General features: G+C 36.7%; 4 protein-coding genes across 7 annotated transcripts in view; 2 read left to right on the forward strand and 2 right to left on the reverse strand.

The window, feature by feature from the left end:
• LOC122054170 (lysM domain-containing GPI-anchored protein LYP6-like) overlaps positions 1 to 1,780 on the forward strand; it is a 1,855-nt gene extending 75 nt beyond the window's left edge. The window contains exons 1-5 of the mRNA XM_042615981.1: positions 1 to 690; positions 785 to 902; positions 990 to 1,151; positions 1,229 to 1,260; positions 1,348 to 1,780. The exon at positions 1 to 690 is cut by the window's left edge and continues 75 nt beyond it. Coding sequence (XP_042471915.1) covers positions 27 to 690; positions 785 to 902; positions 990 to 1,151; positions 1,229 to 1,260; positions 1,348 to 1,667 — 1,296 coding nt within the window. The 5' untranslated portion in view covers positions 1 to 26 and the 3' untranslated portion in view covers positions 1,668 to 1,780. The remainder of the gene's footprint in view (positions 691 to 784; positions 903 to 989; positions 1,152 to 1,228; positions 1,261 to 1,347) is intronic.
• A 26,904-nt stretch (positions 1,781 to 28,684) lies between these two features.
• Positions 28,685 to 31,775, forward strand: LOC122052936 (triacylglycerol lipase OBL1-like). Its single transcript, XM_042614696.1, has 5 exons — positions 28,685 to 29,162; positions 30,214 to 30,407; positions 30,500 to 30,533; positions 30,611 to 31,227; positions 31,307 to 31,775. Exons 1-5 carry the CDS (start codon positions 28,856 to 28,858, stop codon positions 31,565 to 31,567), a joined length of 1,413 nt encoding a protein of 470 aa, XP_042470630.1. The 5' UTR covers positions 28,685 to 28,855; the 3' UTR covers positions 31,568 to 31,775.
• A 373-nt stretch (positions 31,776 to 32,148) lies between these two features.
• On the reverse strand, positions 32,149 to 39,824 carry LOC122052937 (zeaxanthin epoxidase, chloroplastic-like). 3 transcript variants are annotated; one of them, XM_042614698.1, is made up of 16 exons: positions 39,301 to 39,824; positions 39,001 to 39,163; positions 38,671 to 38,745; positions 38,490 to 38,590; positions 38,277 to 38,392; positions 37,822 to 38,033; positions 37,520 to 37,611; positions 37,122 to 37,236; positions 36,882 to 36,985; positions 34,686 to 34,731; positions 34,520 to 34,584; positions 34,356 to 34,445; positions 34,209 to 34,263; positions 32,900 to 32,988; positions 32,785 to 32,824; positions 32,149 to 32,435 (listed from the first exon to the last, which is right to left on the reverse strand). In XM_042614698.1, exons 1-16 carry the CDS (start codon positions 39,792 to 39,794, stop codon positions 32,355 to 32,357), a joined length of 1,938 nt encoding a protein of 645 aa, XP_042470632.1. In that variant the 5' UTR covers positions 39,795 to 39,824; the 3' UTR covers positions 32,149 to 32,354. The 3 variants fall into 3 exon arrangements, 2 of the variants coding, with proteins under 2 accessions (XP_042470632.1, XP_042470631.1); XM_042614697.1 differs by having other exon boundaries at positions 32,737 to 32,824; XR_006132133.1 differs by lacking the exons at positions 32,149 to 32,435; positions 32,785 to 32,824 and having other exon boundaries at positions 34,527 to 34,584.
• A 2,269-nt stretch (positions 39,825 to 42,093) lies between these two features.
• LOC122052938 (protein DCL, chloroplastic-like) lies at positions 42,094 to 60,521 on the reverse strand. Of its 2 annotated transcripts, none has more exons than XM_042614700.1 (3): positions 60,030 to 60,521; positions 58,872 to 58,986; positions 42,094 to 42,437 (listed from the first exon to the last, which is right to left on the reverse strand). In XM_042614700.1, the coding sequence occupies exons 1-3, from the start codon at positions 60,416 to 60,418 to the stop codon at positions 42,264 to 42,266; spliced, it is 678 nt and encodes a 225-aa protein (XP_042470634.1). In that variant the 5' UTR covers positions 60,419 to 60,521; the 3' UTR covers positions 42,094 to 42,263. The 2 variants fall into 2 exon arrangements, with proteins under 2 accessions (XP_042470634.1, XP_042470635.1); XM_042614701.1 differs by having other exon boundaries at positions 42,301 to 42,437; positions 58,895 to 58,986.
• Positions 60,522 to 60,948: the final 427 nt, after the last annotated feature.

The raw sequence follows: 60,948 nt of genomic DNA on the forward strand, positions 1-60,948 counted from the left end.
AAGCATCTCCCAATTCCCACCAATCCATGGAGAAGGAGAATTCCCCTTGCTATCGCCACTTCCATCTGCTCATCTATCTCCTCTCCATCACCGCCGGCGTCTCCAAGTCAACCATCGAGCCCTGCTCCGGCTCCGACTCCTGCCCCGCCCTCCTCGGCTACACCCTCTACGCCGACCTCAAGCTCTCCGAGGTGCCCTCCTTCCACGTCGACCCCCTCGCGGTTCTCGCCTCCAACGCCTTCGACCCCTCCTTCCCCGACGTAGCCGACCGCATCCTGCCGGCCGGCCTCCTCCTCCGCGTCCCCACCCGCTGCTCCTGCGCCGACGGCATCCGCCGCTCCCTCTCCGCGCGCTACCGCACTCGCCCGGGCGACACCCTCGCCTCCATCGCTGGCTCCGTCTTCGGTGGCCTTGCAACGCCGGACCAGATCAGGGAGGCCAACGGCATCCCAGACCCGGCGGCGCTCGAAGTGGGACGGACGCTCGTCGTGCCCCTGCCATGCGCCTGCTTCAACTTGTCCGACAACTTCCTCCCGGCGGTCTACCTCTCCTACGCCGTCAGAGCAGGGGACAGCGTCCCCAGCATCGCCGCCATGTACTCCACCACCGTCACCGATATCATGAATGTCAACTCGTTAGGAAGCACGGCCGCGATCAATCCCGGCGATGTGCTCGTTATCCCCTTGCCAGGTATATAAACACACACACACATCTAGCTCTGCACTCCACTACTTCGAAGCATGACTGCGTCCCTAGCTCAAAGCTCTGTCCTTGTCAAATGTAGCTTGCCCATCAAGGTTCTCGAACTACGCCTCAGATTTTGGTATGATCGTGGCGAATGGCACTTACGCCATTACTGCTGATAATTGCGTGCAATGCAGCTGCGGACCAGGAAATCTCAAGTAAACATTTCAAATCTGTGCCTCTCTAATTTGCAACTTGTTGTGCTCACATTTCATCGATCAAAGTTACTTCCACTGTCCTTGCAGTTTGTACTGCACGCCGGCTTCTCTGTCAGTGTCGTGTTCGAGCATGCAATGCAGAAGCAGCAGCCTCATAGTGGGAAACATCACCACCAAGTCTACCGGAGCTGGCTGCAATGTCACATCCTGTAACTATAGTGGTTTTGTAAACGGGTCGATAGTCACTAAGTAAGCATCAGTCAATTAAGGACTGTTTCAATGTCGTAACAAAATTGAAGTGCTAATTTGATTAGTTCATCTTGCAGATTGACTAAGTCGCTTCAACCTCGTTGCCCTGGTAATTTTTGAAGCTTCTCTGCTTCGTTTCTGTCACAGTCTCTCTGTTAGTTTGAATAACACCGGGTGGTTTCCACATATGCTGCAGTGCAACCTCAGCTGCCCTCATTGACACCGCCGCCAACGACACTGATGCGCGATCTGTTTCTTGCTCCAACGCCGTTGCCACTGCCACCGGAGGCAGGTGGCGCTTTGCCTACGCCGAAGCCGTCGCCGAAGTCTCCGGTGTCGGGGGAATTGGCTCTGCCTGGCGTTTCTCCGGCAACTGGTCCTGACGCAACCGCCATGGTGGGTGGTTCTGCGAGTTCCATGAATCGCAAGGAAGCAATTCTCATCTTTTGCTCGGCTCTCAGCTTATTATTAGCTTTTGCCCTTCCATCCACTGACACGTCAATTTTGTTGCATTAGTAGATTTTACAATCATTTTTCGATATTTTTGCCTTGTCGATGCTGAAGTTAATTTGTGGTTTGATAGAGCGAGACGATGCTAAAATTAAAAGTTTGGAAGCATTTCTCTTTAATTATATTGCTGATCAATCAATAATTTTTTTATAGTCGGTCCCTTCCAATGCTTATGCTCTTACAATTTCACCATTTTCTATATATGTTGAATAAAGTGATCACTCGCTTTAAATATTCCATCTCATCTAAAGGAAGCTTATTCTTTACTACGGAAATTAATAAAAAATATAGAGCAGCGTTAATTCATCATTGCTTATGTGCGTGAGCATAATGTTAAAGGGTCTGCACTTAATTATAATATTGTTTTAAATTTTATCAAAATTTCTTAAGAGTGTATCTTAAGTTGAGAAATATAGCTCTCGGGGCTATAGTGCAATTGTGTAAGTTGAGAAATATAGCATGCAGTGGCAACATAAATTTCACAATCCTCGAGTTTTCCAACACACGTAATTCAAGTTTAAAAATCAAAGAGGGCAAGGTTTGTCAAGCTACTGCATGCTTCCTCATGGATTGCTAAATTTGGCACAATGGCTATTATTAACGTATGAGTCATGAGATCTTTTAGAGAGAGTTCAAGAGTAAAATTATAAGGGTTTAGATCCTAAATGAATAATATCATATCATTATGGAAATATATAAATATCTTTTGAACACAACAAATAGTATCAGAGTCATGGTCCAGATTAGATGTCATGTAGGATGACCTTGAACGAAGTTGAGGATAGACTCGGAGTAGGTTAAGATGATCAAATGCTTGCGAGGAGGCCCGGAGAAAGTCAATGCGATAGATGTTATGCAAGAAAAATCTATTAAGATTTTTCATAATAAAATTCTGTTACGATTTTAAATAACAGAATTCTGTTGCGGTTTTTCATAATAGAATTATGTTACGATTTTTCATAACAAAATTCTATTATGATTTTATCGGGTCTGGGGTTTATGTATTATTTATAAGAATTATTGTAAACCTATTGTACAACAACAATCATAAGAATCATATAATATGATTCTCATATGTAGAGAAAATTCTAATAAAGGTTCGGCCGTTTTGTGGAGTAGGCACGCCGCTAAACTACGGTAACTCTTTTTCTTTCTCTTCTTCTCCTTCCTCTTGTTTGCTCTCCTTTTGTGGGTCTTTGTCTTGTTGCTCCTTGCAATCTCTTTTCTCTCTTCCTTATCTTCCACATGTTAGAGGTTGAGAGGTGTTGCCCCTTCTTTGCACAATAATTGGTATCAAAGCTATAGATTTTTTAGCGGATTCTTCAACATGTTGGGGACGACTTCTGCGAAGTTTGATATGGTGAAGTTTAACGGAACTGGAAACTTTGGATTATGGCAAAGAAGGGTCAAGAACTTGTTGGTGCAACAAGGCATGGTGAAGGCGCTAGGAGAAAGAAAACCGGAAAGTATGGAGAGATCATATTGGGAAGAAATTCAGGCGAAGGCAGCAGCAGCAATCAGACTTTGTCTTACAAATGACGTGATGTATCATGTCATGGACAAGGAGTCACCGGTGGCAATTTGGCAAAAGCTGGAAAGTCGGTACATGTCAAAGTCATTGACAAACAAGTTGTATCTCAAACAGAAATTATTCGCTCTGAAAATGATAGAAGGAACCGATCTGAGCCAGTACATTAACGTATTCAACCAGATTATAAGTGATCTGAAGCGGGTTGATGTGAAGATCGAAGACGAAGACAAGGCGCTGATGTTGAATTCTCTACCTTCATCTCCTACGTATGAGAATTTGGTTACTACTTTGATGTGGGGTAAGAAAACTCTCAAATTGAAGGAGATCACAGGTGCGTTGCTAGGTTTTCACCAAAGGAAGAAAATAAGCGATGAAATTTCTCAAGGAAAAAGACTTGTGGTAAATAGCAACCAAGAGCGTGGTAGGAGCAAATCTCAACATGGATCGGGTAACAAAAACAAGACTCGTTCTAAATCGAGATGGAAGAAGGTGATCACGTGCTACAAATAGAGCTGTCAAACGGGCTAACCCGGGCGGGGCGGGCGGGGCGGGCGGGCCAACCCACAATCCCGACGGACTGTAAAATCTCCAACCCGACCCAACTCAAGGCGGGTTACGGGTTAGGCGGGCCAACCCGTTGGCCTATAAAAAATAAAAAACAACCGATCAATAAAAAATGATCACTCCTAATAGATAAGCTTACTGAGTCTGAGTGCGACGGCAAGATCCTAGCAGTAGGATGCATCCACTCCTCCCTTACAGTAGTTAGCAATCTGCTAGTTGGATGGTACCCTGGGACTATGTGAGCAGGTACACCATGGTCGGAGTTCGCTTGCAACACAACATCAGTGAGGGATATTCATATTTCCCTTGAACTTGGTGAAGTCTCCTAACTCGGTAACTCCTTGGTCTATGGTTTGAGCAGTGAGCACCCACCACACACTGTTAGTAACTTTGCTTAATTAATTTTACTTTTTATTGACGTTTCATTCTATTTTTAGTTTATTTAGAAAACTAAATTGCAAAAAGGACTAGATTGATACTAAGTACTAACCACCGATCAAGATAAAGATGAAAAAAAAAATCGATCAACATGGAAAACACCAAATCACATGTTTCCAAATTCCAAATTTCTAAAGAAGACTCCATGACCATATTCAGAACCCAGATTCTTCACTCTTCAATGACTACAAGACTTAGACTATAACACGTAATAATTAAAATTTAAAATTTAATAGATTACATAGCAATAACCAGTGGCGGGTCCAGACAAAAATTTAGAAGGGTGCTCAAAGAAGAGACTAAAAAAAATTTCTTGCTATAAAAAAAATATTAATCGAGTGTGATATGCAATTTCCATTCCACGCGCCCTGTGCTTGTAGCAAATGTGACACACTTTGTCATTGATTTTGAAAAGCCTCAAATTGTGTTCTTGCATCATTGTGAGCACTAGCTACACCACCAACATGCGTATTAAATACTTCCATTGCTTTTCTCCAATTAGTCATCCCTGAATTAGTAAATGCCTCATCTCCAACTCGACATCCTCTATGAGAATTTTTAAAGAGATAACACCAAAAACAAAAAGCTGCATCTTTTGATATGCTGTACTCTAACCATGAAATTTTTTTAAGCCAAGCAACTTGGAAACTTCTATGCTCTTTACCAAATTGTCTTTGGGGATAACTATGACCAAATGATTGACAAGGTCCTCTAATCAAATATTCTCTTCGAATCTGATCTCTAATAGAAACATCAAATTCATTTATTGGTTTGCGTAGCCCTGGGTCACTAACAACATCATCCGGGTTGAATTCAACACGAGAATATATTTTCTTACTATTTTTTCCATAGAATTCTTAGAAGACTCAATACTTCGTTTTAAAAATTTCTCCATAACCTATGTCAATTTCTCAAAATTATTAATTTATGCAATCAACATAACAAATTAATGTACTACCAAGTATAAATTATGAAATTAGAAATTAGATGAAATAAGAAACAAGATTCACCTAAAATTGAAGAGATTTTGCTTGTTGTGGAGAATCACTGGCGGAGCACAGTGGTAGCGGCGTCGACAGTGGCACGAGTGGCAGGCTGGCAGCAACGTCGACGAAATAGGCGAACCGTGAATAGTAGTGGCGTCACTAGCGTGAGGCGTCGATGAAGTGAAGAGGCAACAAAGATGAGGACAATGGTTTGAGGAGACCAGGAAGAAATAATGAAATCTCTTAGTGTGATTAAGATTTTTGGTTTAAAGAAGAAGGACTAACTTAGGGAAAAAAAGGTTCGGCGACTAAAAAGAAAAAAAAGTTGCGGCAGCAGGAAAAGAATTGAAACTGAGAAAGGAGAGAAAAACTTTTAATGACATTTTTATGAAAAAGTCCAATAATTTTTAAAAATTACAATTATGTCCTTTATTTTAAATCATAATTAATTTTTTATTTTTTTTCTCCAAAAGCAAGGGGGTGCTTCCGCACCCCCTCGCGCCCCCTGCCTCCGCCAATGGCAATAACCAAAGAACCAAACATACCATAACACTAACACATAATAATTAAAAGTTAAGACTTAAGAGATTACATAGCAATAACCAAAGTATCAAACACACCATGACACTAGTACTATACACAGTAATTAAAAACATAAAATAAAATTGAAATGGAAAGTTCAATATCTCTAATACTCTTTGAATGGAGGAACCTAAACAAATAATATAATATTTTTTAAATTTCATCAATAACATCATCCAGGTCAAAATCTTCTCCTTTATCTCCTTTTTATTCATCGATATCCTCTTTTAGAGTATTTGATTCTTGCATAGATAATGATGTTTTGATACTTGCATTATCTTCATTATCCTTATCTGCATATAAAATACACAAAGATGAAGATAGTTAAAAAAAAAAAATAACAAAAAACTAATATATCAACTAAGTCAAGAACATAACTAAAATAAACAAAATTACCAATAGCATAACCATGTAACCAATTGCGAGTGTAAATAAGAGCTTGTACTTTTTCATGAAGGGTACAACTTCTATAATTGGTAAGCACACGAGCACCAATGGAAAAAAGTTGATTCTGGTGCAAAAGTAGTTATAGGAATAGCTAAAACATCACATGCCATTAGTGCAAGAGTTGGATACCGATGCTTTTGATTCTTCCAATGCTCCAAAATATCCAAATCTTGATAATATGCAAATTCAAGTTTTGGCTCCTCCAAATAGAGATCCAATTGAGATTTTTCAGCACTTGTAATTGTTTGGCTCTCATATACCATCATTTCCTATATTAATTGGAATAGTAGTGACAAAAAAAAATAGAGAATACAAGAAAAAAATATTAGAGTACTTACATCAAAGATTCTTTTATTCTTTCCTTTAACTTCAACACTTTACGAAAGTGTATGTGTGGTAGAAGATTATGGTTGTGAAGAACTTGTCTGATTAGTATCAGAATACTAGTCAAAAAGCTTATACAATTTTGTCTTCACAAGATCCATCTTCTTTTTGCATTTAAGAGAATCACTTTCAACCTTTGAATAAATTAAAAAAACTCCGACATTGAAAGCTTTATTCGTGAGTCAAGAATAGCTCCAAATGCAAGCACTGTGCTATATTAAGTCCAATACTTGTCAAACTTCTCCATCATTCTTTTACACATACAACTTATCACATCATCTTCATTTGATAAGTTTTCCTTTAACAAAACTTCAATCTTCCAAACTTGCATAAAATACAAATTTGATGTAGGATAAGAAGAACCAGAGATCAAATTAATAGTGTCATAAAATGGCTCAAGGAACTCACGTATTTTCTCTCCTCTTTTCCACTCTTCACTTGAAGGACAATATTTATAATTCTTGTCATTGAATTGAAGAGAAGCAAAAGCTTTTTTTATATTTGACGGCACTATCCAACATTAAATATGTTGAGTTCCAATGAGTAGACACATCTAATCGCAAGCCAATACTAGTATCAATATTACCAATTGCTTGTACACATTCTCCAAACTTTTTCATCCTAGCCTATGAACCTTTAACATACTTGACCGACTCTCTAATTTTATTCAAAGCAACAATAGCCACTTCCAAACCTTCTTAGACAATGAGATTCAATATATGAGCAGAACAATGAACATGAAAAAATTCACCATCACACAATAAACTATCATGCAAAGAGAGTTGCTCTTTCAAATGAACTTGCATGTTATCATTACTAGATGCATTATCCAATGTCAAAGAGAAAACCTTTTTGTCAATCCCCCCATTCATTCAAATATTCAAACAATTTTGCAACTAATTCAACTCCTGAATGTGGAGGAGGCATATGAGAAAAACTAAGTATTTTACTATTCAATTTCCAGTCATTATCAACAAAATGGACAGTCAAGAAAATATAACCTTCACTACTGCACGTCGTCCACAAATCTGAAGTTAAACAAACTCTATTCTGAACCGTAGACAAAATACACTTAAGCTTCTCTTTTTCCTTCAAGTAGATTCGATTAATATCAGAAACAAGAGTATTTCTAGAAATGCAAGCAACATCAGGATTTATGTACTTCATCCAAGCTCTAATACCATCATACTCAACAAATGAAAATGATAAATCATGTCTGATGATTGCACAAGCCAATAGCTCACGTGAAAACTTTTGATTTATTTTCTTAGACCGCATCTTTCCATCTTGAACAAGAGCCATTTGTTGTACATCATGGAACTTTAATTTGTCGCAAATTTTAAGATGGCGCCACAACATAGAAGTTTCATATTGTTTATCCCCACACTTATACTGTTTTTCACATCCAATACATTTAGCTTTATTTATACTATCAATCCCTTTGATTTTCTTAAAATACACCCAAATATCAGAAGTTTCTTTAGACCTTTTAATTGACTCATTGTTATCATGCTTAGCACTTTCCAATTCATCATCTAAAATAATAGTTTGCTTTTGAGAACTAGAGTCCATTTCAAAATCAATCTGAAATACAATAAATAAATTTAGTTTCTGATAAAATAATCAAACAAGAACTCTAAATGTCAATAGAAAAATAACCTAAATTTAGTTTTTATATTAGCTCTATTGATTGCAAAACAAATGCAGAATAAATCAATCCAAAGTCAAAACACACAATGACATAAGATATGTTGAGTATCAAAAGAGAATTGGTAATCTGATATTGCATAACAAATGTTAAACATTAGGGAGTAGTCGAGTAGGGACTACGAAAGTATGAAACTAGTGGGAAATAGAACGAAATTAGGAAAGGAAGCAAAAAATCTTACCTCAAACAAAACTTGGAGGCTGCCGAACTTATGGGATTCGAGTTGGGAGATTAGCGATTGCTGAATTAGTGGATTCAAGCTTGTTGTCTATCAGAGTTGGACTGCCATCTTTTAGTTTGTTTGCGCTCTGTGTCTCTGCAGGTTTCACGCGACTATGGGGAGTCAGGGACTCGGGGAGACACTAAGGCAGGCATGCGTGAGGCGGAATGTCGTTCTACTTCACGGCCACTGGGAAACACTAGCCGGCGGCCGCAAGCTCGTAGGTGCATGCGAGGCTATGACTCTGGGAGTGAGAGGTAGGCAGAAGGTGGTGTCGATCAATCGGTGTCGCGGCGAACGAAGGCGGTGTCGGTGTCGCGACGAACGAAGGTGAAGTGCCAAGTGAAATTTTGAAAATAGAAATAGGGTTTTAAGTTTTAAGTACTATTTATGTTTTATAATTATCACTACAGTATAATAGTAGATTAATAATAGGAGAAGAGACTAGAGAGCTAGAAAGAGAATGTATTAACTCGGCAATTGACTTCTCATCGTTAATTAATATTTATAAGTCCTAATCTATTTAGAAATATTTATTGATATTTTTGCTAGGCCCGCGAGCAAACCCGAGCCCGCCGTGGTTTGGCCCGCCGGACCCGCGACCCACGCGGGCTAACCAATTTAGGCCCGCCAGATGATGGGTTGATAAATTTTCAACCCAACCTATTTGAATTATTCCGTGGGGCGGGCCAACCCGACGGGCCCAACCTAAATTGACGGCTCTAGCTACAAATGTGGAGACAACGGTCATATCAAGAGAGATTGTCCAGAGATAAAGAAATATATTGTAGAGAACAATGGTAGTTCGGCAAAGTCTGCAAATATAGTTGAAGAAAGAAGCAATGTCAGAGGGAGAAGAAGTGAAGTTCAAGGCTCGATTGGTAGCAAAGGGGTATTCATAGAGAAAGGGGATTTATTATGAAAAAAATTTCTCTCCAGTGGTAAGACATACGTCAATTAGAGCGGTGTTGGCTTTGGTGGCCCATCATGATTTGCATCTGGAGTAAATGGATGTGAAGATGACATTTCTTCATGGAAATTTGGTGGAGCAGATTTTTATGTCACAACCTGAGAGATTTAGTTAGCCCGTACAAGAGTGGTTGATTTGCAAGTTGAAGAAATCACTTTATGGATTGAAATAATCTCCCAGATAATGTTACAAATGTTTTGATTCATACATGATTCAAAACGGATATAGGAGATGTGAGTATGACTGCTGCATATATATGAAGGGCCTTGAAGATGAATCATTGATTTTCTTACTACTATACGTAGATGACATACTCATTGTTGCGAAGAAAATGAAAGACGTTGATAAATTGAAGAGACTACTAAGTAAGAAATTGATATGAAAGATTTGGAAGAGGCTAAGAAGATTCTTGGGAAAGAGATTCACAGGAATAGAGCTACAGGAAAATTATGGTTGTCTCAACGTAGCTATATAGAGAAGGTGATTAGATAGATTTAACATGAAGAATGCAAAGTCGGTGAGCATACTCCTGACGCATCACTTCAAGTATCCAGTACAAAGTGTCCAAAGATGGATGACGAAATCCAAGAGATGTCAAAGGTTCCTTATGCCAATGCAGTTGGTTATTGATGTATGCCATGATTTGTACGAGACTAAATTTGATACAAGCAGTTAGTATGGTAAGCAAGTTTCTCTCAAATCCTGGTCGACCACATTGGGATGCAGTGAAGTGGATTTTCATATACTTGAAAAATACAACTGATTGTGGCATCATGTTCAGTAAACAACTAGAAGATCCTTCAGTTGCTGGGTACGTAGATACGGACTATGCAGGAGATTTAGATAGCAGGAGGTCTACTACAAAATCACTAGTAGAATTTTGGCTTTTTACTTCGTCACTCTTTACTTCGGCGATTGTTAATTATGAAGTAATATATAACAATCAACTTTGTTAATAATACTAGCGAAGTAAAATATTATTTTTTTACTTCAGAATTTGAAAAACAAAGGCTTCACTATTAATTTTAATAATATTTTACTTTGGTATATTAATTTTAATAAAGTAAAAAAGTTTAAAATATATATATAATTTTTTTTTTGTATGTGAAGTAAAAAGATGAACCGGATAGGAATTAATTAGACTTCTAATTTCCCATCTCACTTCTAATTTTTACAAGTCTTAATTAACATTATAATTAACCTTGTTAATAAATAACCACTCCAAAAAATAATTCCAAGCCCTAGCAGTACTCGTGCGTGCGTCTACAGCCTTCTACCGCCCCTCGCCGTTTTTTCATCTCGATCGAGCTTGCGTCTCCGTCCTCCGCGTCTCCAACCACGCCTTCATTTTTTCATCTCCATCTTGCATCTCCGTCCTCCGCGTCTCAAGCCTTGCATCTCCGTTCTCCACATCTCTAGCCTGTGTCTCCAGCCTTGCGTCTTCGTCCTCTGTTTTTTGCGTCTCCAGCCGTGCGTCTCCAGACTTGCATCTCCGTCCACCATTTTTGCATCTTCAGTCTTGCATTATAGGATCAGTCTTCTACTACCCTCTCTTGGATCTAGTTTGATGCTTATAGAAATATGCTTTCTAAGGTCTTACTTTGACTGATTTCTAGTTCATCGTCTTCTATTCTCAAGAAATCAGTGATCGTTGAAATTTTGAGGAATTATTTAGGAATTTGATTGTTGATATATCTATTCAAGTATGGTTGATATACCTATTCAAGTATGGAAGATTTAACAAAGGGATTATATTAAAAAGATGTTCAAGGTATTGAGGAAGATAAATATTGGTAACAAAAAGTAAGAAGATAACAAAATAACAATCTAAATGTGTGTATATATAAACAAGGATTTGCAAATGATTTTTATTATTCTAGACCTGAAATTACGAATTATAAAATACAGTTCCAAGACGATTATCATATTAGATTCTAGAGAAGGAAAGAATACTCATTAATTATATTTATGTAATAAAGAACGTTAAAATATAATTATTGGAATTAGAGCGATTGAAAGTAACAAATGATTTTCCCATAATTGTAATCAAGATGGTTAAGATCAAGATTCTACCTGCAAAGTGAAAGGGATTCATAAATATGGATCGACAGAGATCCTATGTAGAAACAATATGGGATTATTTTACTAAGTTCAAAAGGTCCTAGCTCAATTCAGAGCCTTAGTACTTAGGATCTACATTGTTTAGGTCAGGTCAAGATCCTACAGTTCGCATCATAATCTTGACTTTCTTAATAATGAACTAAATTGAGGATAAACATAGAGTCCTTCATAAGTGTTAGATGAAAGATAAACCTTATTGGCATAAAGTTATTTGCAAATTTATGCTAATTGATAAAAAATTAATTTTTATATCTGAAAGTCATATTACAGATAAAGAAGACAAACTCAATGTTTAAATTAAGTAGAATAAAAAACAAATACCCAAAATACCTTCCCAATAGCAGCAAAGCTGATAAAAAATTTCAGAGAGCACAGAAAGAAGCACCGTTCATTCACAAAAGAATATAATTTCTAGTTTTAAAAGAATAATCAGTGGAAGAACATGCATATAAACAAATATTCCTATCTACAAATAGCATGGTTCATACTGTTCCGGTTAGGTTGCATGATCAAAACGTCTCAAGGAGTGAAACTAATTGACTGAGGTGCCTGTGTTGATTATGCCAATGAATATCATGTGTTATCAAAACTAATTCAGTTGACAAACAATACAATGTCAATCTGCACAATTCTAGCCAGGGGCTAAAACAGGTTGTTCTTTTTTCAAACTTGTTGATCTTTGTTATTTCAAACCTGCAATCACTAATTTTATTTTTTATGTTGATCTTTGTTATTTCAAACCTGTAATCACTAATTTTATTTTTCCTATTCTGGTCTCAAATCTATTCCTATCATTTTATATTTTTCATATTACTCAAATGATGGAAGGATTGGTGGTATGTGCTAGTTTCACTTACACATCTATTCCAGTAAAACTAGATGGTGATTTTTTTTAAAAAAAAAAAATTGATTCCTTTTGTTAATTACAATTTTGTTCAAATAATAGGTAGTCAATGGCAAAGAGATATGCTTGTTGAAGTTCCTAATATCTTAATTTCATATCATGGCAATTTACGTCTATGTCTTCTCATAAGTTTATTATTAGCTTGTATAGGATATTGTTGGTTTTACTGCGGTTGTTGCTAGGTTCTGTCACATGATTCATGGATTTCTTCCACTAAATATCTAACTTCAATATGCATGGCTTTTCCTATTTATATATATGTCTATAAATTTTCATTCATTATTGTGTATGGGAATTAACACATGCATGTTCTCAGTTTGACACTTTTGGGCTTCATTTTTTGTTTTCTCTGATAATGCAGTTCATTAAAATTCTATAATTTTTTGATTGCATCTTCTTTGAAAGAGTTAGTAATTTGTATAGTAAAGTAACATCATATGCATTCTTTTTACTATAATATTTTTTTTAGGTTTTGATCAAATTCACATTGAAGAAAGGTAAAGTCCTTGAAGTAGTTTGAAGAAGACCTTCATCTAGCGATAAATAATACAAAAATTTATCGTTACTATTTTTTGAGATTTTGCTTGTATTGAAATGGATAAATCTTGGATTCAATCGGATACAAGGTCCAAACAATATGAAGAGGGTGTTGAACAGTTCATTAGCTATTGTTTATAGAATCCTCAGATTGATCCCAATTTAATTCATTATCCTTGTTGCAAATGTATAAATCTTAAAAAATGACCGGTTAAGTCCATTCAAGAGCATCTTTATTTCTATGGTTTTAGTCAAAATTATGTGAATTAGATTTGGCATGATGAGTCTACTGAAAAAGATGGAGTAAATTTGAGTACCAACCAAGAGCCAATTGATAATTATCACAACGACTTTGAAATCGCTAATATGTGTGAGGCAACATATGATAACTATACAGAAAATCCAGAAGCATTTATGGAATTTTTAGAGGAAGAAGAGAAATTGTTGTACAATGGATGTAAACGTTACACAAAGTTGAGTGCACTTGTGAAATTGTACAATACAAAAGTAAGGCATGGGATGAGTGATGCTCTATTTTCATATCTACTAATGGATTTCGGGGATATGCTGCTAGATAATCATAATTTGCCATAAAAAATGTATGATGAAAAAAAGACATTGAGTTGTTTGACGTTGAGTCATGAAAAGATTCATGCTTGTTCTAATGATTGCATCCTTTATAGGAAGCTATATAAAGACTGCGTAAGCTGCCCTAAATATGGCTTGTCACGGTGGAAGTTAACTCAGAATAATGTTGAGAAAAAAAGGTGTTCCTGCCAAAGTGGTGTGGTATTTCCCTCCCATACCAAGATTTAAGCGCATGTTAAATCTTTAGAGACCTCAAAAAATTTAACATGGCATGCAGACACTAGAGGAGTTGTTGGTCAGTTACGTCATCCAGCTGATTCACCATCTTGGAAGTTGGTGGATCATATGTGGCCCGACTTCGAAAGTGAGCCAAGAAATCTTCGCTTAGCACTTGCAGCTGATGACATTAATCCTTATAGCAACCTTAGTAGTCGGTACAGTTGTTGGCCAATCATGTTGGTCACCTATAATCTGCCTCCTAACATGTGTATGAAGAGGAAATTCATTATGCTAACTATACTCATTTCATGGCCTAAACAGCCAGGAAATGATATAGATGTCTATCTCGAGGTGTTAGTTGAAGATTTGCAACGATTGTGGGAAGGAGTTGATAGTGTATATGATGCTTATCGAAGAGAGTTTTTCACTCTTAAAGCAGTCTTATTATGGACCATCAATGACTTTCCAACCTATGGTAACCTTAGTGGATGTACTACACATGGTTATTATGCATGTCCACTATGCGGAGAAGATACTTATACAAAGTATTTGAAAAATGGGAAGAAAATGTCATTTGTTGGTCATAGGCGATTCCTACTGCAGTTTCATCCCTATCGAAGGCAAATGAAGGAGTTCAATGGCTTAGAAGAATATGGAGAAGCTTCTACATCATTATCTGGGGTTACCTTGTTTAACAAGCTTTCAGACATAAGGTGTGAGTTTGGAAAGAAGATTAGTGTAACAGGTAAAAGGAAAAAAAAAATGCAAAAGAGACTAATGTGAAAGACAGTAAAGAAGAAAAAGATTTCGGAGTAACAGATTTCAGAAAATATTGGAAGAAGAAGTCAAGTTTTTTCAATCTTCCTTATTGGAAACACTTGCATGTTTGGCATTGTCTCGATGTAATGCACATTGAGAAAAATATCTTCAAATCCCTCATTAATACTTTGATGAATGTTAAAGGAAAAACTAAGGACAATATGATAGCTAGGTTGGACATGGTTCAAATAGGAGTTAGACCTGAATTGACCCCTAAATTTGGTGAAAAAAAAAAATATCTTCCTCCTGCTGCATGCTCATTCACAAAAAAAGAAAAGTTACAAGTGTGTCAGTCATTAATGGATATAAAAGTTTCGGAAGGTTTCTCATCGAACATGAAGAATATTGTGTGCATGTCTGAGCTGAAGTTGAGTGGATTGAAATCTCATGATTGTCATATTCTAATGTAGCATTTTCTTCCAATACTCATACGTGATGCACTACTAAAACATGTTAGATACGTCATCATAAGATTATGCTTCTTTTTCAAAGATATTTGTTGTAAGGTTATAGATGTAGCCAAGTTAGATAAGCTATAATCTAACTTGGTTGTTATGCTATGCCTATTGGAGCAGTATTTTCCCCTTTCCTTCTTTGATGTCATGCTTCACTTAACAATCCATATTGTTTGAGAAGTATGATTATGTGGACCAGTTTACTTCCGATATATGTATCCATTCGAAAGATACATGAAGGTGCTTAAGAGTTATGTAGGTAGTCGAAAACATCCTGAAGGTTGCATTGTTCAGAGAATTCAGTCGAAGAAGCAATTCAATTTTGTTGAGAATACCTCAATGGTCTTGATCCTATTGGGGTCCCTCAATCAAATCGAGACCCCAAAGCAAATATTCCTGGTTTCTTAGCATGCAAAGCACCAATTATAGTGCAACAAGTTGATCTACTACAAGCACATTTAACTGTGTTGGAAAATACGGAAGAAGTATCTCCCTACATATTGTAAGTATATCATATTAATTTATTATTTCTCACACTGTGATTGCCTATATCTACTATCCAACACAAATTTATATATAAATATTTCTAATAGTGAACATAAAACCTTCCTTAAGTCAATGTTTCCAAAAACAAGAGTCTGATGAAAGGTGAATACAAGATGCTCACAACAAGAGATTCATTGACTGATTGTGTGTAAAGGTGGATGCAAAAATCTTTTTCATGAATTTTACATTGAAAAAGTTGTATCTACTATTTTAATCACTCTATTCAAATTGAATACATGTCAGGTGGCTGCTTAAATAGACAATTGCAATGGTGGAACGACATCGACATTGGCATGGTTAGCTCATGGACCACGTGCGCACGTCATTAAGTTTAGTAGTCATTGTTGGAATGTATACTAAAAGCCTAGATTTTTATATAAACATTTACTTAGAAATAAGAATCATATTGGTCAAATATCTGCAAGTTAAGTGTAGTTGTTCAATTAATTTATATTGTAGATAACATGGTGTGTGGTGTCACACACAGAAGATCATGTTATCAGTTCCTTATAAATTATAAACAGTAGCTCACGACTGAGACGGAAAGAAACAAACCATCAGAACAGTTGTAGTGTAATTATGTATTAGTTTATCTTGACTATATAATTACACTAGTACACTTAGAGTGTATTGAGTAGAACCATTGAGGCAGTTTCTTTTTATACTGACTAAATAAAAGAACAAGACATCGGTTATTATGAAAGTATGTGTTCTTAATCCTAATATAATAACAAGCACATATATTTAGTATTTATTTCTTTAACTTATCAAAGGGTGAGATTTAGCTCGATAAATCAATAGGCCCGATAAGTTGGGAAATGATATTACTTATAGTGTGTGTTGTTGATTATAGAAGGAAATTGTATCCTAGTAATCTAGGTTGAGAATGTCTCCAAGAGGAGCTCATAAGGATTGTCATGTTAAACCCTGCAGGTGGACTTAGTCCGACATGACGATGAGGTTGAGTGGTACTACTCTTGGACTAAGATACTAATTAAAGCGAGTTGTCAGTAACTCAATTAAATTAATGGACATTCGATATCTTAAACACAGGGAGACTAACATACTCATGATAAGAAGGAGCCCATAATATAATTTGGGATTGGTGCGGTAGTGCAAAAATAACTCTCTAGTGGAATGAGTTATTATTGATGAACTTGAGTTGTGTGTTTGGGGCAAACACGGGATACTCGAGTTCGTCGGAAGGCCAAAACTAATTTCTCTTCTAGGTCCCTGTCGTAGCCTCATTAATGCCTCATATCCACCCATGAAAAGCTCATCTTGGTGTCCAAGAGGGGGTCGGCCCAAGGCTTGGAGACCAAGCCAAGGGTCGACCACTATTTTCTTAAAGAGGGTCGGCCACAAGAAGTTTGAAGGGGTCGGCCACATAATTCAAAGTATGAGGGGTGTTTTGAATTTTTAAAATCTTCTCTTTATAGATATCTACAAGTTTTTAAAAAGAGATTTTAAATTATAAAACTTTCCTTATTTGAATTAGGCCACATGGTTTAAAAGAAAGTTTAAAAGTTTTAAAACTTTCCTTTTTTAACCATCCTCATGGTTTTTTAAAAGGGAGTTTTAAATTTGAAACTTTCCTTTTTTGTAACCATGTTAAAAAAGGAAATTTTAAATAAGAAGTTTCAAATTTTAAAACTTGTTTTAAAATAAAGAAAACTTTCCTTTTTTAAATATCCATATTAGGAAAAAGAGAGCTTGTAAAATTTTATAAGAGCTTTCCTTCTTTGCTTATAAAATTTTTGCAAAGTTTTTTTTGTTTCTTTTCTTTCCTCTTAGGGCCGGCCACCCTTGCTTGGTGCCCAAGCAAGGGGCTGGCCAATCCAATTAAATCAATCAAGAGGAAGAAAAACGAAATTAAAAAAGGAGGAAAAGGAAAACAAGAGGAAGATTTTAATTTTTGTAAAAATTCTTCCTTATTTGCCTTGAGCAAGTATTATAAAAGAATGGGAGAAGAGGCCTCATGAGAGATCAATAATTATTCTATTGCTTGTGCTCTCTCTTGTGGCCGACCCCTCTCTTTTCCTTTCCCCTTGCTCTCTTTTTTCTTGGTGGTGGTGGTGGTCGAATATTAGAGAAGAAGGAGGAGCTTTTAGGTGGTGTTCATCTTGGAGGATCGTCGCCCACACGACGTCTAAGAGGAGGCGAGGAATACGGCAGAAGATCTCGAGGTTATTAGCATACAAAGAAAATGTATAACTAGTAATTATTTTCCGCATCATGCTAGTTTTTCTTTGTATGAATTTCAAACACAAGAGGCATATGATTCTAGAGTTTCAAATTTGTGATTCGAGTTTGTGTTTTTTTTGTTTTTCGAATTTGTGATTCAATTGTTCCTTTTGGTTAAACCTAGAGTTATATAAGGAAATTAAATATTAGCTTTCCTTAAAAGGTTTTGTCTAGGCGGTGGTGGATGATCCCATACCCAAGAAGGACTAGTGCCTCGCCATGTAGTCCTGGAAGCCAATTTTGGAAATTAATATTTAATTAAATTTATAACATAGGTGGATTTGGATCAATAATGTTAAGCATCGTTTGCGATCCAAATCTAAACCATTAAGAACAGATAAGTTAAATTTGGAATCAATAATGTTAAGTTCCGTTTGCGATTCCTAATTTAATTTCTAAAGAACACAATAGGTTGTTTAGGAAAGGTTCGACACTTGTATAAAATTTTTGTACAGTGGAGCCAGTACAATCTTCCTAGGACCAACCAACAGTTATGTGATAAATGGTAATTTATACCAAACAAAGGCACGAGATGATGAGAGAGTTTGCCAAAACAGTGGGGTTTCTCTAGTTGCTGACACCATGCTTGTTTGTAGTGCCAAAGATAAGCATCCCTTATTAGCTGACGCGACTTTCTATGGAATGATTGAAAAAAATATGGGAATTGGACTATTATCAATTTAAAGTTCCTCTTTTCAAGTGTGCGTGGGTTGCAAATGACAAAGGAGTAATCACCAATGATGAATGTGAAGACGCTGGAATTTCGTTCTGTTTAAATTTTCCCGTATAAAAAATTGTACAAGTACAGAACTATTCCTAGCAACCCACATGTTCAATCAGACATGTGGTTGATCAATCAAGCAAGTTCTTGACGGATCAAAGCACATCTTGATCTAAGTACAAGATGTCTGGCCTCTTGTGTTGGTATTCAAAATCGATACAAAGAAAACTCGACTAATTACGCAGCGGAATTAAAGAACTAGTTGTATCTTTTCTTTGTAGCTAAATACCTCTTGATCTTCTGCTGTATTCCTCTCCTCTTTTTGGACGTCGTGTGGACGACGATCTACCAAGACAACACCACCCTCCGCTGGTTATAAAAGGAGGCTCTAGGATGGGGCACCTTCTAATCTTCTTCCATTTCTTCCTCTTCTTTTTCTTCTTCAAGCCGCCGGCTACCAATGGATGAGAAGAGGCACCGGTCACCAAGGGAGAAGGGGAACCGCCGGCCCTAGCCAAGGTAGAGGAGGAAACCGGCGGCCCTTTGCAAGGGAGAGGTTGGTGCCGGCCCTAGGTGGGGAAGAAGGTGGCGCCGACCATAAGGGGAGAAGAGAATTGGTTGTGCTGCCGGCCCTAGCAAGGGAAGAGGGGGCGACAACCACAAGGAGAGAAGGGAGTTGTGGAGAATTAGAAAGTTAGATTTTAGGAGTCACCACCTACTCCTTTTTATAGGCTTGTCGTCGGTGTTGGGGTTGCAAGGTTGCAAACATAGTCTCATATTGGAAACACATGGGGAAGATCATGGGTTTATAAGAGAAAAGATATCTCCATTGGCATGAGGCCTTTTGGGTAAAGCCCAAGAGCAAAGCCATGAGGGTCTAGGCCCAAAGTGGACAATATCATGCTATTGTGGAGATATCTAAATTCTTTTCGATCAAGAGCTATGGTTTGATTAAGCCATGTGGGTACAATATTGACCTCGAACAAAGAAAGTGGGGGCTCCTATGTTCGGATCAAGAGGACCAGACACCAGGCAAGAAGTCCTAGTTGCGACTAGGCAATGAAGTCCTAGTAGGTCGGGTGGACCAAGGGGCAGAAAGACCTGGTGGGTCGAGGATCGGACGTGGGAAGCCTATGGTCCTTTGTTTGAGGGGGGGATTGTTGGGGTTGCAAGGTTGCAAACATAGTCCCATATTGGAAACACATGGGAAAGATTATGGGTTTATAAGATAAAAGATATCTCCATTGGCATGAGGCCTTTTGGGTAGAGCCCAAGAGCAAAGCCATGAGGGTCTAGGCCCAAAGTGGACAATATCATGCTATTGTGGAGATATCTAAATTCTTATAAACCCATGATCTTTCCCATGTGTTTCCAATATGGGACTATATTTGCAACCTTGCAACCCCAACAATCCCCCCCTCAAACAAAGGACCATAGGCTTCCCACGTCCGATCCTCGACCCACCAGGTCTTCTTGCCCCTTGGTCCACCCGACCTACTAGGACTTCATTGCCTAGTCGCAACTAGGACTTCTTGCCTGGTGTCTGGTCCTCTTGATCCGAACATAGGAGCCCCCACTTTCTTTGTTCGAGGTCTATGGACCATGGCGATTAATCTTTCTGGCAGTCCGGGCTCTGATACCACTTGTTGGATCGAAAAGAATTTAGATATCTCCACAATAGCATGATATTGTCCACTTTGGGCCTAGACCCTCATGGCTTTGCTCTTGGGCTTTACCCAAAAGGCCTTATGCCAATGGAGATATCTTTTCTCTTATAAACCCATGATCTTTCCCATGTGTTTCCAATATGGGACTATGTTTGCAACCTTACAACCCCAACAATCCCCCCCTCAAACAAAGGACCATAGGCTTCCCACGTCCGATCCTCGACCCACCAGGTCTTCCTTCCCCTTGGTCCACCCGACCAAAGTGGACAATATCATGCTATTGTGGAGATATCTAAATTCTTTTCGATCCAACAGTCGGTTACAAAGAAAGAAAAATAACAGAATTCTATTTAGAAAAATCTCTCTTTCTATAACCGAATTCTATTTAGAAAAAATCTCTCTTTCTATAACAAAGTTAAACCAAACCAAGTTAAACAAAACCAAGTTAAGTTAAACCAAATCAAGTTAAGTTAAACTAAACTAAGTTAAACCAAACCAAGTTATGGATGGGTGGATGCGAGACTTTATATATAAGCTGTAATAGGGACATAGAGGAGGAATGATTTATGCCTCCTGATAGGCTTGGGCTTCCTGTGTTTGGCCCGAACACCCAACCCAAGTCCATCAATAATAACTCATACCACTAAAGAGTTTTATTATTGAACTATCGCACCAATCCGATATTACAATATGGGTTCCTTCTTATCATGAGTGCGTTAATTTCCCTGTGTTTAAGATATTGTATGTCCATTAATTAATTGAGTTACTAACAACCCAATTAATTAACATCTGATTCCAAGAGTAGTACCACTCAACTTTATTATCATGTCGGACTAAGTCCACCTGTAGGATTTATATGATAATCCTTATGAGCTCCTCAAGGGGATATCATTAACCTAAATAATTAGGGCATAGTTTCCTTCTATAATCAATAACGCATCATATAAATAATATTATCTCCTAACTTATCGGGTCTATTGATTTAACTAATAAATCTCACCCATTGATAAGTTAAATAAATAAATACTAAGTATACATGCTTGTTATTATATAGGGATTAAGAGGATGCACATCCTTAATAACAGAGGTTCTGTTCTTTTATATAGTCAGTATAAATTGAACAACCTTAAATGGTCCTGCTCAATACACACATAGTGTACTAGTGTAATTTTATAATTAAGATAAACTAATACCAAATTACACTACAACCGTTCCAATGGTTTGCCCCAATCCATCTTGGTTGTGAGCTACTATTTATAATTTATAAGGAATCGATAACATGATATTCTGTGTGACACCACACACCATGTTATCTACAATATAAATTAAATGGATAATTGCATTGACATATATATAAATATAAAATGCAAACATTTGACCAAAGTGATTCTCATTTCAAAATATTTTAAAGCAGATGTTCATACAAAAATTAGGCTTATAGTATACATCCCAATAGAATGTGGCTTCACCTTGGTCAACATGAACAAACGAGATCACAAGAATGACAAATTTGTCCTTGCAAGTCAAGTTAATTAAGTCTTTTATATTGATGATTCATTAAAAAAAAGGATGGTCAATTGTGCTACAAGTGCCAAATAGATGCTATGAGGGAGAGGATGATGGTTGTACTAGTATTCTAGAGTCTCGACCAATTGATGATGTTGATACTCATTGCATTCCTGTTCATCAAAGATACTTTAGATCAGAAAATGAGGGTGTTTGGGAAATGAACAAGAAAAAATGACGATTTGTACTTTTATGTTATGAATAAGAAAAGACACTTTATGTACTTAAAAAATTATGTTATGCACTTTTATCATGTTTTTATTGTTATTATTTATGTAATGTTTATATATATATATATATTTGTTTTATTGTTATTATTTATGTCATGTTTATGTTTATGTTATTGTTATTATTTATGTTATGTTTATGTCTGCGATATTTTAATTATCCACGTTATTGTGTAGATTTTAATATTGGTTTCATTTATGTTCTTATGCAGCAAAGAGCATAATGGGTCGTAAAAAGGAGGGGAAAAAACCTACAGTTGAAGAGCTACAAGGATTAAATGAAGATAAGCTGCATGGAGTTATTGATGCAGAGCTACATGGACTTACTAATGAAGAAGAATGTCTTGTAGATGTGCAAAAGAACAAGAGATGACCTACATTGATGGGTAAACTAACTGCAGCTACAAGATGGGGCAAAAAAGCAAAGATTGATTATGATAACATAGGAAGGCCAGCATACAATGCAAATGGAAGGGCTTTACAATCATATATTGGCTCTATTGCTAGATCCATGGTGCCAATTAATATAAAGTCCTGGCCTGATGATCCAGAAAACATAAAACAAAAAGTTTGGGAAGAGATCTCTGTAAGTATAAGATTAGATTTTATATACTGTTCATTTAAATTTGTTAATCCAATTTATACATAAAGTGTATACACGAAATGAGCTTGTGACACTTTAAACCAAGACATCTCTACACAAAAAGTTTATACAGCAAGTGTTTATATGCAATTCAATATTAATTAGTGTATAAAGAGTTATACAAATTTGTAATTGTATCAACATGTAATGCTTGTTATACTGTAATGCTTGTTATACAAATCTGCAATTGTATCAACATCTCTGTAATGCTTATTATACAAATCTTCATTACCTATATACAAATTTCAGCATACTATAATCTGCATAGTATACATGTGATGCTTGTTATACTCCTTGATATAATGTTGTAATGCATACATATAATCTTGAAATGCATAGTATATACATTTCAACATGTATTACTAGCAGAATTCAGCATGTAACACAAAGTGAGTCTGCTGTAATGTGAGTCTGTTGTAATATTTTTTTTAGTAGAATTACTAGTAGAATTCAGTAGAATTCAGCATGTTTTAATAATACCAACTAATATATATATTTTTTTTTTGCACAACGTCTTCGAACTAGCTCCACAAAGTGAGTCTGCTGTAATGAGTTCAGCAGCTCAAAAGTGGCGAGATTTCAAAAACAAATTAACCAGCAGATTTGTATGGCCGAATAGGAAAAATCTTGAAAAGTTAATGTCTCCACCAAGTCAGTATCAGCTCCCAATAACAGATTGGAAAGCATTTGTGGATGCGAGACTGGATCCATCATGGGAGGTATAATTTATAAATTGTCATGTTTCTTTTAAAAAATATTAATTTTCATACTTAACTAAAGAACATAATGATGTAGGTTATTGATGAAAAATAAAAAGAACGGACCATACATTGTAAATATCACCACAAAATGTCTCGTAAGGGTTACATCGGCTTGGAGGCTGAACTGGTAAGCTATGGAGTATTCTATTTATCATTTTAAGCAAGTTTTTCTTGTTCTTAAGCTGATGGATTTTGAATTGTAGAGAGAGAATAACATAATTGTTGAAGACGGGGAAGTTGATAGATCAGTGCTTTGGCGTAAAGCCCGGGAAGATAAATCTGGCAACATAACAAATGTGGAGACGTCAGAAGTTGTAGAAAAAATTATAAATGTTTAGTTTTATTCAATATCCATATTGCCTAGATAAATAAAAATGTAGTTTTTGGATTGATTTGTTATGTCTTTAATTGTAGGATGACTTGTTGGAAAAGAAAGAGAAAGGAGAGTTTAAATCTTCTGGAATGAATGATGTGCTAACCACTTTCTTAGGAAGCCAAGAATATTATGGAAGGGTTCGAGGTGTGGGAGGGTTCATAAAACCTCAAGTCTACTTTAAAACTCCAAGAAAGAAGAGGAAATCAGTCCCAAACACTATGGTCGAAAACTTCAAAGAACAATTGGAAGAGACTAAGAGGTTAACGCCTGAATTGGAGAAATTGAAGGCTCAACTTGCTAGTGTTTTGCCAGTCATCAATGATCGAAGTTCTGAGATTGCAGTATCGAACAAGTGCTCAAACATGAAAGATCCAAAGGTGTTAGATGATGTGGAAGAAGTTTATGAATGCGACATTTTAAATACGAACGTTCTATATTTCTTGATTTCTAGTCAAATTACTTTTTTTCACTATATATATATAATATCTTTTTATTCTTAAAAGGGGAAGAAATGCCACCTAGCTATAAAACAACTTGAAAACGTGGTGGTGTATGACACAATAATATCAGAAGGAGGCAGACCTTTCAATTTTTTCCAGGTATCTATTGATGTTGTCTTAGATGAAGAAGTAGAGCTTCCAATCCCAATTAAGTCTGGACCAAGAATCATCAAAGATGCAGTTGGAGTCATTGTTGGTTGGCCTAAAGAGTTGGTAATTTTTCCAACAACAAAGGTACTTTAAGTTTCACTTGATTTTGTGTTTGCGGTTTTTATATATGTTTCTTGGATAATGGTTTAGTTTATAAAACTTATATGAATATTCTAAATTGTAGAAGAAGGGAAAACCTCAACCATTTGCTCTATCGGATGTTCTTGGTCATCGTGACAAGTTCAAGGATATTGAAAAGACATTACCCATGTCATGCAAGTATATCTACTCATATGTTGTTAGATTGATGAATGAATCAGAGACCATATACATAGAGTTTAAGGACACTATGTTTGGACGTTCTAAAAGTATACGGTTGCTAAGAGAAGATATCTTGTGCTCTATGGAGATGAGAGAGATAGGTGCCAGACAAGTTTTGATTTACATAGGGTATGTTATGTCTAACTTACAATGTTTTTTTGCATTTTATTATTTTATTTGGAACTTGCCCACACTTCGAAACATTTCTAACCAAGTTATATAATCTTTGAATGCAATTACCTCTATAAATATTTGAGAGATGAAGACAGGGCTGATTATGTTTCATTTGTGGATCCCGGCAACATACCTACATTCCTACTTGGTAAAGATGGTCATGACATATCACAACATATTGCTGATCAGTTGAAAGCAGTGTGTAGAGACAGCATCTGCCTCATCCCATACAACACTGGGTAATATTTTAATTATTTATCGATTCTTACTACATATTAGTCAATGTTATATTTTTATTTTTGCAGGTACCATTGGATCTTGACTATTGTCAATGAAGATAAAAATATGATATATTTATTGAACTCTATGTTTAATAGAAACCGAGATGATGCATGGAAAACTATGGCGGCCAAGTAGGTAGTAGATTGTATTGATTTTGAATGCATTCACTTATAAATATGAAAAATATAACTTTTTTACTTTTTAAAATGTAGTGGGGTCAAGATGTACAATGCCCCAAAGGGTATTGCTAAAGCATCAGGTTTTAAGCAATTGACGGTATGTATTGTACATATATATTAAGACATGAATGGATAGTTCTTATTATTTAGATTATAATTGTTGCATTACTTTTTTGATTACATTATAAGGTAATCTAAAACAAAGTGGTTCTGTTGAATGTGGATATTGTGTGATGAGGTACATGAAAGAGATAGTTGAATGTGAAAATTCACAGTTGGAGAAGATGGTGAGTTTCTTCTTTATGATATATAATGAATGTAATGATTTTATAAATCTAATGCATTTTTGTAGATTTTATAAATCTAATGCAGTTTTGTATTTTTTTTTTATATAAAAGTTTGCAGGAACAATCAAGAATCAATATTATAACCAATCTCAATATGATGAAGTCAAAAGTAAATGGAGCGAATTCATCTACTCGTATCTAGGTGCCTAAATGGATCGTGTATGTTAGGATAAATATTTTATTTTATATTATGGATTTTTGGACATACATGCCTGTGGATACACTTTTAGTTTGTGGATGTATTTTTTAGTTATGCTTGTGGATTTATGGATATATATATATTTGTGGATTGATGGACAAATTTCTAGATTGATATATATATATATATATATATATATATATATAAAATTTAATTTTGACGAATTGAAAAATAATTTTTTACTTCGTCACATTAAAAGTGTGTCGAAGTCAAAGGTAACATTTACTTCACCACAGTCTAATAATTGCGAAGTCGTATCTTCTCTATTACTTCAGCACGTTACACAACCGATGAAGTAAAAGATATTTTTTTACTTTAGCAATCCATTTAAATCGTGAAGTTATATATCATTTTTTACTGCAACACATTATAAAACAAACGAAGTAAAAGATGTTTTTTTACTTCAGCATCGGTCCAACTTTGAACCGGTTTTGCCTCCTTGAATCGGTCAAAGACTTCGCTTTTTTCTTGGATACGACTTCGATAATAGGATGAAGTAAAATAGTACCCTATTACTTCACGTGCGTCTATTTCGGTGAATATACGAAGTAAAAAGCCAAAATTCTATTAATGGATACGTGTTCACTGTAGCAGGAGGACCTATTTGTTGGAAATTTATGATTCAATCTATTGTTGTGTTGTCTACTACGGAGTCAGAGTATATGACAACAGTTGAAACAGCGAAGGAAGTTTTATGGCTTACAGGGTTGATTAGAGAACTGGGTGTTCAGAAATGTGGAGTCAAGTTGTTATGCGATAATCAGAGTGTTATCTATTTGGCAAAGAATCAGGTGTATTATGCGAGAACCAATCACATTGATGTAAGGTTTCACAAGATCAGAGAGTTGATTGCTTCCGGGGAAATTCAACTTGATGACAGAAGGTGAGGAGTTGATGGCGATAATAGCCTTAGTAGCCTAGAACCTCCCTCTAAAAGTTGAGAAGATACAAAAAAGATCTACAAGATGTAACTTTTAAAGAATTGCTTATTAACTTCCAAATATGTATACATTTCGACTCTTGCCCTACCAAATGACACCATTGAAATTAATTAAGCAAGTCAACAAACTCTGACATTAAGTTTTTATTAGGAATATTATGAGTGCATTATTGTCCCTGTCTTATTGATATCTACAAAGGATAGGTTTTGAAGAATATGCATGGATAGTATTACCACCAATAGAATCACCTATACCTAGACTTGATGAGACATACTTGACTTGGGCGGCCTTGAACGAAGTTAAGGGTGGGCCCGGAGTATGTCAGGGTGACCGGATGCTTGCGAGGAGACTCGGAGTAGGTCAGGCTGACTAAATACTCGTAGGGAAGCTCGAAGTAAGTCAGAGTGACCGGATGTTCGCAGGGAACTCGGAGTAGGTCAAGATGACTAGATGCTTGCGGGGAGGCTTGAAGCAGGTCAGGGTGATCGGATACTTGCGGGGAGGCAAGTAGGTCAGGGTGATCGGATGCTCGCAGGGAGACCCGAAGCAGGTCAGGGTGACCGAATGCTCGTGAATAGACCCGTAGCAGGTCAAGATTGATCCGATCCAGCTGTGTTGACGGGTGGCTCATATTTGGACGAGGTCAATGCAATGGATGTTATGGAAGAAAAATCTGTTAAGATTTTTCGTAATAAAATTTTGTTACGATTTTATATAATATAATTCTATTACGATTTTTCATAACAAAATTTTATTGTGATATTACTGGGTCTAGGGTTTATGCATTATTTATAGGGATCATTCTAAACTTATTGTACAACAACAATCACAAGAATCATTAGATGTGATTCTCTTATGTAGAGAGAATTCTAATAAAGCTTCAGTCGTTTTTGTGGAGTATGCATGCCGCCGAACCATGGTAACTCTTTTTCTTTCTCTTCTTCTCCTTCCTCGTGTTTGCTCTCCTTTTGTGCGTTTTTGTCTTGTTGCTCCGTTCGATCTCTTTTCTCTCTTCCTCTTCTTCCGCACGTTAGAGGTTGAAAGGTGTTGCCCCTTCTTCGCACAACATGTTACTTGCGGGGAGACCCGGAACAAGTCAGGATGACTGAATGCTCACGGGAGGAGGGGGGGCCTTATTATGAGGATCTAGACCTAAAGTGGATAATATCATATAATATAAAAATACATGAACATCCTTTGATCTCAACAACTATTGATCAGATTTTCAATAGTTTTTCATAGATCAGATTTTCAATAGTTTTGTCTATGAAGATTGTTTTGCCAAGTCAATGGCACTTGCGCTTGTGCCCATCATGGACTTTTCCCTAGGCCATAAACTTTGTTTGCTTGGTGACCAATACCATGGGCTACGTTGATTATTACACTTCCACTTGACATAGGCCATCCAATGTTCATGATGCGGTATGTCAGAGACACGTATTCCATGATTATTTGTCGGATGAAATTTTCCCTTCAAAATAGGAGAATATGTTTTTTTATTGGAAATGGCATAAAATTGAAATCAAGCTTTCATTGTGCATAATTAAGATCATTTATAGATGAAATAGACCCATGCAGGTAGGGCTCGATGAAAACAAACATGGAAATCTCCCATCAAATATAATAGTCATCCTTATGCCCAAACAATTTGTTGGCCACATTTAAGGTCATAACTATTTTAAACAGGCTCATCGGACCTTTCGGTCACGCGTACAGCGTGCTGTCTACGCCTGAGACTGAGCCTGTGCCTGCGCCTGTGCCTTGGCACGCTCATCTTCCTCCAAATATATATACTGCACCTGCAAGCTTCGGCCATTGTTGCTCAATTCTTCCCCCATTTCAAAACAAAATCAGGCTAATTAATCGCGTCGACCTCGATGGGCTCCGAGGTGGATGGCTTCAGCGACTACCTGGTGCTGAGGCCCGACAAGGCCGGAGTTTCCGATCTCCTCCGGCTCCTGCTCTCGCCCAGAGTCTCCGACAACCAGTCGGTCTACTGCCCCATTGACACCGAGATCGACGAGGCAAAGCGCAGGTGGGCCGTCTTCGTCTCTCTTCTCTTGCAGAAGATCCTCCTCTTCTCCAGGAGGCCAATAGCCAGGATGGGACTGGCGATCGAGTTCTGGCTAAACCTTCTCATGGTCAACAATGGCTTGCTCTGTCTCTTGTGGAATCTCCTCACAGGCCAGTATACTAATTAATTAATTAAACGAATGATATAATTATGAGCAAATCTGCAGTATATTTTTAGAAGTTTTTCTTGGATTTTAGTTTACAACCCGTTTCTGATCAAAATTAAGCCATTTAATTGGATGGAATGCTATTCGACTCGGATTGATTCCTAATAGTTAAGATGAACATTTTTTTTCCTATCAATTAGCAGTGACATTATATTATATGTAATTGTTATTGTTGTATGACAGTTCATGTTCAGTGCATCGTTAATTATTTCCCTATTTTTTATAACCCTCGTGTTCTCAGAATTTAATTAATTATACGAGTCAGCTGCTAGGTCGATTGTTCTTATCACGTTTGCTTAGCAATAGTTATTATATAATAAAACTGGTGTATTTATTATTATATCTTGATCATAACTCTGTTTTTTTTCCTCCTTGAAATTAGCAGCAGTTTACATTAATTTCGAATAAAAATTGGCTTATTTGTTTTTATTTCAGACTTAAAGGGGAAAAAAATAGTCAAATTAAACGGAAATAGCTAGACAAAATTAGTTATTTCTCCCCCAAAAAAATGAAAATAAACCCTGAAACAAACACAAACTACACTCGATGAACGTTGTCAAGTGTCTGGAGACATGGGCACTTTTGCAACATAGGGAATAAATAAAAATATCGATCAGTGAGCCAATTAAACAGATAAGCATCCAATTTAATGGTACTTAATCTTTATAAAAGAAATTGACTTCCTTCACTATAAAGAGGTTTGTAGCTAACATGATCATATAAACTTATATATTAAAAAAAAAAAAAAGTGAAGGAAGAAGTCCTTTTAATTACCTTGGATTGAAGTGCACTACAAGCTAGATAGGAGAATCAGCCGTAACATGCCTGACAGTAAGGTTACTCTATATAATGTCTAGGATACCTTATCATTCTATATAATGAATCAATGTAGTTGGTTGTGCTACAACACAAGGTTGTGGTGATATTGAATTATTTGGATTCAATTTCCACATATATTTAGCTTCTAAATCGCATCAATATTGTCTTTTTCCTAGGGAAATTGGTTTTTCCGGAAAAGAAGTCATCCAGTTATAGATCATGTATTGGACTCATTGACACGAGAGTTGAACTGGACAGGAGCATCAGACCAAGCGATGACAAGTATTTGGCAGCACTATCCATAATGGCCGCAAAATTAGCTTATGAAAATGAACTCTCCATCAGAAGCATAGTCCAAAATAATTGGGAAGTAAGTCCTACACACGTTATAATGATAAGATGAAATTGATTATCTCGTCACAGCTAGTGCTCACATCTTTGAATGATTCGATATTAATGCAGAAGGAATTTTTGGGATTCTACAATTGTTGGAACGGTAAGACTCTGAGATTTCCTTACAAAACAATGAGTTTTTTGGTTTGGAGCATTAGAACTTATTGAATGTGATGGCAGACTTTGAAAAACAGTACAGCACACAAGCATTCATGTTCAGCGACAAAACCGCCGATGGCGCCGAGCTTATTGTGATTTCCTTTCGAGGAACCGAGCCATTCGACGCTGCTCAATGGTCCACCGACGTTGATTTCTCATGGTATGAGATTCCAAACGTCGGCAAGGTCCATCGTGGCTTCATGAAGGCGTTGGGCCTGCAATCGAAGCTTGGGTGGCCTGCGGACCTGAACCAGAGCGACGAAACACGGCCCTACGCGTACTACGTCATGAGGGAGAAGCTTAAGCAGGTGTTGCGGAGCAGGGCCGAGGCAAAGTTCTTGGTCACTGGCCACAGCCTTGGCGGAGCACTCGCGATTCTGTTTCCGGCCATCTTGGTGCTGCATGAGGAGTGGCGGCTGCTGGAAAGGCTAGAGGGAGTGTACACGTTTGGGCAGCCGCGGGTGGGAGATGAGAAGTTTGGGGAGTTCATGGTGCAACGCTTGAATGAGCCCAAGAACAGGTACTTCAGGTATGTCTACTGCAACGACATTGTGCCACGGGTGCCCTACGATGACTCTGCTCTCTTGTTTAAGCACTTCGGGACGTGCATCTACTTCAACAGCCTCTACAGAGGAAAGGTAATGTAATTGGATCGCTGAATTTACCTAAACGTCACCAACAATTCATGATTTGTGGGTGTATGCGCGCTTGACACAGGAGATGGAGGAGGAACCCAACAAGAACTATTTCTCTGTGTTGGAGGTGATTCCCAAGTACCTGAATGCGTTGTGGGAGCTTCAACGAAGCTTCCTGATTGGGTACATTGAAGGGCCAGAATTCAAGGAAGGGTGGTTCTTGAGGTTCATTAGATTGTTTGCGCTGGTGATTCCTGGCTTGCCGCCGCACTCCCCTCAAGACTATGACAACTGCACGAGATTGGGAACTATGGCAGTTGCTGTGGATGCGACTTCAGAGTAATTAGATTCAGCGAGTAGTTAAAGGATTCCTTTTCAAATGAATCGTATGGGATTCACGTATGAACTAGTAATAATGAGTTTTTTGATTTGGTAAACTTGTTACGCGAAACTTGAGACGCATTAATTAATTTTTCTTTGTTTAGCCATAAAAAAGATGGTCGTTGATTTAGCAATGATGATCGTCCACAAAAGATTGATGTTTTTATTTATACTTTTCTAGAGTTTTGTTAGTTAATTGAATTTACAGATGACTGTATGCTGTCATATTGCTACTTCTCATAATTGTAGAAGACGAATGCAATTGCAAAGCAAGAGAAATGTCTTTGACCAGGCTCCCTTCTCATGATGAGGTGGGTCCCGTAGTTTGTTTCTTCAAATTATTTGAAGAAAAACGGGATTAAGTTTCACCGAACAATCCAATTGTTTTGTTATTCTCTCTCCGTATTTTGAGAATCATTTAAAAAAACTCTTTTGTTTTGTATTCTGCAAAAATTTCAACATCTAGATATATCCATTATCATATGGCTAGCATGGCAGAGCGTAGAAATAGGTTACCGTGTTAATGGAAAAGTGGAAGTATAGTTGGAAGAAAAAGAAAGGGAACAGAATCTGCGTTCCCTTCTGGATTAATTTCTCTCATTTGGATCGAACTTGAATGACAGAAGTTGCGTAAGTGCAACAAAGACGTGTATCCCTTTGAGACATCAAATCAACAAACTGTAATACAATGTATTATTTGCTATGACTGCTGTGAATGAACTATGACCAGTGAGCATAACCCGATATCATCACGCAGCTTGTAGGATTGGCTGTTCTCCGTTGGTATGTGTTTTTGGCAGTGCCTTTGTTACCTTCACCCTAAGAGTAACCTGAAGAAACATATAAAAAAACGTATATATTTTTATACTGCAATAAAATAGATATGAGAACATAAATCAAAATTTTCTTCATATTCGTTGACTAATATTTTGATATATGTTATAATAAGAATTAAACAAATATTATCTTATATTGGTGAAATAATGCTCTACTTTAAAAGGTAAACAATATAGTAGAATATGAATTTAACTAGCAGCTTTTGTAAATGCTAATTAATGTTGATTCTAATGAACATGGACATACACGTACAGCTGCGAATCTAAAATATGCTAAGTGAAAAAGATCAACAACCTTTTTATCATTGCCGAGCTCAATGACATCAAATGGGTGTATACGTACAGGAAAATTAGGAGGCACGCGATACCGTCTCCATTCTTTACTGCATTTGAAAGAGAAAATAATTAATTCTTCTTTCTAACAAAAGCAATAAAATGAGTCATTTTTTTTCACTTACTCAGTAATCCAGGTGCCATATTGACTACGCAAATCAGTCAAAAAGAAGACATTGTCTTTGCAAGTTATACGTACATGTTCCTCAGCTACCTGCAAGAAGTTATTAACTCGTCAAACGAAACCACTAGGTCATGAATAATTCTCTAAAGTCTAACCTATACTTCTAAACTCCCTTCATCAGTCCACAATTCACTGTGTCAGGTGTCACAGATTTATCTAGATTGATGTTACACGGTTCAAATTGTTCAATAATGAAGTCACTAGCAATCCAAAACAGGACATGATCATTTTTCATGGTCTCAATATAAGGAGGATAGCATCCAGTTCTTGTTCAGAAAGCAAGATTGATGAAAGCCTCATCTCAGGAATTTCTTGTAGACACCTGATATTGCAAAGCTTTCTCGACACCTTTGGATATGCTTGCATTAACATTTCATCATAAGAGAAGAGTGTAAATGGCAACAAATGTAGATTGGAGCCTTTCTTCATAGGTTAAGATTCTGGGACAAATGATCTACTAATCAAATCTAATAATTAAGTTGGTAAAGTCCTTATATTTTCAAGGTCCTGGGTTAAAATCACACATTCGTTGAAATGGAGTTTGCTTCCAGATACATTATCAAAAAAAAATAGTGACAAGAAAACCATAAAAATATATGACACCATCCATGAACTTTTGCAATTGATTGAACTAAATTGATAAAATAATTTTTCCAGATGCTATGGACAACCCCTACCTTATTCATTATGTTCCTAAGCTAGTCCTAAACGACACTTTGTGGAGGATCAGAGTAAGGTAGCCCGATGCACGAAGCTTCCGCCAATGCGGGTCTATTGTATGTAACCTTAATCTGCTTTTGCAAGAGATTATTTCCGAGACTTGAATTTGTGACCTCTAGGTCACACGACATCAGCAGCACCAAGGATCAAAGTAATTGTTCTATAATTAAAAAGCTTTAAAAAAGCACTGTGAACTAATCAATTTGAGAACAAAATTATTCCTGTAAAATGTTTTTAACCTTGTGCTGCTAGAATGTAAAACTTTCTAAGTTGTTGAGCATGCATTATTACATTTTAAACTGTAATATTTTAGCATATATGATGAAAAAATTCCATCAACAAACTAAAAAGAAAACAATAATTTGTTAATCAAGTGAAAGGATTTATTTTATTCTTATTGAGAGGAGCCAATTAATTTGCACACAACAATAACAACAGCTATGAATCCCAACTATTGTCAGATTATGAACTAAGCAATTGCACAATAATTTAAAGATGCAGCCAATTTTGATTAGAATTCACTGGCTAACCTGTGGTGAATTAATCACAATTGATCCCTTTTGTTTATCAGCAGGCACCCGACTTCTGCCAATTTATATAATATTGTTATGATAACTTGGAAACAAGAATGAAGATTAATGAAAAATTACATAACAGAAATAATGAGTAAAAATTACCCAATTACTAATTGTCTATGCACATCTTTGACCAAATGGATAGGTTTTAATGTGTCACCGTCTCCAATTGATGTAGGGAAAAGATACCACCTAAATGCCACAACAAATAAGCCGTGTATGTCGGAAACAATTATAAATTTCAGTGATAACACAAGAATACATACTCCCCACCCATAGCTCTTTCCATTTCATCATCATCTTCAAACCATCTTTTTAACTGGTCACTTGCCTGCAAAAGTGATCATGTAATATATTGGGGTAGCACTTTCATACTCAAGCTGAACCTCACAATTCAGAGATTTGCTCCATATCTCAATCTCTTCTACCTACCTTGTCTGACAAACGGCAGCTTAATGGTCTTCCAGCAAGTTTTGAGCTGCAAAAGCAACATAAACTTGAGAAAATTTTTAATCTTCACTATCGTTTTGCATTCGTTTTGAGTCACTCAAGATTAAATGTATACTAATATGGCGACCTAAAGTGTTTTAATCATGTTTCTATACTTTGAACCAATTATGGATACCAAAGAATTGGAAGGGAGATCTTCTTTCGAGATTCGAGAAAAAAAGGTTCTAGGAGATCTACTGTCGAGATTTGAGAAGCAAGGTTATGGATGAATTGTGCGCCTCTTTCTTAGGCACAGGGATAGTGTGCATCCTAACACTAGGAGTTAGGGCTTATTTTGAGTTTGACATGAAGAGAATGATGTGTTTGGTTACATTGTTATTTTGACATTGTGCCATGATGATTCTTCAGTGAGAGCCTTTGCTCCTAAACGAGAATCATGTAAAATGTGTAAGGAAGTGAGATAGTGTTTGCCTAACTACTTCAAGACCATGAGTGGGACTTGTTTTTAGTCATGTGAAGTAGGTGAGGTGCCATTCTATTGTTACAGCGTATAGTTGTCACTGAGTTGGTTGCGTGTTCCTAAGGTTTTGCATATGTAGATGAGTGTTAATCATGCTTGAATACTCACGGTGCATGGTGCATACACTGCAAGACTAGGTAACTGTAGAGGATGAGACATGTGCTAAACTCTGAGGTTAGTTGTTTTGAGCAAGTGTAACATGCTTAAGCATCAAGCCAGAGCAATTCATTATGCGCCATGACATCAGGGTGGATCTTAGTGTGGCAATAAGACCTTTAGTTATCAAAGTTCAGCAAAGGCAAAGCATGAATAATTTGATTGAACCATCATGGTGTGCTTATGGTATGGATAGGAATTGGAACACTGCACACATGTTATTGGGAGATAGATATCAATATTGAAAGTGGATGATGCAATATCAAGGGTCATTAAATTTTGTGTTGGAGTTATTACATGATCAACAATCAAATTGGGGATATTTTAGAGCACGTATGCCTTATGACTATGCCTAATTATGGATCACAACTTTCATGAGTAACAGGGAATGTGGAGATTATGATATTTGCTAATACTCAACTTGTGACAACATGACCTTGGAGATGCTGGTGGTCTATGATAGTTGGATGCTAGCTAATCGGGGATCACATCGTTGGAGATACTACAGGTCTGCGATTGTTAGGCTATTGACTTTGATGAGAGACCAAAGTTCTGGTTTACATTGAAACAGGCTTTGGGTCTATTTAGGTGATCCATCCAGCTTTTTTTATTGACCATGTGCCCATATATATAGGTGCATATAGAGATTCATGATAGAGTTTCATACTTGTATATGAATTAACTTGAAAGATGGTGTACTGCATTCCCTTTGGTCATTTATTATTTTTGTCCTTATTCTTGGGAGGCTCTCATACCAATAACAGTATTATTGAAAATCTTTAGTTTGTTCTCATCTATTGATTAGCCAAAGAGCTAGCATTAAACTAGTGTCATTGTTTTGAGAAATCACTACGATTAGGATTGGAGTTTTGCACAACACTCGGTTTTCTGTTGGTTTAATTCACACTTTGTACTTCATATGTAAGAGAGAAGTTTTGTTATAGACTTACTACAGTTTTACTAATTTACAGATTTTGTTACTATCATTATCGTGTTTGATGATATTGTGTGAGAACATATTGTGGTTGCTGTCTAGCATATTCACAGCATAGTTCATTAGCCGGGAACAAGGGCATGCTGATTTTAATTGTGTGCCAATCAAGAACTCACTCGACGCATGACAAACTTGTATCTGAGTCATCTGACTATAGATCTGGCATATGTCATATTGTTATTCAGAATTTTTCGTTAAGTCAATCATATGTAGTGGTATATTGCCTAGAATAGAATACCCATTGAATTGATGTTTGTAGATGTATAGTCTAGAGAAATGGTCATAATTTTTGTTTTATGATTTTGTATTTTATCGAAAAGTTACATATATAATAAAATTTCATTCTAAGTCCTAGGATATTGTTCTCCATAGGTGGGGGATGCTTATAGGTATAAAAGTCATTTTATTATGTAAATTGAAGATACAAGTGATAGTCTCAAAAAAAAAAGATTCAAAATGGTGCGCATTTGATTAATAATAGACAAAAGTAAGATGTCACAAATTTTACCTATTTCCTCCAAGAACCCAATTGAGCATTAGCGGCATTGCAAGTTTTATCAAAAATCTCCCACCAACCCTTCCGGGATGAGGAATCCGAAACTTGGTCAAAAACTACAAAACCAATTTTATTAATAAAAAAAAAACTTTGAAGAAAAAAAGGACAAAATAAGGGGAGATTGTTCTAGAATTCAAGGTTCAGTTTTTAGAATTGAGATAAATCGAGAGGCTACAAGTATGGTGTCCATACCGATAAGGGTCCTAATCCTACGCCCAGGAAGGGCCTGTAAGTGGAGGCCATGTTTGCTGCCATTCGTGCCATTCCGTATATGACAGCAACTCGGAGTCTTCTTTCTTCCTCATAACTTAGAGCAACAACCAAACGAGTTAACTCATGCAAAGTAAAGTAACAAGTTTATCAATATGTCAAGAAGCACTGGTATTTTATGTGATACTGCACAAACTAAGGAAGCGTGAACAGATATATACCCAGGCTAAGAAAGAGAGAGTACGTAGTATATGCATCAATGAGAAGTAACTTTACAGTAATCAAATGCAACAGAATAAGTAAAGCATTTACAACATGTTGCAGCATTAAGTTAATCCATATAATGTGCAATAAAATATATAAGTGCCTTTCCAACTTACCGCTTTAGAGGAGATATGATATCCATTGGCTGCCCAGTTTTAACACTATGGTTCCAGGATTTTTCAAGTTCTAGAGCAAGTTCATAACTATCCTACAAAATGATAGATTTTAGTCATTAAATTTAAGATCCATAAGAAATACATGACATGAACTTTCTATCTACACACAACAGATTATGAAAATTCTAGGACATTTTCATGTTCACATGCTAAAACTAATATCCATGGTGAAGTATCTTATCATCTTATGAAAGGACAAGACAGGCTACTGCATGATTAAAGTAAACAGAATGAAAAAGCACCTCAATGGCCATGCAACCACCTTGACCCATATTTGGTTGCATTGCATGGACTGAGTCACCAAGCAATGTCACACGACCTTTTCCCCAATTCATAATTGGTATTCGATCGTATATGTCACGACGAAGAATTGCTTCCTCATCAGTTGCTTCTAGTAAATCTATAACATTATCACACCAGCCACCAAATATTTTAAGAAGTCTTTTCCTTTTACCTGCAAAAGAAGATATGCAAGACTCTAAACATAGAGAGTAAATAAAATTCCTAATTTTTCTATTTATTCATTAACCACTCAAAATTCCATGTTAAACACTCTAGAATCCACATCCACGATTATGTGATTCAGATTTCACTTTTGAATTTGTCAATTTCATCTCAATTGATAACACGTGTTGTTATGTCACCTGCCATTTCCATTTGAAAACGGAAAATGAAAAATTAAATTTAGAATATCTACCATTTGGAACATCAGTTCCACCAGGAGGCTCATTGTGAAATGCATACCATTGCATCTTCCCAGCACCCACATCAGAAGAAACAAAATATTGTTTGTGCCCTAGAAATACCCGGTACCTTCATAAACAAAGATTAAACAAAAGCAGGCAACTAAAATTAGAAATTAGTGTTAATATTAAGGTCATAAAATCTTCAAAAGAAATAAGAAATATACCCAACGGTTTCAATATCTGGAGGAATAAAATCTGCAATACCAGTATAGCAGGTATAGCCTGAATAAGATGCTTCTGTGAATCCAAATAGAACTTTACGTACCTGAAATATATTTATCCAATCATACTTACATCTATCATATTATCAACAATTAGATAAAATAAATTCAATAAACAACTAACGTTTGACCATATTCCGTCAGCTCCAACCAAAAGATCACCTTCATGTTGCTGCCCATTCTCAAGTACCACAGTTACCTGGTGGCACGTAGCATTCCTCTATATTATATCATTTATTATAAATAGTTTCTCAAAAAAGATAATAACAATAGCTATGACTATGAGAACCCTCAAGCATTCATGAAGGTGAGTTTTGAACCCAAAACCTTGTGAATAACTTTGATAGGCCTTCGCAACTTGTGATAGTTGGCACCCTCAGGTAGTAACCATATTGAACAATCAGAATGGCAAATATGAAACAAAGTACAACCATTAATCGGAATGATAATCTACCTTGTCCCCATTATCTACGAAGTCTACAACATTACTGTCATTTAGAATGAGGTCATCACCAAGAGCGCGGGCTAATATTTGTTGCAAAGTCATTCGACTGATAACTCTGGTAACTGGAAGCCCTCGTTCTGCTGCAGGAGTAAAAGTATCGAACTTGGTGTACCTGAATTTTAGCATATTGGACCAACACAATAAATATAAGCCAAGAAATTTGGGGCTCGTATGTTATAACGACTCAGTAGTTTATGAAGTTTGACACAGATCAAAGTTGGAGCCAAGAAAGGAAAGAAGAGGACGCACCAGCTCCCGGAGATTCCGTCCACCAACCCATTGATTCGATCCCCGGTGATGCAGCCAGCATTCATGACCTCCTCGGCGACGTCCATGTCGATGGCCTCCAGCGCCGCCAGAGCATTGCTCTGTATCTGGATTGGGCCTCTGTACTGCCCCTCCCCTCGTATCGCGCTCACGTCCTTCTCGAACACCAACACCTCGAACCCTTTCCTCTTCGCCGCCAGCGCAAACACCAGCCCCCCGATCCCGCCGCCGGCTATCAGAATCCTCAGCTTACGCGGCGCAACCGACGGCTCCGATGCGGCAACAGAAACGGCAACGGGAGCGCCAGTTGCGGACGCCACCGCGCTGGAGCTTCGCCTCCTGGACTTGCAACAGCAGCCACTGCTAGCGGAAGCCGAAGAGGCGTCGGAGAAGAAGCTGTGGGAGGAGTTCGAGTGGTGGATCTTGGGAAAGGGAAGCGGAGGCGAATGGAAAGGAGCACCGTATAGGAGCGCCATTGGCAACTGGAAATACACTAGAGGAGAAACTGATCTCAGGTGGGGGGTTGATTTTATTGGGAAGCTGTGGTGGTGGATCAGCGAGTGAGTGGGGTCAGCGAGTGAGTGGGGTGTGTTGATTGGGGAACGTGGCAGGTGGGTGCAGCGTGACAAACTGGGTGAAGTAACATTCTACTGCCACATGATTAGTTGTGGTCTAGTTCGTTTCGTCTCACTGCTCGAGTGTTTGATGGGCTTCCTAATTCGTTTCAAATTTTATTTTATTTTGATAATTCAGTTATTTCGATTTTCACTATCCAATTAGTTTGAAAAACGAACGACTTAATCTATTTTTTTTTATCAATCATCAGATAAATTAAGAAACAAAGGTGCATCAACGATCCAACGTCACAGATAATTCAAACTTTCAAATGTAATATGCCTAAAAGTAAGATTCAAACCTTCATTAGCTTCTAAATAGCTCTGTATAAAATCTATCCTATTTAGTGATGAATCCAGATAAAAAAAAAAAAGAAGATGATATTCAAAGAAGGAAATTGAAATTTGTCTTTCTTCTTCTTGTCCCTCGAACTATAACATATTGATTTAATTATTTAAGAAAAAGAGGATGCTCAAGTACACTCCCACTCCTCCTGAATTCGCCATTGATCCTATTGTTTATCATCACACTGTAGCGAACTGAAAAGTGGGTCGGTCTTGTGATACTGTTGGAGATGTAATGGTCCGACGATCGATAAGATATGCTGTGAATGTGGCGCAAAATGGTTTAGGACAAAGACAAAGTGGCATCTGTGCTTTGTTTATTTTCTAGGGAAAAAAAATCTGGGAAACGTGCTTTATAAAAATTTGTTTTGGAAATAATACATCATCTGTGACATTTGTGGTTTATTTATGAGGGAAAATATGTTTTATTTGATAGAAAATAATTTAATCGTGGAAAAATATAAGATTTTTTTATTAACATGGGTTATGTCTTATCTGTATTATATAATACATGAATATGTATAAATTAATGTTTTATACAGTAGTATAATATAAGAATGATATTCAAGAATACCAATGGTAAATTATTCTAATAGATTTTTCTTTATAAAAAATTAATTTAAATTTTTATATCAGATATTAAATTAATAAGAACATATACTACTCTTGATCTTAGCCAAAAAATCGAAAAAATCATACTTTCTAATATTATCGACCCAAAGTACTTAAATTTTTATACTCGTGGTGTTACCAATCATACTAAAGAGAATGTCATAGTATATATATTTATATAAAAATAATCAAAGAAAATTACAAATAAAGAATGAAAATTATTTTTAGTGCTAAAGAAAAAAAGATTATTAATATAATTTTATTTTAATCTTTATCAAAATTAATTACTTAATAAAAGGTTGAGATTCTGAATTAAACACTAAGCTGGTTGTTCTTTTACTAATTAATTGTGATTTAATTTTATTTTTAAATGAATTTTTTTTATGTATACAAGATTACAAGGTAAGGTAGACTACACTCATTCAACCCTTATGGTCGAATCATTTTGCCCGTCTCCTAATCAACGCATGCAAACAAAACGATTTGCTTGCCAGACCCTCCCTCCTTTCTAAAACCAACTTAACTTATTAAAAAAAAAAAAAAATCCGGTGCATAAAATTTCCATCATGCGAGGTCCCGGAAAAAAATTCATTATACGTAATATTATCCTACTTTTTACAAGAGACTGTTTCCAGGATTCAAACCTGTAACCTTTTGATTACATGATAACAATTTTATTATTGCGCCAAGACTCCCCTTTTAAAATCAACTTAATTAATATATACAAATTGAGGCCTCCCACTTCTTCAAGGTAAATCCCCTAAATGAGCTAGTTGATTATGCTAACTAAAGTAACGTAGGCAGAGATGCCCTGGTTGGCTGAGTTGAATGGGTTAACCTGCTAACCTGAATACTCAACTAGCTTAAGTCGATTAGCCTGCTTAAATCAATTGCCCCGCCTATATTGATTGGCTAACAAGCCAACTAATCCACTCACTCACCTAGAGTGACTAAACTAATTAGATCGAGCACCCCACTCAACATGATATGACCACTTAATGTGATAGACTTGATAGAATTGGTTACTTGAGCTTAATCAAGTACTCGAATGGATCAAATTTGCATACTTGCTTAGCTTGAAAATTCACCCCTTGTCCTATTATAACAAAGATGTCACCCTTTAACTATCTGGGCATCCCATATAAAAGCAGAAGACATTCCAGTTCAATGTGTTGCCGCGTTGATTAATCCCCCAGAAGGCAAATAAAATAAAAATAAAAATAAAAATCAACGCTACTTCCATTGATACATCATTTACTCTCTCGGATAATAAATACAAGAATGATGCACTTAATTAAGTTATAACACCTTCAAATACATCAAATAGACTTAGGATTCAACCCAATCAAGCCGGCCAACTATATGTTGATTTCGTCAATCAAATCTGCGCCTTCGGAAATGCCGAAGAATGAAAGAATCTGCGTACAGAGGGTAATTCTTCCTAATGAAACCTTTGATGCACTTCCAATATGAGAAATCTTCTAAATCCCCGTTCGTCCGAGCAATGAACAAACATCGGGAGTTTTCAAATTGTGGATGATACCCTATCTGTAAAAGAGAAAGGAGCAGAATCATGAAAAAAATGACATGATAGCAAAGGTTTATGTTGATAAATGTAAGATTGATAATCCATTTAAGAACAATATGATAAATATTCATGAGCTGCAAACAATGAAATTAATTCATTTTAATGTCAACATAAAATATCATATAATTGATGGTTTTTGAAAAATAATTTAGATGATACAGCCATCATGGAGCTCGCAGACCTTCCAATCCCTGGCTGTCAATTCACTTGTATTAATAGACGATCTCAGGTGGCTCTGGCACATCCCAATAGGATCCTTATCAAACAATAGAGTCAACCTTCTCGCTCTTGTTAACAACCTTGACGCTTTCCTCTCTTTCCACTCTGCTTTGCTGTTCAAAATTTTCTATCATGAAGTTGCAGCTAGTTTCTATACTATACTGGCCATTTCAATTAAGTATATAAGGGGAAGTCAACCTCGGTTCACTTAACCACTCCATCACCCATATCACCAAGAAGGAAGAAGCTAGTAGAGTGTGCAAATTTCTGATCTATATCGTGGCTTCATTGCATCCCTAAATTGATTGCTAAAGTAGTCTCCAACAAGCTAAAGAATAGATGAACTCTCCAGCGATCCAAATAACTCAAATCAACTGAGGGGTGAAAGTCGACTGGAACTAACAATTGTCAGCTGCCAAAGTGACAAGACTGCTAACGAAGTCAAGAGGCTGATATAGATGGCTCCAAAAAATTGCCTCCCAACTAAGCATTTCATTGAGGATATCACTATCATAATTGGACCATATGCAACCGTGAGGAAGACATACATGATCATCATACCTTCCCACTTATGGTTGAAGGATCATACCTTTCACTTCCTCAGCGGGTGAAGAAAATATTGAACATTTTGATATACCACATATATTATACTGATATTTACCGTTTATATTGAAATTTTCGGTATACTGAAAAGTTCGGTACAGTATTATACCGTACTAAAATTGTTCGGTATCGATATCGGTATAAAATTTACAATTTCTAGGTATTTCGGTATATACCAAAATATCCAATATATTTATTTTAAAATTATTTATTATTTTAATTAGGATTGAAAGTTGTATGTAGGGGGCTGCAATTGACATACAAAAAGACTAATCCAAGCCAACTACATTATCCTCTCAGGGAATTGAAATCAAATATAAATTATTTATTATTCTTTAAAAGTTGTATTGGCCTATCAGCTATCCAGATAAAAGTTTTTCCTCTCCTCTCCATCGTTGCCGACTCTGACAAAAAACCAAGCCACTCCCCACCTCAAGCTCGTCAACATTCCCTCCATGGCTGACTCCCTCTTGATCTCTTTTTCCTTTCCTCTTCTCGAAAACTCTATACAAGACCACTTCTCTTAAAACCCTAACCCAAAACCATTTTCTCATCTCTCTTCTTATTTCTCTTCATGATCCCTAACCCGAACTCGTACCAGTTCTCTTCACCTAGTTTGTTCTCAGATTTCAACAACAAAGCCAAAGGTTTGATTTCTCTTATCCAACTTTTTCCTCTCCTTTTTGGATTTAGCATTGTATTTACTCGTTATGTTTCAGATCACAAATTCTCTGCTTCCACATACAACGAATCATATAAATTATTATCTTTTTCTAAGAGAGTCAAATACGCTACCAAGTTCATCCCAAACATCAAACAAATATAAAACATAGACGTCTACGGGTCGAAAAGGATTAAGAAAATCTTCAAAATCAAAGCCTCCTATGGCTCCTAAACAATCCAGGAGTATATTTTAGGACCATTGTGAAAAGGGAAAAAGGAAGTTGTGTAATGGAAGCGAATAACAAATTAGGATATGCAAATATTGTAATGTTGAGATCCCAATACTAAGTCCTAGTGGGTTAAAAAATCACTTGATAAAGAGGTGTAAGTCAAGTCCGCTAGACAAAGCAAGTGGGAATGATGAAAGTCAAACTACATAGACTATGGGACAAAGAAGTGCCTTTGGCTCCTCATACATTTAATTAGAAAAGTTGTGAATTGAAATTGACAAGGTATGTGATTGTCAATGAAGTGTCTTTAGAGTGTCAAAGGGAAGGGGTTTGTAGAGTTATTGCATGAATTACAATCGAGATTCAGAATTTTTTATCAGAAGAAAGTTGCAAGTATGGTTTATGATCTATTCTTAATTGAAAAAACTTAGATACAAAGTGTGATTGGTGATCAAAGGGTAAGTATCACAACTGATACTTGGACATCCATTCAAAGCATAAATTATATGGTAGTGACAACTCACTTTTTGGATAGTGATTGGAAGTTGCATAAAAGAATAATTAACTTTAAAAAAATCACTAATTATATAGTGGAAGAAATTGGCAAGATGGTTGAGGTTTGTCTCAGAGAGTGGGGGATAGAAAAGGTCTTCTCAATTGTAGTAATGACAGTGCAATTGATTACTTGAAAAGAAGAATAAAAATTAAAAATTCATTATTATTTGAAGGGAAATACTTGCACTCGAGTTGTGTGTGCCATATACTTAATTGTTAAGGATGACTTGATGGAGCTTAATATTTCAATTAAAGCTATAAGAAATGTAGTTGTTTTTATTCATTCTTTTCCATCAAGATTAAATAAATTTAGGGAGTTTACCATGCTAGCCATTTTTTCTAATACATCCAATGGTACCTATGGATGTCAAAACAAGGTGAAATGCAACTTATAAAATGCTTGAAGTTGCATTAAAGTATAGAAGGGTGTTAGAAAGGATGGTTGAAGAATGGTTGCCTTTTATGAATTATTTTCATGAAAAAAAATTAAAAGGGTAAAGAAAGGATGGGGCCTCCAATTGTTGATGATTGGGAGAGTCCAAAGGCTTTGAAAAAGTTTTAGGATGTCACTTTGGAACTAAGTGCATCAAAAAGTTCTACATCCCAATTAATTTATCAATCAATGATTGCACTACAAATTGAGATTGAGAGAGAGAATTCATTATTTAGATCCAACTCTTCGGAAAGTAGCATGTGCAATGAAGTTATAAGTTTGACAAGTATTGGAGGAATTGGGATAATATGAACCCTTTGATATTTATTGGGATATTTTAGACTTGAGGACCAAACTTCAGATGATCAAAGTCAGTGTCAAAAAATTTAGAGGTACACCTACAAAGATCCAAGAGTTCGTTGATAAGGACAAACAATACTCAGTAACTTTGTGAACCGAGTACAAGGGAATAAATGATATATTAAATGTTGAGAATCAAAGTATGCAAATAAAGTGTGACGGTGGAGATGATGGTACTAGTGGTGGTGGTCTTTGTGATGAATTGTTTAATAATGTGGAAGCACAAAATGAAGAAAAACAACTTCAAGAGACGTCAAATGAAGTGGATAAGTACCTAGCCGATGAGATTGAAAAACAATCTAATCAATCTTTCAATCTTTCGAAGTGGTGGAGAGGAAGTGAAATTAGGTACCCAATCCTTTCAATTATTGCCAAGTATATTTTTGCAATTCCATGCTCAATCGTTACCTACTTTTAGTTTGGGCAAAAGGGTTGTGGATCCTTTCAGAAGCAATTTGAATCCTAAAATGGTAGAGGCATTGGTGTGCACTGTGCACTAGTGATTGGCTAAGAGAGAAGGAGTCCAATTTTTGGAAAGATCCAACAGATTATAAACTTGAATTATATAGGAAAATTAAAGAAAATGAAAAGAGTAAGAGTTTTTTATATAATTAAATTTAAATTTAAATTTAAATAATATTTATCATATCTAACATGCATTATAATGTTTCTTTTTATAGCCGCAAATGTCACTCAAGACTATAACATAGCTACATGTTCTACTTTCGCCTCCACTTTGGTCTAATTTGAAGAGTAAGATTATATTTATATTGCTAACCAGATGTCTATTGAGATCAAAGTGTAGGGTCACTAGGAGAGATAGACTAAGATAAGAGAAACTCTGTTCAAAAAGTCTAGTAGCACTCATAGTTGAAAAAATAAATCAGAGTTAAAGAGATACAAAGAAAATATATAAAACATTATTAACCAAAAGAGATCTAAATTACTTAGGCATTATTAATGTTATGTCTTATGTGGCAATCAATGACTAAGTGGTGCAATAAAACCCATATGTCTACCCCTAAAGATATAATAATGCAATGAAGCTCAATTGCTCTTAGTTTGTTAGAATTGCTTATTCATGGTTTCCATGGTAGTCCCATATAATATGTATATTTATACAAAAAAAGAATTATAAGAATAGTGAAAGGATCACTCCGTCCTTAAATGGAACCACTATATTTTCATTGAAAGGGTCACTCTGCTTACATGGCAAAATTGCATATAAAATGTTAGATAATACACAATAACTCTTTCTCTTTCTATCCAAATACTATTTTTTGAAATGGAACCGCTATAATTATCTTGACATCAAGTTTTTACACACAATGCTTTCTATTTATGCTTATTTTGGACGATATGTTTTCTTTGTTGTTATGCTTTTGTTTTTCTATCCAATAAATGCTCCAGTTAGGTGATATGAAACTAAGACAAATACGCACATCAAACGAGGAAGAGGAAAACCAAAAACGACTTGGTTAGCAACAATAAAACAAGATAAAATTTATTTAAGTATAGATGATAATATAATAGAGGATAGAGTCTAATGGCGTAAAAGGATCCATAAACCTGACCCCACCTACTGGGATAAAGCTTGGTGGTTGTTGTATGTTTTTGTTTTTCTTCTTAGTGGTTAATTTTGGCTAACTTTGGGTTCTTAAACATTTGTAGTGCTAGTGTTTCCTTCAGCTATTACATGTATTCACGAAAATATTTTTCTTTTGCAAGAACCATGTTTTAACTTCAATTTTTGACATTGCTTTGCTTATTATTTGTTGTGGTCAATTATTAGCTTACTAGAATCACGCTAGATAGAAGATGTGTGGAAAAGGAGGGAAACACTCACAAAGTCAATTCCCCTCCTTTCTCTCATATCTTCCATCTTAGTATTCAGACACTGAAGTACTTGGTGAACTCTTATGATGGTGTGAAGTTTACATGCATTAAGTTTTTTTGAGACCATACAACAACAAGAGTTTTTAGAAAAATTGAAATCCTTATGCAATGATATCTAATCTGATGATCTCACCATATTGATTTCAAGCAGTTGTTTGTTCTATACTATATACCTTGTAACTTTAATTCTTTTTTTTCAATGTAATAATCAACTTAAGCTAAATGCAAATGTTGTCTATCAACATAAGCTAGATGCAAATGTTATCCATAGTTAATTGCCAATATACCTTTGCTGCAGCTGTTTGATTTCTTCTGCTACTTGATGATTCTTTAATCTTATTTGAATGTGTTGGTTTGCTTTGTTCTCTAGATCTCTAGAATCACAATTAAGTATTTTTTTTATTTGTTCACTGATGCATTTAATGTAAAATGGTTTTGACTTATAACATTTCGATATTAACATCATATGCATGCTCTACCTCATGTATTGGTCAAATGCTTGATGCTCGTTTTAAATTTTTGCTAGGACTTGCGAGTTATGTCCTCTCCACCACCCATTCAGTCAACTACCATAAACAATGATCCTGCTATATATAATTCAGGTATGAAGATGATCTACATATTCATAGTTGTTGACTTTAAAGTTTTCATCATTGGATATTGTTCAAAGCAAAATCTAAAATCTCGTGTTAACGGAACCCCACGAGTTAGACCTTTATATAGAAAAGAAAATATATACCAAAAGACTCAAATACCCTTTTACTTATTCTAACACTCCCCCTCAAGTTTGAGAATATAGATTATATACACCAAGCTTGTTACATATGTAGTCAATCCGGGGACCTTTAAGTGATTTAGTGAATATATCTGCTAGCTAATCATTTGAGTTGACAAAGCTAGTAGATATTTCTCCAGATATGACTTTCTCTCTGACAAAGTGACAGTCAACTTCAATATGCTTTGTTCTCTCATGGAAGACTGGATTTGAGGCAATATGCATAGCGGCTTGGTTGTCGCATATGAGTGACATTTGTGTAACCTCTCCAAACCTTAGTTCCTGAAGCAACTGCTTTAACCATATAAGTTCTTGACTAGCAATAGCCATAGCTCGATATTCTGCCACTGCACTGGATCTTGCCACAACATTCTGTTTTTTACTTTTCCAAGAAATAAGATTACCTCCGACAAATATACAAAATCCAGAAGTGGACCTTCTATCAGAGGGAGATCCTGCCCAATCTGCATCAGAATACCCTACGACTTGAGTATGTCCTTTGTCTTCATATAAAAGACCCTTTCCTGGTGCACCCCTGATATATCGAACAATGCGAGTTACTGCATCCTAATGTTCTTTGCATAGAGAGCTAAGAAACTGACTTACTACACTCACTGCAAATGAGATATCCGGACGAGTGACAGTAAGGTAGCTTAGTTTCCCTACCAATCGCCTATACCGTTCAGGATCTGAAAGGGGCTCCCCCTGATTTGGTAGGAGCTTGACATTAGGATCCATGGGATTGTCGACTGTCTTTGAGTTTAACATTCCTGTTTCTTCCAGAATATCCATTGCATACTTCCTTTGGGATATAATGATCCCATCTTTAGACTGTGCCACTTCTATCCCTAGAAAGTATTTGAGTTTGCCAAGATCTTTTGTCTGGAAATGTTTGAAAAGATGTTGTTTTACTTGTGAAATTCCAAGATGATCATTACCTGTGATGACAATATCATCAACATAAACCACTACATAGATGCAACCAGTAGATGAGTGGCGAAAAAAACAGAATGATCAGCCTCGCTTCGAGTCATGCCAAACTGTTGAATTATGGTACTAAATCTACTAAACCATGCTCTGGGTGACTGCTTGAGACCATATAAAGATTTCCGCAAGCGACATACAAGACCAGAAGACTCCCCCTGAGCAACAAAACACGGAGGTTGCTCCATGTAGACTTCCTCGAGCAGGTCACCATGTAAGAATGCATTTTTGATGTCCAACTGATGAAGGGGCCAATGGCGAATTGCAGCAATAGACAGAAAAAGACGCACAGAAGACATCTTGGCAACAGGAGAAAAAGTGTCGCCATAATCCAATCCAAATACCTGAGTATAGCCTTTAGCGACAAGACGAGCCTTAAGCCGATCAACCGTGCCGTCTACACCAACTTTCACCGTAAACACCCATCGACAACCAACCACTGACTTTCCAGGAGGTAGAGGAACGAGGTCCCAAGTCCCACTGCTTTGTAGGGCACTCATTTCATCAAGCATAGCCTGTTTCCATCCTGGATGGGCAAAGGCATCACCTGCAGTCTTCGGAACAGAAACAGACGACAAGGAAGACAGACAATAATAATAGGATGGGGAAAGACGATAGCTTAAAGAAACATAGTGAGGAGAAGGATTACGAGTGGAACGCATACCCTTTCGAAGTGTAATAGGAACATCAGAGTCAGGAGATGGGACCGGAGGAAACGACGAAGGATTTGGCTCCAAAGATGTGCCCACAGCAGTGTCAGTGTTGGTCGGCGGCAAAGCAGAACGAGGACGATGCTGATAAACCTGCAAAGGAGGAGACGCTGGAGATGATAGAGGCGCCTCCGGAGGATAAAAGATAGTTACTGGTGCTGGTGGAGAGGGAGAAACCTCGACCTGTGAAGCGGAAGGACCAAAAAAAGAAACCGACTCAAAGAATGTCACATCAGCAGAGATGAAGTACCAACGAAGAGTAGGGGAATAACACTTGTACCCTTTCTGAGACCGTGGGTACCCAAGGAAGACACACTTATGAGACCGAGGAGATAGTTTGTCAATGCCGGGATCAAGAGCATGAGCAAAACAAATAGAACCAAAGACCCGAGGTGGCAGAGGATGAAGGGACTGATGTGGATAAAGTACCTGATGAGGTATTTTACCCTGGAGAGTGGATGAAGGCATGCGATTAATGAGATAACACGCAGTAAGTACGGCATCACCCCAAAATTGATGAGGGACATGAGAATGGAGAAGAAGAGTCCGAGTGGTCTCAAGGAGATGACGATTCTTGCGCTCTGCAACCTCATTCTGTTGAGGGGTATGAGGGCAAGACGTGCGATGCAACACACCATGAGATGTCAAGAAGGTACGAAACTGAGTAGACAAATATTCGCGTGCATTATCACTTTGTAAAGTTCGAAGAGAAGTACCAAATTGAGTTTTTATTTCAAGGAAAAAGGATTCAAAAATAGAAAACAATTCTGAGCGATCCTTCATTAGATATAACCATGTACAACGGGAAAAATCATCTATAAAAGTAACAAAATACCTTGACCCCATTGTAGAAGAAACACGACTCGGACCCCAAACATCAGAATGAACCAAAGCAAAAGGAGACATAGCCCGACTCTCAATACGAGGAGAAAAAGAACTACGAACATGCTTACCTAATTGACACGACGCACAAGATAAAGACTTTAAGTGAGAAAGACTAGGATGTAACTGTTTCAACTTATTAAGACCTGGATGTCCCAACTGAGCATGAATAAGAAGTGGAGATGCCGCCGCCGAACCAACAAAAGAGGGTTGTTGAAGCCGATATAGGCCATGAGATTCACATCCGAAGCCAATCATCCTCCCCGTACTCCGGTCCTGTAAGGAAACAGACGTGTTAGTAAAAGAAATGACACAATCAAGAGATCGAGTAAGTTGACTTATCGACAATAAATTAAAGGGAGCTCGGGAACATAAAGAACATTATGAATTGAAAGAGATGAAGAAGGATGAACAATACCAATACCCTGGGATTGAGTTTGGGAACCATTGGCCATGGTGACCATTGGTAAATTATCAGAAGTAGTGAGAGAGGAAAAAAGGGATTTATTACCAGTGATATGATCGGTGGCCCCCGAATCAAGAACCCAAGGACCCGAAGAACGAGATATGCCAGCAAAGGAAGTACCAGCGTCTGCAATGGTAGCAGTGGAACCCGAAGCCTGTCGATCCTCAAACCATTTCAGAAAGTCAGTATAGGAAGGTGTTGAAGTCGAATCAGGTGGTGGAAGCTGCAACAGAACTCTGAACAATCTGAGCAGCACGAGGAGGACGACCATGCAAACTCCAGCATTTATCAATCGTGTGTCCCGGTCGGTGGCAATGATCACACCAAGGGCGTCCTTTGCCACCCTTGCGAGGTGGAGGTCCTTTGTGTCGAGAGACCAAAGCTGACGAGTCGACAGGAACAGAAGAAGGCATCGTCAAGACTTTGGCCAGGTATTTTCTATGGTAGCTTCTGTGGGGCTGCCCAGGATCTGGTCACGGACATGAGAATAATCCGTGGGCAGACCATATAAAGCCAAAGACATAAAAAATTTCTTCCGATTTTCAAGCTCTTCAACAGGATCGACCGCAGGTGGGAGCAGTTCATTGAAGTCACAAAGGAGGCTAGAAACTGAACCCAGATAAGTTGACATTGAATCCTTAATCTGATTGGCGTTGAGGATGGTCATGAGATCTTCACAGACTTGATAGAGTCGTCGAGAGGTGTTTGTAAAGAGTTGTTGAGCTTGTGTCCAAACAGCTTTGCAGGTTTTGTGAGTACGGAAGACATTCCTAAGAGATGGATGGATGGTGGCTCGGATAATACAACATAACTGAGCGTCGACCTTCTTCCACAGAGAACGATCGACGTCTTGAACATCTTCTTCAGTTTGAGTGAGATGTGTCTCTTAACCCTGTCCAATAAGCCAAAGCTCAATGTGAGATGCCCAAGAGATATAATTTTTACCATCCAACTGCTCGGAAGAGAGAGGTGCAGTGATATGGTTGGTAAAGATTGAAGTATCTGGTTTTGGGACACTAGATGTAGCCATGAATAGAACTGTGAACCCGGCTGTTGGAATATACGAAGTGAGGAGGAACAGGAACTGATATTAGTAGCTAATTTGGAGCGGATATGCAGATATCAAGAGTGCTGTTAGGTTTGCTGACGCAGAGGAAATCAGCTGGAGTTGGATTCCAGCCGGTGTGCCGGCACTTGGGAAGCAGGAGGCTGCAGGCACTTGAGAAGCAGGAGGCTGCAGGACGCCAGGCCGAGGAACCACACACAGAATGTCACCTAATAGCTGAGTCGTGAGCACAATAACGAGCGCGCAGAGGAAACTCAAGATCACGATCGCAAAGAGGCGGAAGGAGATCAAGATCGCAGCGACGGCGGCAGTGACGTGGAGGAAGAGCACGTCGCTGGCTAAGGGATCCTCAGCGACTCGGCTACCAGAGTTATTCAGAACAGTCGTACCTGAGAAGAGGGTGTGATCAGCAGTGCAGGCGCGCCTGAGGGCCGGGTCGATGTTCTCCTCGTCCTCCTCAACACGGCTAACTCCACCGATGAGGGCAGGCTTGGGAAGAGAGGCTCGAAGCTCTGAGAAAGCGTGCGCCGACACCGATCGAGGCAACGAAGAAAGCTGCTGGCCAGTGGTGAGGAAGAAGAAGAAAGCCGGCGGTGGGAGTTGTCGCGAGCCCTAGCCGCACGATCGAGGAAGAGGTCGATGCCAGTTGGCGCCGGTGAGAACTCGCGCGGAAGGAGTCAACGCGAGGAAGGAAGCGGCGCTCGCTGCTGGAGAGAACTCGCGAGGCGCTCGCTGCTGGAGAGGCCCGTCGCGTGGCAGAAGAAAAAAAGAGAATTCGGCACGGGGAAGAGAAAAAGAAATTAGGGTTTTGGCTCTGATACCATGTTCAAAGCAAAACCTAAAATCTCGTGTTAACGGAACCCCACGAGTTAGGCCTTTATATAGAAAAGAAAATATATACCAAAAGACTCAAATACCCTTTTACTTATTCTAACAGATATCTTAAAATAATTAACAATCCATTATCCTCATCATGTATCTACTTCTAAAAGTGTGCCTACTTGGCAGTGGAGGTGCAGCAGATGTTACTTCTCATTCGTTTAGATAGTGGTTTGATTTGACCTAATGCAAATTACAAAGTATTTCCTTTTGTGCTTTTTTGGATAGGGAAATTTTTTTTGGATAAGAAAAGGCACTTTTGTAAACAATACTTTAGTTGATGTTAGTTGTTGTTGGTGAACTTTCTTTTATAATCAATACTTTAGTTGATGTTAATGATTGATTGTGTTTTTTCTAATCTTATTGTTTGTTGTCCATTTGTTAATGCTTTGTTATTATGAATAGGGGAATTGTGGAGCTTCTGAATTGGTTATGTTTCTTGTTATCAAAGTGATTTCGGTATATCAAAATTTTTAGTATGCCGGAATTTTCAGTATGACCGGTATGCAATTTATACTATACCGAAAATTCGGTATATCGAAACTTCTATATATCAAATTTTTGGTACGGCATCGATATAAATTTTTCTATACGGACATTTTCGATACGATATACGGTAACATATACAAAATTCAATATACCGTACCGAACCAGTCATACTCAGCGGCACTCGCTGTGCAAGCAAATAATCGTAGAAGATTAGCAAGTATTTAATTGAGTTATGCATCATTCAGACTAAAGATAATGATAAAACCTTGAAATTTTTCCTAATAGACATAGGTCAAGTTAGGAATTTCCCAATAGGCTAACAAGGTTCCAATTTTTTTTCCCAAAAGCAAACTTTTTCTTCACCTTTCTTTTACAACCAAGTCTTATCGCACTAGATAGAGTCAGCTATATGGATTTTTATATGTCATTGGGTTTTATCCTCTACTATATCATCATATATATTTAAATAGATTTTATCTTATTTTATTCTTGCTAACCAAGTCTTTTTTTATTTTTCTCTTTCTCGTTTAATGTGTGTATTTATCATAGTTCCACTTCACCTAACTGGAGTATTTATTGATCGTTTAAGTTATTGATCGTCAAAGTACATGTTCATACTATCTTAAATGTCTCTCGGAGTTTTCTCTTAATAGATGCAATTCCGACTCTCTCTAATGCTTTCATTTCTTATTTTGTTCATCCTCGTATGTCCACACATCCGCCTTAACATCCTCATCTCTACAACTCTCATCTTCTGTTTATGTGCTCGAGTCATAGCCCAACAGTCATATTCATATAGCATAACACGTCTAACCGCCGTTTTTTGGAACTTCCCTTTAAGTTTTAAAAATACTTTACAATCACATAGAACACCCGATGCTCTTTCCCATTTCAACCATCCTGTTTGTATTCAATGTAAGACATCTCTCAATCTCTTCATCGTTTTACAAAAAAATGATTCTAAATACTTAAAATTCTCAATCCAGACAACTTGTTATCTTCTATCTAATAATTATCTCATTACGTCTAATATTGTTAAACTTAAATTTTATATATTATATCTTTACTCTACTAAACTTAAAACTTTTTATTTATAGTGTTTCCCGTCGAGATTCTACTTTATCATTTACTCCTTCACATGTCTCATCTTTCATCCATGATTAGTGTAAAAAAACAAGGACTTAGAGTTGATGTTTGATATAACTTTATCTTTATTGAAAATATTTTAATCCAACTGAAGTCTTCACTCTGATCGTTACATCCTCATATATATATACTTAATTAGTTCAATATATGCTATGCTAACTCCTCTCTTTTCTAGAATTCTCCATATAATTTCTCTTGGAACTGTATATAAGTTTTTTCTAAGTCAATGAATATCATGTGTAGATTTTGCTTATGCTCTCGATACTTTTCAATTAGTTACTTGAGAAGATGTATAACTTCTATTGTCGACCTTTCAAGCACGAACCCAAATTGATTTTCGGTTATCGTGATCTCTTTCTTTAATCTTTTTTCTATTACTTTCTTTTCAAAGTTTCATGGTATGACTCCTTAGTTCAATACCCCTATAGTTTGTATAATTTTATACATCTCCATTGTTTTTATATAAGAAAACTAGAATACGTACCCTCCATTAATCAGATTTTTTTTTATTTTCAATATCATATTAAATAATTGTGTAAGCGATTTAATACCTTGTTTCCCACTTTCATACCTCTATCAGAATATCATTTGGTCCAACAATTTTTTCATTTTCCCATTTAAAGCTTGTTTTACTTCTAAAATTTGAATTCTACGATAAAAAATTAAATTTCTATACTTATTTGGGCTACTTAAATTACCCAAGTTAAGTTGGTCACCTAAACCTTCATTAAAAAGTTGATGAAAATACATCTTCCACCACTCTTTTATTTCTCCATCATTTACTAGTACCCTATTGCATTCATCTTTAATACATCTTATTTAGATAAGATCTCTTCTCTTCATCTCTCTCACTTTAACTATGCTATAAATGTCTCTTTCCCCTTCTTTTGTATCCAGTTTTTGATATAACCATTCAAAAAAAAAAAATTTTTTTGCTTCATTCACTACTTTCTTAGCCTCTTTCTTGGCTATTATATATATTTTTTTAAGTTTTTCTCGTTTTTACAAATATATAATTCCTCACTTTTCCCTATACTTTCTCATTCCACCACTAAGATTCCTTACTAGGTAACTCACCGAGTACACTCTTGGCTACTATTTTCAACTTTGATATCATCTTATCCTATGTCATATTAGAGTCACTATATATTTCACCTAATGTTTGTACTTCTACTTTCTCCTTAAATATGTTTTGCTTCACATTCTTTAACTTTCACCACTTAATTCTAGGGGTCGTGTATATTTGTTTCTATTGATACTATAATTGAGGTGTATATCCATCATTACTAACTTATATTGAGGAGTTAAGCTTTCTTTAGGGATCTGGAAACAACCTCTTGCAAAAAAATAGGATAAGGTTGCGTACAATGGATTCTTCCCCGAAACCCCGCATAGCGGGAGCTTCGTGCACCGGACTGCCTTTTTTTTTAAGCTTTCTTTAGAGATGACCTTGCACTCTTTACAAATCTTTCTGTTTTTCTTCCTAACCATAAGAAAGTCAATTTGTAATTTATTATTCTCCCTTTTGAATGTAGAAGTGTTCTTCTCTTTTCTTAAAAAACGTATTAGCTAGTATAAGATCATATGCTATTACAAAATCCAATATCGTTTTCCCTTCTTTATTTCTTGTTTCGAGCCCATAATCACGTGCACCCTCTGATATTTCTCATTTTTCACTCCGACATGCCCATTTAGATCGTCTCCTATTAAAATCATTTCATTTGACGAAATATTTTGCAATACTTCATCTAGGTCATTCCAAAACCTTGATTTGGTATCTTCATCTAATCCTACTTGAGGTGTATATATGCTAATTATGTTTAATTCTATCCACTTTCTAACTATTCTTACAACTTCATCCTTTAACGAACTATCTACAACAATACTCACTCAATTTCTTGTTTTATTCTTTTTTGTGTATCATGACTTAAAACTCGAGTGTTCTTTCATCTTCGCCTTCTCGCTTATCCATTTTATCTCTTGTATACATAAAATACTAATTCTTCTCCTAATCATCGTATCTGCTACCTCCGTTGCTTTACCATTGAGGGTTCCTGTTTTGAATCTTAGACTATTAGTTTTCCTATAATATTTATTTTTATCCAACCTATAGTGTGAAAACTCTTATCTATTTAACACTACACCCAAGCTCTCAAGAAGATGTAGTAGTCCTTGTCAATACGTTACAATCGGACCCTGTAATGATTTTCTGGAGATGTAGTGATCCTTGCTAAGGCATTACAGTTTGACCCTATTAGGCGTTCCTTTCTTGGAACAACCTAGCATTAGTACAATAGTTTAATAGATCCATTCATTGAACATTTACCTTAATTTAAGGCTGGTTGGCAACCTAATGTAACCCTCCTCCTTTATCCAAGCTTGGGACCGACCATGACGGGGTAATTCATCATGGGCGAAGTTATAAACACCCAAAATACCTTTGGTGTTATAAACATTTGTTTTTCTTTCTTGATCTTTTTAGGCCTAAACATTATCTCTTTCGATAAATAAGGATATCATTGGACTTGTGACAGTAAAATCCATTTAGATTTTTCCAAAATTTAAAATTTATTTTAGGCCATTAAGGTAGTTTGGTTACAACATCATGATGGTTCCTATGCATGAAACAAGGTTTAAAATCTTGGAATTAGAGTCCTCCCTAGCTAGAACAAATCAATTTTTGTGTTGTTTCGGTCATGCCAAAAAAACTGGTGTCGGCCTAAAAGAAGAGGTAGGCTTTTGTGTTTGCATGAAAGTCATGTTTGAACTCAATGAATCACTCTACATGTCCACTTGTGTATTGGGGGTGTTGGAGCTTCTAGTGTGTTAATCAATAGACAAAAAGAAGATTTTATTTGTGCCAATTAACATTGCACAGAATATAAACCATGACATGAGACATAAATTTGAGTACGTACGTTTTCCTAGGAAACCATTGGATCTAATTATGATCTTATGTATGTATCTTAACATGTTTTGGTCCATCAAGGTGTTTAACCAAATCTTCTTGATGGATCCTGTACATAAGGGGTAGTTGAAGGTATTTTGGAGATTTCATACAAGGAAGTACACCCTTTGAGAATTTCTGAACCACGTGCAAGTGCGGTTGTTGGGAAATTGCCAACTTTAGGTGCACCATTTGAGAAATTTGTCTGTCGCCTTTAAGAGATAACCAATAACCCTACAAACGAATCTTTCAAATGTTTGACCAATTAATCCCTGCAATGTTGCAACTTGTATACATTTGTGACAATACTTTAATTTTTACCATACTTTTAAATATTAATATTTTATGATGGATTGCGCGTTCCTTCCCTAAAAACGTATTTTTGCATTTTGGTGAAGTTATCAAGAAAAAGATCATACTCAATATTGCCCTTAACTTTGAAACTTCCTAAATGCTTGGGTTTCCTCTCATGCACAAAAAATAACAGTTCATTTATAATAAACCAATGCTTGTAGTATGAGTCTTTTTGTTTTCATTTCACTTACAAAAACTAGTATAAACACTAAGACGTAAACGTACTATCTCATCTTGCACATGTGTCTTTATGTATTGGCTCAGGTTAGTAATCTTAATGGTCCCTCGTGGACAAGTCACAATTGGGGTGCCAGTTAATAAGTCATAACAGAAATGGTAGGAGACCAACAAGTAGCTCAAGTGGTGATTGAATACCTAGATTCAAGTGATCAAGTCTCGGGCATTGTCGGTGATGAGGATTGTTGGAGGAAATGGATATTATTCTGTGAAATCTTCTAATTCCCAACAACATGCTCATTTACACTCCAGTCTACTTAACAACATCTATATTCCTTCAATCAATTATTAAGGCACTAACACTATGCAAGCAAATCATTGGATTTAGACTATGTAAAATATCCAATATCAACATAGAATAGAATGGTCCTCATCAATATAATATGAGAAGATGGAGACATTACAACATACACCTTTAATTAATACGAACACATTAACCCATAAACCAGGAAATAATTACTTGAATAAGGCATTAAAATGTGTGAATTATAAAGACATACTGTGATATAATCAATTCCACAACCTATCTTCTTCTGAGACTGTGGATGATATGGAAGCAATCTTTCTAATATTGTCTTTTCATGCTCAGGAATCAGTCTGTCTCCACTTTTATACCTGCAAAGTGATAATGCATCCAATAACATATTAGCGAGTGTGCTCAAGAAACTACTAAGCATTCTAATAAGATTAACATTGGGATAGAACAGAAAATAGTTAAGGGAATCTAAATGGTGTGTTTTTAGTTTCATGCTAGCAGGATAGAACTTTGCAGTGGACATGGCAACAATCTACAAAGTTTCATGCTAGCAGTCTAAACCAACTTTTCACCTATTCTTATCAAACTTGGGAATCATAGCAAGGGAGTCAACTACTTAAAGATATTCACCTGTATAGATCTAAACCAGAAGAATGCATATCGATATAGTTATATAGTTGACCCCAATATATGGCTTCTGAAAAAAAACATTTTCAAGTTTTTTTATCATAAAATCTAAAATTTTTATGGCCCTCCATATGGAAATTATTTGTAAGTCACCTTGTTCAGTGCTTACACTATCATTCTTAAAGGCAACCCAATCAGCACAAAATTTACTTAAACATGGGTTCTCTCCTTACTGCAATCAAGTTCACACCAAAGAACATACTTGCATTTTCATAAAAGGTAATAAGTAAAGTCGTTTCAGGTATTGCCAAGTCATATTTCATTCAACTAGATTTTCAGTAATCATCTAATAATAACAATTTTCAGATGTTAGAATTAATACACTTCTCTTCCAAATGTTCATTCCTCATTTTGCTAGTCTTTAGTTTTTAGGTGCCAGCAAATCATTACATTTCTCTCTAATTTTTTTGTCTACCTTGCAAAACAGATTACCACCAAAGTTATGGTATAATAAAATTATCCACTTGAAGCATCCAGGCTCACCCAAAACCATTCGTATCTCTTAATCTAGGCAATTCATCGAATAAGAAATGGCCTCCAATTACATGCCGTTCTCATCGCAAATGGCATTAGCAGTTGTAATAAAAAATAAACTGCAACCAAGCAAAGAAATATGTTTCAATGAGATTAAAACACAGACTGGGATTTAACTAATAAAACATATTCAGACTCGAACAAGCGAGAAGATTTGTTTCAAATAAGAAGCTTCACCTACTTTCCAGAGTGCAGGATCATCCTAACGAAGCTAACAAGGGGGACGGTGTCCTCCAAAATCACGTCCTCCCAGTCCAACCAGTCCTCGTCCTTCCGCCGCCGGCTTCTTCCCGGCGTCCTCCGATCTGCAGAGGAGAAAGGCTCGTCCGGTTGATCTTCCTGAGATGGGGCAAAGTCGAGGGGCCTCCTTAGCAGCGCAGGATCGTCAGCGGCAGCGTGGCTCTTGACCCTGACACCATCTGCAGTGGACCGGAGGGTCAAGCATGCGAAGCCAAGATGAACGGGGAGCAAAGGGGAGGGGCGAAGCAGAGAGGAGAAACGAGAGTGAGATGGGTTGCAGCGGTCATGAAAGAGAGGGCGAAGCGGGAAGTAAGCGGAGCCGGAGGCCATGGGCGCGATCTACTCCGTTCTGCTAATTTACGCCATAGTTCGATGGCGCCGGCTGCTCTCCCTGCTTCTTCGGATGGAATATGGATAAAGGATTTCAATGTGGAGAGAACAAAAAAATAAAAACTCTGCACTAGTATGACGTGGCAGCTCCGGATCCAAGTTCACGAAGCAATAATCCCCACGTGGATCGACTCCTTCTATTGAAAACTTGACTTGGAGCATCTCCAATGATTTTCAAAGAGGTTTGTCAAAATAAAAACCATTATTATGATTGTTAGCATAACATTTGAGATTTTTAATTCTGAGCAGTTTTGAAAATTCAAATTTTATTTTTCTTTCAAAATTAATAATAATTAATTAATAATTAGATTTAAAATTTGTAGATATTTTTTTAATTATAGAGAGGGTAGTAGGATTTTATGATTAAAAATTATAAAAAAATATATTTAAAACTCCAACCATTAAAGATGTCTTAAATTATTATATTGAAAATAAGTCTGGTATTAACACATTCATAATAATATTTTTAT

The sequence above is a fragment of the Zingiber officinale genome, chromosome 3A (genome assembly GCF_018446385.1).
Source record: "Zingiber officinale cultivar Zhangliang chromosome 3A, Zo_v1.1, whole genome shotgun sequence".
In the NCBI taxonomy this organism is placed as follows: Eukaryota; Viridiplantae; Streptophyta; class Magnoliopsida; order Zingiberales; family Zingiberaceae; genus Zingiber; species Zingiber officinale.

Excerpts from the sequence above, each read along its gene's own strand:
- LOC122052936 (XM_042614696.1), top strand. The coding sequence starts at position 28,856 with ATGGGCTCCGAGGTGGATGGCTTCAGCGACTACCTGGTGCTGAGGCCC. Across the intron at positions 29,163-30,213 it reads CTTGTGGAATCTCCTCACAG|GGAAATTGGTTTTTCCGGAA; the intron begins GCCAGTATACTA and ends TCTTTTTCCTAG. Across the intron at positions 31,228-31,306 it reads ACAGCCTCTACAGAGGAAAG|GAGATGGAGGAGGAACCCAA; the intron begins GTAATGTAATTG and ends CGCTTGACACAG.
- LOC122052937 (XM_042614697.1), bottom strand. The coding sequence starts at position 39,794 with ATGGCGCTCCTATACGGTGCTCCTTTCCATTCGCCTCCGCTTCCCTTT. Across the intron at positions 38,393-38,489 it reads CCAGATATTGAAACCGTTGG|GTACCGGGTATTTCTAGGGC; the intron begins GTATATTTCTTA and ends TTGTTTATGAAG. Across the intron at positions 36,986-37,121 it reads TAGGATTAGGACCCTTATCG|TTTTTGACCAAGTTTCGGAT; the intron begins GTATGGACACCA and ends TTGGTTTTGTAG.
- LOC122052938 (XM_042614700.1), bottom strand. The coding sequence starts at position 60,418 with ATGGCCTCCGGCTCCGCTTACTTCCCGCTTCGCCCTCTCTTTCATGAC. Across the intron at positions 58,987-60,029 it reads ATGATCCTGCACTCTGGAAA|GTATAAAAGTGGAGACAGAC; the intron begins GTAGGTGAAGCT and ends ATCACTTTGCAG. Across the intron at positions 42,438-58,871 it reads GTGGAATTGATTATATCACA|ATAGGGTATCATCCACAATT; the intron begins GTATGTCTTTAT and ends TCTCTTTTACAG.